At 38.9% G+C, this 72,089-nt stretch overlaps 1 long non-coding RNA gene across 1 annotated transcript; it reads right to left on the bottom strand.

Annotated features, from left to right (window-relative positions):
* Window positions 1–16,371: 16,371 nt before the first annotated feature.
* LOC118163189 lies at window positions 16,372–42,134 on the bottom strand. The gene is made up of 3 exons (XR_004748900.1): window positions 41,983–42,134; window positions 24,337–24,342; window positions 16,372–16,383 (listed from the first exon to the last, which is right to left on the bottom strand). It is a non-coding gene; the product is annotated as an uncharacterized LOC118163189 (long non-coding RNA).
* Window positions 42,135–72,089: the final 29,955 nt, after the last annotated feature.

Genomic DNA, 72,089 nt, shown 5'->3' with positions numbered 1-72,089 from the left:
TTTCCCCAAATGTATTAGAATGTAATGCAGATTGTTTGTAAATTTGTTCCTAGTAGGCTGGAGAACAGTAAGTGATGGCAAGAAGCAAGGCAACATGTTCCTGTATGTCTGCACATATATTTCTTTTAAATACTGTTTTTTCATGCATGATGTCTGCCTTGTTTTATAGTAAGACATGAAACACAGCTTAAGTTCAGCTTCCAAGCTAGAAACCTAGGTGGATCTACTGTTTGTATTATTGTTTCAGAGAAGTCATAATCTTGTTCAGAATTTTGAGCTAAAATAATTAAATCTGTAAGTTCGGTTTAAGAACTTTAACTCTTCCTGCTAAGAATTTTACTACTGTTGCTTTTCCAAACACTTTATAAGACCATTGATTGCAGACTTCATCAGATCTTGTAAGAAAAATTAGATGACTGTTAGTGTATATCTCTTTGCTTTTCTCCTTAAGCTGTAAAAAACATTTTCCTAGCTTGGTGAAATTCATTGCAAGGCAGAGTGGTGCATTTGAAAGATTCACAAGGTCATGTCCTGCCTCCAGTGTGCGCACAAATTTCACCATAGGGGATTTAATGTAAAGACTGTATAGGATCCCTAAAAAGAATATCAGGGTAAGCCACAGCTAGGTAGGTGTTCTTTGTAAGTCTTGAGTGTTGCTTTTGGCTACAATATTTGTACTTTCACTTGAATTCATTTGGATGAATAATATAGACTCAGAAACAAACATAAATTGGTATTAAATAGTATATTATTTTAGTTCTAGGACTCCTGTATGTTATAGCATGGCTTATATGAAAGTCTCAAATAAATTTATTGTTCAGAATTTTCAATTCCTCCCTTCCTATTTCCTTTATCTTCAGTTCCCTGTTTAGCATCAGCTATGAAGGCTGATGGTTAAATAATATTAATCTGAATCTGTGTCATTTAGAAGAATAGAGACAGGATAAGATACCTTGATTATGTCTAGTTGATTTTGCAATGAGTTAGCATGCATATGGGTGAGTGTATGTCGAAATATGCCTATCTATCTGTATTTAGGAGACATGGATTAAATGAATAGTTTTTCTCTGACCCTGCCATTTACTTGTTCCCCATCCCACCATAAAATAAGTCACAATGTTTGAAAAAACATTCCCCATAATCTGAAATATTTTTGTGGATCGTTCTGGAGCAATAAAGGACCTAGTTGAATTCCTGTGCCACCCTTCACAAGATATTTATTACTGTGATGTTGTAGGCAGCAGTGGTCTGTTCTATGCAGATACATTTGCTTTATTTTGTCATGATGCCAGCAAAACCAACTTTTAAGCTTTAGGCACAAAGACAATGACTTTAAGGGGAGAATGAAGAGGCAATAATTTGCAGGTCTGTGTATCTATCTCACTTCCCCAAATGGTTGACTTGTTATAAATAACTACATAATATTTCCATCACTGACACTATTATGCAGGGTTTACAGCATATATTTAAGTTTAATGGATTTAGTTTACCCTTGAGAGAAGGGCAAAGTCTCGGTAGGGCAACATTACTTCCTTTAGACGAGATATAAGCAACAACTGTGTAACTGCAGGGCAGGTCTAAAAATAGGTTTCTGTCAGTACAGTACAAAGCAATGAAGTATAAAAGCAAGATACTCTGTTTCATACTGCAGTTAGCTGCTCACTGTAGAGTTTCTCAACTTTAACTCAATTATGAAAAAGGCAATATAATATATAGCTACATATTTTTTTTCTATTATATATGTTAACTGTACTTCATGGAGTTGTACCTGCCCAAACTAATTCATATGAAAGAAATGACAGGGTACCACAGTACAAAAAAAAAAATCTGTTACAGTAATAATAATGAATGCTAGGAGCAGTTTCAGCAAGTACAACTAAATCTCCTCCTTTATCTCACACTCTTTAAAAATAAAGGGGAGATGTGTGGAGAGAGAGGGGGAGCCAGTTTATTTTAAACAGAGAATATGACAAAGATACAAAGACAAAACTGTGTCTCTTTCTGAAGAAGACCTTCAGCTTTCATTGGAGGCTATCCCAGCACTCTTTCAGCTGCGTTCCTCCATCATTTTGGGGCTGGGTGTGAACAGTGTCCTAAGGATATGTGGTTCACAAATCCCAGAAGTAAAAGCAGCAGTAAAAGCAAATACTACCCTTAAAAGGCATTTCAGTGACAATCCTCAATGTTTACCTTCTATGAACAGCTATTGCAGTTATATACATGCATCAAGACCATAAACTTTTTTTTTTTTTTTTTTTTTTTTTTTCTGTTCTTCTTCAGGTGCTACAAAAGCCTAATACATTGCTTTCATTTGGGGACAACAGATACTTTCACTTATTATTTGCAATTCTGGATTATAGGGTAGCATTGTAGTTTAACCTGGCAGGCACACAGCACACAGCCATTTGCTCATTCCCCCCTCCCAGTTGGGTGGGGGAGAGAATTAGGAGAAAAAAAAGTAAAAGCTTGTGGGTTGAGATAAAGACAGATTAATTGGACAGAAAAGGAAGATAAATAATAATGATGATGATGATAATAATTGTAATAGAATCGAATGTACAAAGCTGGTGATGCACAAAGCAATTGCTCACCACCTGTTGATCGATGCCCAGCCCATCACTGACCAACACCCTTCACCCTGCCAGTTCATATGGCATGGCATGGGGCACAGGGTATGTTTCCAGCTATCCATGGGTTGCTTCCACCATTGTAAATGCATGGTTCTTGCAGCTGCAGGTGTGAAGAAGAGCGATATGATCAATCTGCCAGGCCTCCCCATATTTATGTTTCAGCCATTGTCCTCAGTAGCAGAGAGGATTTAACAACATGCAGCAAGTGTTTTACAGTAATTAATTACCTGTGCAATAGTGTTGATGGTCAGGTCCACTCCTCAGTCATGAGCCTATTTATATGTGATCATTTGACCTTACTATTTTATGGCAAAAACAGATTTCAGAAGGATTTGGACTATTTTCTTCCCTTTCTCAAACTTCTTCTGCTGTGTTGCCCCACATGATGGTGCCATCAATGTATTGCAGGTGTTCGGGAGCTTCCCCCCATTCCAGTGCAGTCTGGATCAGCCCATGGAAAATCATAGGGCTGTGTTTCCACCTTGGGGCAGTTGATTCCAGGTGTACTGGATGCCTCTCCAAGTGAAAGTAAACTGTGACCTACACACTGCTACCAAATGGATCAAGAAAAACACATTTGTGATATCACAGCTATATGCTTGTGGCATACCACTTAGCTGTCTTTCACTCCAGTTTGTATAGCACATGCAGAACAGCAGCACTCAGCAGTGGTATGACTTTGTTGGGGGATGATTGGACGAGATGATCTTGGAGGACTTTTCCAACCTTAATGATTCTGTGATTCTATGATTCATTCAGGCTGTAATAGTCTGCTGTTACTCTCCACTCTCCATTCGACATTTGCACTGGCCATATGGGACTGTTAAAGGGTGAATGAGTCTTGCTGATCAATCCTTGGCTCTCCAGTCAACAAATCAGCTTATGGGTGGTAATCAAGGAGTCTTGGTTTATATGATATTGCCACCAGTGCGCTGTTGTGGTAGTGAAATTTATTCGTGATTGCAATGGCAGGCGCCCCACAAGCAGGAGAGCGTGCCTACTAGTTCCAAAGTACAGTTTATATACATGATGACAGGACCCTCCCCTGTTTCCCCATTGAGTGGGTAATCCAGGTTCACAATCTATTTGATGCTTCACAGACCTTCAGTTGCAGGCCTGTTAAATTTCAAATTTCTTTTGATTTTGTTTACTGCTTGAAGTGGTAATGTTTCTTCACTTACCTGACTTGACTTGACACCATGATTTTCACCTAATTGTTCTAAGGAGTCTGGTTGTCTGGTTGTCTGCATTTTACAAGGTCGCCTGCTAAGCTTTCTTATCACTTCAAGCATATTTCAATACCACATTCCTTCCCTCTAAACAAATGTAACTCTGCAAAAACAACATTTCTATTCCCACAATGACCACACAGACACCAGGGTTCTTTTAGGATCAGTAACTGCTACTACTTTACTGATGACATCACTTCAACTCTCTCTTACTGAGGGCATAACTTCATCTCTCATATTGAGGACATAACTTCATTCTTATCAAGGATAGGCTCTCTTCTTATACCATTCGCCCCACAGCACTACTTTTCCACTAACTATTCATTGGTGAACAACTTTGGCCAGCAACAGCAAATACCCAGGGACTTCCATGCCTTAACCTCTGGAGAACAAGTAACCCGAGACAACAAGGTGTCTCCTGAATCATCCTTCTTTGTTCCCTCTAAACTCTTTACATTCCTGATGGTCTCATCACTAAGAGTCCAATGTTATCAGCAACCATGGGGCTTGTCGACCCCCATGGCCACACTCCCATAGACCTCTTAGGAAGGTTTTTCTACAGCCAAGATGCAGGCCTGTAGGGAAGAAGAGAGACTGTGTTGCTGGAGTTCACCAGCCAATTCATCCACCATGGGTTCCTCTCTATCTTTCCAGGTCATTACTGCCAATAAGTTGGCGTAAGATGATAATGTGCTCCATACAAACTTCCACCACATATAAAAATCACCTCCAGCATGGCTAATTCCCTGAGGTACTGGACACCCCTTTCCATGGTGGTCCATTTGCCTGGCTGACATGCATCGTCTCTGAAGGGATACCTTTCCTTTATGCCCCACAGGAGTCACCTCTAGAGGGTGAAGACCTGTGCCTATTTTCCAATTTCTTTGTTAATGCTCCTTCCCTAGTGAGCTGATCCCAGCTGCTTGGCTTCCCCACCCTCTAATTCCAAACTATTGGCTCTGTTATCCCATCATTAAAGCAGTCAGGTGACAATGTGCTCACCTGGAAGATGGCTGAAATCTTTTCACATATCTCATAGCTCACCCAGAGATAGGGATGACGTGGTTACTAATGCTTTTATGATATCTTCTTCTTCATCCTCCTGCTCCTATGATGGCCCCAAACTGGGCACCAAAAAGACTGTTGTGTTTTAACCTGGCAGGCAGCTAAGCATCAGACAGCTGTTTGCTCAACCCTCCTCCCAGTGGGATGGGAGAGAGAATCAGGAGAAAAAAAAAAAAAGTAAGAGCTCGTGGGTTGAGATAGGGACAGTTAAATAGGATGAAAAAGGAGGAGAAGTAATAACAACAGCAGCAACAACAGCAATGATAATAATAGATTGTACAAAGCAAATGATGCACAGTGCAGTTGCTCACTAACCACTGACTCATGGCCATTCCCTCCCCGAGCAGTGGTCCCTCCATCCTTTGCAGCCACCCCATATTAATTGTTCAGCATGATCTCATGTGTTTTGGAATATCCCTTTGGCCAGTTTGGATCAGCTGTCTTGGTTCTGTCCCCTCCCAGCTCCTCATGCACCCCCAGTTTTCTTGCTGACAAGGCAGAGTAAGAAGCTGGAAAATCCTTGACTTAATGTAAGAACTGCTCTGCAACAACTAAATTATCAGTGTGCTATCAACATTATTCTCATCCAAAATCCAAAGCACTGCACTATTGCACCTATTGTAGGAGGAAAATTAATACTATCCTAGTTGGAGGACCATAACTGCAGAAACAATAAACTCCCAGTTAACCTCAGAATTGTGTGGGATTTGCTGTTCCACCTGGATGCACGGGGCTTGATGGGATTAATCTCAGAGTAACTGGCTGATGTCATCGCAGAACCTCTCACAATTATTTTTCAATGGTCTTGGGAATCCAGAGAGGTCCCAGTTGATTGGAAGCCAGCAAATGTTTTCACAAATTTCAAGAAGGGCAAGAAAGAAGATCCTGGCAATTACAAGCCTGTCAGTCTCACTTCAGAGCCTGGCAAAATTATGGAGAAGATTTTTCTGGGAGTTATTGAAAAACACCTAAAGGACAATGGAGTCATTGATCACAGCCAACATGGGTTCATGAGGAAAAGATGATGTCTAACAAACTATTTCCTTGTACCACAAGATCACCCAGCTAGTTGACCAAAGGAAGCCAGACAATGTAATCTTTCTGTATTTCAGTAAAGCTTTTGATACTGTCTCACACAGTATCCTTCTGGACAAAATGACCAGAATACAGTTAGATAAAAGAATAAGATGGGTGAATAACTGGCTGATGAATCAGGCCCAGAGGGTTCGTGTAAATAGGGTTACATCAGACTCATGACCTGTCACTAGTGGGGTTCCCCAGAGCTCCATTTTAGGAGCAATCCTCTTCAATGTTTTCATAAATGATATGGACTTGAAGTTTTTTTCACAGAATCACAGAATAGTCTAGGTTGGAAGAGACCTCCAAGATCATCGAGTCCAACCTCTGACCTAACACTAACAAGTCCTCCACTAAACCATATCCCTAAGCTCTACATCTAAACGTCTTTTAAAGACCTCCAGGGATGGTGACTCAACCACTTCCCTCGGCAGCCGATTCCAGTGACTAACAACCCGTTCAGTAAAGAAGTTCTTCCTAATATCCAACCTAAACCTCCCCTGGCGCAACTGTAGCCCATTCCCCCTCGTCCTGTCACCACGCACGTGGGAGAATAGACCAACCCCCACCTTGCTACAGCCTCCTTTCAGGTACCTGTAGAGCGCAGTAAGGTCACCCCTGAGCCTCCTCTTCTCCAGGCTAAACAGTCCCAGCTCCCTCAGCTCCTCCTCGTAAGACTTGTTCTCCAGACCCTTCACCAGCTTTGTTGCCCTTCTCTAGACTCGCTTGAGCACCTCCATGTCCTTCTTGTAGTGAGGGGCCCAAAACTGAACGCAGTACTCGTGCTGCGGCCTGAACCAGAGCCGAGTAAAGGGGGACAATCACTTCCCTGGACCTGCTGGCCACGCTGTTTCTTATGCAAGCCAGGATGCTTCTGGCCTTCTTGGCCACCTGAGCACACTGCTGGCTCGTATTCAGCCTACTGTCAACCAATACTCCCAGGTCCTTCTCTGCCAGGCAGCTTTCTAACCACTCATCTCCCAGCCTGTAGCGCTGCTTGGGGTTGTTGGGCCCCAGGTGCAGGACCCGGCACTTGGCCTTGTTGAACTTCATACCGTTGGCCTCGGCCCATCGGTCCAGCCTCTCCAGATCCTCCTGCCGAGCCTTCCTACCCTCGAGCAGATCGACACACGCACCTAACTTGGTGTCGTCTGCAAACTTACCGAGGGTGCACTCAATCCCCTCATCCAGATCATCGATAAAGATGTTAAAGAGGACTGGCCCCAGTACTGAGCCCGGGGGGACTCCACTAGTGACCAGCCTCCAACTGGATTTGACTCCATTCACCACAACTCTCTGGGCCTGGCCATCCAGCCAGCTCTTAACCCAACGAAGTGTACACCAGTCCAAGCCATGAGCAGTCAGTTTCCTGTTGAGAATGCTGTGGGGAACGGTGTCAAAAGCCTTACTGAAGTCAAGGTAGACCACATCCACAGCCTTTCCCTCACTCACTAAGCGTGTCACCTTGTCATAGGAGATCGGGTTCGTCAAGCAGGACTTGCCCTGCAAGTACCGCATGAAGTTTATGCAATATGAAGTTTAACAAGAGCAAGTGCTGGATTCTGTACCCAGGAAGGGGTAACCCTTGTTATACATACAGATGTATAGATGTTGGAGAGCAGCCCCATATAAAGGGATCTGGGGGTTTTGGTCGACCCCCAGAAGCTGAATATGAGCCAGCAGTGGCTGGACCTTTTCCAGTGGTGTTTTAACAGTCAGAGGTGGCATCTTTAGATTCTAACATCTGTGAGCTTTTCTTTCTCCACCTAGGGGCAGGTCCTCAGGGGAGATAAATAGCCTACAGATGTAATGTGTAGTTTGTTCGTAACGTAACTGGTTTTATGACAGCAAATCAACCAAGTCAGCTCATGGGAAGTTGTATGGCACATTGACAGGCATTTCAATCAGGGCCTGAGGAGCTAATTCTAGACAAAGGTGACTACAGCTCTGAAGATGGATATGCTGTCCTGGGAGTCGGAGGGCTTCCCTCCCCATAGCTGTATTAAGAATGAGGTAATCACTTCCAGTGGACTTACTGTCCTTTAACGTCATCTTGGACTAAATTGATAGGAACTGTTATATGATGTATTTTAAAAACCACAAGCTGTGAAAGCAATGAAAGGGGAAGATGGAGATGTGTATGGGAATACTTTGAACGTAAATAGTAAGAACTTTATATAGTAATAAGTAATTACATTTTAGAGCAAGTTTCAGTGTTACCTGTCAAAGAGCTGTGCTGCAGGGACTGTGAAGGACATATTTTCTTAATGGCTTCTGTGGAAATGGAGAAATTTAGTGTCATGTGAACAGGCTAAATAATTAGCTAACTCATTAATTATGGAAAAATATCAGTTTGATATTTAGATTTCTTAACTCTATTTTTGTTTTTAACTTGGGTGATGAGAGCATATTAATGACCATTACTCTGTTGAAATGTAGAGTTTGTCTCTCCTCCTGAATGTTGTATATAATGTTATCTCTTTCCATTTTTGTTATCAGTAAATTAGTAGCAAAATCCAATTTTGTTTACTAAAACGGTTTGTCCATTCTTTTGCATCTATCTTCTTGTTGATCCTTAGATGTATATGGTGGAGGGATAAGGCTGATAAAAGTGCTTTTAAGACCCCTAGAAGAAACCCTGTTAGCCAACTTGGTAGTCTTTTCCCAAAGCAATAGTTAATTTTAAGTTGGTTGGTTGGTTGGTTGGTTGTTTTGTTTGTTTATTTGTTTTTCCAGTGCTTGAAACAGGGACTCTGCCTCTTCTGGGACCTTTGAAAACAACTGCTGAAGTAAAGCAGCACTGATAAATAACAGTGCAAAATAAACTGAAAGATAACATTGTATTGATTAAGCCATAAGGAAAATCAGCAGGATTAGATTACTAGATCATCAAGATTAGTATTTATCTCTGGTTAAGAGAAAGACAATACTGTGATATTTTGCCTCAGATTACTTAAATGACCTGCTTACCCTCCTGTTGTCTCTAGACAATGTGAAATGACTGCTTTGAAAGTTTCAAAGAACATCTGCATTGTGTTGCAATTGTTAGGCAGGATTTGCTATTGAATTGTGTTTATCAGGAAGTGTTTTTTTTGTTTTGTTTTGTTTTTTTGTTTTTTTTTTTTTTTCTGTTGAAGAAATCATATTTTTCTAAAATTGCTATGAACCTTTATCATAGTAGTCTGATAGAACAGAACCTCATTGGACGTTCTATTTTATTCTATTTTAAAGAAAAATAGCATAATTCCTGAGGTCAGATGATTATATAAGAATTCCTGCTTTATTTTTAAGGATATTTCTACAGTTCTTGACAGTGCGCAAACATCCCAAACATTTTGTGGTTATGGATACTACATTCCTAATGTTCCTGGTATTTTTGCTATAGTCACAGCAGAGAAAAATAGGAAGTACGGTACAACAGAGATTATCCTAGTATGAATGACAGTTTAATAGAGAGCCTGTTTAGTAGGTTATTTTTTTCCCCGCTTTCTTTCCAGACTACCTAGTTCTGATACTTAAAATGTTTCTGTAGCATCTAAAGTAACTGCTATTGGAAAAATAATATTAAATGAGCTTGGTTTTTTGTTTGTTTGTTTGTTTGTTTGTTTTTCCCAAGGTTTGAGTACAGATATGCCGCCTGAGGAAATCTGTGAGAACCAGAAGTGCCCAGAGCCTTTTAAAATCAAGTTTTCAGTGTATTTCACTGATTGACACTGACATTTAGCAGCTGGAAATCTTGACCCGCAACACTCTTTGAGTGACCAACAGGTCATAGAAAACTAATTGAGAACTTTATCTACATAGAACCTCCCATTTATCACTATTAAACAATATTTCATCTTTTTACATCTTTAAGGATAGGTTTTATCTGCCTCTTGATGTTAACTGAGTTGTAGTGGATTGCAAGTTGTTCTTCTGATATTAAGACAAATGAGAGAACCAGAATTTGGTTTTAACATTATTCTTTTTGCAGAAACATTATATAATGAATGTTGAAATTAAAGTAATAAAATTCTCTCAAAAACTTTTAAAGTAGAATATATGATGGTTATAGAGTTTTTATAGTTTTTAACAATCTCCCAAATCAGAAGGGTATTTTTTTTTTCTCTGGGCAGTAGTAAAAGTCTCTGGGCAGTAGTAAAGCCTTTGTTTGGGAAAGACTGTGCCCCTTGTTTGGATTCAGTTCTTATCCACTGGAGAGAAGAAACAGTGTAGTGCAACTTAGGCCACATAGACTCAAAATTGCAAGAAATGAAATCTTAACCCTCAGGGGGACTTTTATTCCCTAACATGAAAAATACCACAGTTTGCCTAAGACATAGCTGCTGCTGGTACCCTTACACATCAAGCTTTTGGTGTCATTATACAATTTTGTGTAGACAGCGTTATAATGTACTTGTGCAATTATGGTAATGGCCACAAAATCTTCAGTGGAAAACCTTGTACCATGGAAGTCTACTTTTGCTACTAACTTAAACTGCTGGATTTCCTCCTTTACACTGAACAGCTGACACCAACAGTCTGGAGACAGTCCATAGGTGAGATATACTGATGAAGACTGAGTTATAAAAGCATTACTGAAGGTATCAAAGCACTATCCATGAGTGTGAAGACGGACTACAGTAAAGCAGACATACTCTGTATATTGGACAGTGCAGGGAAAAATAAATTATCAGCAACATGTTCAAGTAAGTTAGCACATTCACTTGAAGGCAAATCACTGCTACTACTTTATTAACTTTGGAAACTAAAATACGTCTTCCCTGAGGGTGCTGGCTGAGGAGATCGGAATGGTGCTGCTGAAAATGACACACTGCTGTTTCAAGAATAATCTAATAAAGTTAATGCTGGAGGTGGTATTTCAAAAGTGCTCGTAAAGGTAACTGTCATAATGCTGAAAGCAGAAACTCCAGTGACTGTACCAAAAAGAAAAAAAAAGAGAGAAGAAAAAAAAAAAAAAAAAAAAGAAAATGTAAGATAAATTAACAACATAATTGGGTTTGAAAATGAGTTCAGTCCTTCATTAAAAGGTCATTTGAGACTCATAGCAAAAGAAATGTGCCTTCTATTCTACCAAAGCTGTAATCAGACCAGCAGTCACCACAAGGTGACTAAAAAGGGAATGGCTTGATATATCAAGTCAAAACATTTTGAGCCATCTCTTCAGGTAGTAAGTTGGTGTAACTCCCTTGACTTTTGTAAAACTGTATTCATTTACCACAGGTGAGGATCTGACTTAATATTTATTTCTTCAATTAGAAATGGAGGTAGTGTGTAGAGGGGAAGGTAGAAACATTTCTCTACAGCAGGTGAGGTCACATCTGGAGTGTTGGTTCCAGTTGTAAATTCCCCAATACGACAGACATAGACATACTACAAAAGGCCATGGAGATTATCAAGGGAATTGGAGTGTTTAATATGAGGAGATGCTGAAAGATCTAGAACTATTTATTTTGGAGAATCGAAAGATCAAGGGGGATCTTATCTATGTGCTTTAATACCTGATGGGAGGAAGGAAGATGGAGCTGGAGCCTTATCAGAGGTACCACTGAAAAGGGCAAGAGACAATAGATATGAACTGAAATATAGAATGTTCCATTTAAGCATGAGATTATACTTTTTTTTTTTACTTTTTTTTTCTTTCTTTTTTTTCTTTTTTTTTCCCGTTCTGTGAGGCTGATCAAAACATTGGAATTGGTTGCCCGGGCAGACTGTGGAGACTCCTTCCTTGGAGACTGTGGTGGTTTTACCCAGCTGAACAGCTGAACTCCACCACAAACACTCTCTCACTCCCCCTTCTCAAATGAAAAGGGGGAGAAAATATGATGGAAAGGGTTGAGATAAGGACAGGGAGATCACTCAACAATTATCGTCACGGCCAAAACAGACTCAGAATAGGGAGATTAATGTAATTTATTAACTATTACAGAATCACAGAATAGTCTAGGTTGGAAGAGACCTCCAAGATCATCGAGTCCAACCTCTGACCTAACACTAACAAGTCCTCCACTAAACCATATCCCTAAGCTCTACATCTAAACATCTTTTAAAGACCTCCAGGGATGGTGACTCAACCACTTCCCTCGGCAGCCGATTCCAGTGACTAACAACCCGTTCAGTAAAGAAGTTCTTCCTAATATCCAACCTAAACCTCCCCTGGCATAACTGTAGCCGATTCCCCCTCGTCCTGTCACCACGCACGTGGGAGAATAGACCAACCCCCACCTTGCTACAGCCTCCTTTCAGGTACCTGTAGAGTGCAGTAAGGTCGCCCCTGAGCCTCCTCTTCTCCAGGCTAAACAGTCCCAGCTCCCTCAGCTCCTCCTCGTAAGACTTGTTCTCCAGACCCTTCACCAGCTTCGTAGCCCTTCTCTAGACTCGCTTGAGCACCTCCATGTCCTTCTTGTAGTGAGGGGCCCAAAACTGAACGCAGTACTCGTGCTGCGGCCTGAACCAGAGCCGAGTAAAGGGGGACAATCACTTCCCTGGACCTGCTGGCCACGCTGTTTCTTATGCAAGCCAGGATGCTTCTGGCCTTCTTGGCCACCTGAGCACACTGCTGGCTCGTATTCAGCCTACTGTCAACCAATACTCCCAGGTCCTTCTCTGCCAGGCAGCTTTCTAACCACTCATCTCCCAGCCTGTAGCGCTGCTTGGGGTTGTTGGGCCCCAGGTGCAGGACCCGGCACTTGGCCTTGTTGAACTTCATACCGTTGGCCTCGGCCCATCGGTCCAGCCTCTCCAGATCCTCCTGCCGAGCCTTCCTACCCTCGAGCAGATCGACACACGCACCTAACTTGGTGTCATCTGCAAACTTGCTGAGGGTGCACTCGATCCCCTCGTCCAGATCATCAATGAAGATGTTAAAGAGGACTGGCCCCAGTACCAAGCCCTATTACTAACAAGCTAGGGCAGGGAGAAACTCAAAACAAACTTAAAACACCTTTCCCCCCATCCACCCTCTCCTATGTCCCTCCAAGTGGTGGAGAGAAATGGGGAATAAGGGCTGTCAGTCCCTAATTCTTTGTGTCGGCTGTTCCTTCACAGTCACTCTGCCCCTGCTCCACGTGGGGTCCCTCCCACGGGATGCCATCCTTCCTGATTTGATCCTGCATGGGCTGCCAACAGGCAGCAGCTCTTCAAGAACTGTTCCAATATGGATCTATACCACAAAAAAACTGTGCCTCTAGCTGGGGCATCTGAATCATCTAACACATCAGTGGCTGATGCTTTCCCCCAGAAAGAGCTGATAAAGGGAGAGGCTGCAGTGCAGAACTATAGTAGGAAGTGCCTATAATGTTTTTTCTGTGGCAGGGACAGGTAGCAGACCTGCGTGCCAAAGGTGTGCCTGGGTGGAGAACCCCGAGCACCAGGTGGCTGAGCTGCAGGAGGTGGTGAGAAGGCTGCATGATGTCAGGGAGTCTGCAAAGGAGTTAGATAGCTAGTTCCAAGCACAGTCTGCAGTGCACTACTAGAGCAGTGAGAAATTAAAAGCAAATCAAAACCACCTTTCCCCCACCTTTCCACCCGTTTCCATGTCCTCCTTCCAGGTGGAGCAGGGGAATTGGGAATGGGGACTGAAGTCAGTCACTTCATGACACTTCATCTCCACAGCCCTTTCACAGTCACTCTCTACCCCTGCTCCAACATGGGGTCCCTCCTGATTCTGCATGGACTTCCCACAGGCAGCAGATCGTCAAGAACTGCTCCTGTATGAGTCCATGCCATGGGGTCCATCTGTCAGGAGCAAACTGCTCCAAACTGGGTCCCCCACAGGTGGCAGCTTCATCCCCCCAACCTCCACCCCATCCCCAAGATCTCCTGCTTCTGAGTGGGTCTGTGTGTAGTCCACAGACTACAGCTCCAGCCCAGAGTCTGCTCCTGCAGGGGCTCTCCATAGGCTGCAGCCTCCGTAAGGCCAAATCCACCTGCCCCACGAGGGACCTCTCCACAGGCCATGGGAGAATTTCTGCTCCTGTGCCTGAAGCACCTCCTCCCCCTCCTTCTTCACTGACCTTGGTGTCTGCAGGGATGTTTCTCACTCCTCACTCTCTCACCTACTGTTGCACAACATTTTTTTTGCCTTTCTTAAATCTGCTTTCACAGAGGTGCAATCAACATCGCTCACTGGCATGGTTCTGGCCAGCAGCGGTTCCCTTTGGAGCCAGATGGAACTGTCTCTGATCTGACACGGGGCAGCTTCTGGGCTCTTCTCCAGAGGCCACGCCTGCAGCCCCCTGCTATTTTACCCTTGCCATATAAACCCAGTACAGAGGCACTCAAAATATTGGACAAGATTCAGAGAAAATTGCTGTAATTGACTCTATCTTGAGCAGGAGAGTTGGCCTGGATAAATCTCCAGAGACTACTTCCAGCCTCCACTATCCTGGGATTCTTTGATTCTAGCAAAGGGGGTAGGGGAAGAGGCTATATATATATATATATATTTTTTTTTTCATTATGAATATTTATACTCTAGCCTTGATCAAGAATTTGAAGTCTGCTTTGCTATGTTGTGAAGGAAATGTCTGTGTTTTTGTTGTTGTTGTTGTTGTTGTTTTGTTTGTTTGTTTGTTTTTATATGCTTTTGCAAGGTTAGCTTTTTTAGAATCACAGGTAACTTCAGAATTGTTTAATAAGTATGTGGGAATAAATAAAAAGTCATTTCAGTTGCAGATTGGAAGTTATAGAAGCAAGTACTGTGCTTTTCCCTTTAGCTCTTTCAGTCTACACAGTGGTCTTACAGTAGTACCAAAATTACAGTGGAAACACGGAAGAAAAAAAATGCTGTTTTTTCAAGTAGCTTCTGGACTGATTAACCATCCTGTTGGAAATGTAGGTTACGCTAAATAACTTGGAGAAGAAAGCACAGGAAGAGGAGGGAATGCACTGAATAGAGCAGCAAGACATATTGTTTTCTGTTCTAGTTACAGAAAAACAAACAAACAAGCACAAGTCAGTGGAAGACAAAGATGCTTCTGTTTTACCCTTTACTTCATGAATATTAAGGTTGCTGTTCGTTTTTTCCAGACATGGAATTGTCAGGAATTCTGTTATTCTGTCAACCTGTGACTGGAAAGAGACTCCCTGCTTTAACCTTTAAGTGTAATGTTCTGTCTCATCCAAGAGAATGTTACCTGTTCTGTAACACCTGTTGTAAAAGGAGGTATCCCTAAGCAGAAAGAAAGGAAAAAAAAAAAGGGGGGGGGTAGGAGGGTGGCGGGGAGGGGGGAAATAAAGGAAATTCTGCAGTAAAGTAAGGCAAGTAGTTGAATTAAAGATTTCCTTCTTTCAGTCTGGATGCACTGTGTTTGTTTGTTTTAAATTATATAATTTAGCAGTTTCCACAACATTTCTTTAAGCTGTTGTGTGGAAATCTGCAATCACAGGAACAGTCCTGTGCAACAAGAAAGCAAATGTTTTTCTCAGCATCCTATGAATAAGTTATGACACACTGACTGGATCTCTTTGGTAACTGGTGTGCTAACTCAACAGGGAAATCCATCTATAACAAAGGCTATGTAAACTGTTCTTGTAGGTTTCCATGTTGTAGGTTACCAAACACCTACCCATCTGCCCTCACTCCTCCCTCTCAACAGGCCAGGCAAGAAAACAAGATATAAAAGTTTTTGGGTTGAGGTAGTCAGGGAAATCATTTACCAGTTGCTGTCACAGGCAAAACAGACTTGACTTGACTTCCCAGGAGGTTGGGGAAGGGAGGCTATGGTCAGTCCATAAAAACTCTTTTTTACCACTCTTTCCTCTTCACACTTTTTCCCTTCTCCAGTGTGGATTGTCTATGAGCCACAGTTCCCATAGAAAATAATCCACCTGCTTCAGAATCAGGTCCTCCATGGGCTACAGTGTGGATATCTATTCCATCATGATCTCCTCCTCCGTTGTCTACAGGGAGGCTCATGGCTAGGTATCACTAATATTTTGGAAAGAGTTAATATTCCTGCTGAATTTGGAACTATAAAAATGCTCACTGAATGGACATAAGGCAGTAAATGGTGTAGGTGGGTTAAAACATCAATCACCGTGTGGAGAATTAGGGAGGCTCCTTTCCAAGAGAAAAGCATTTCACTGCCACTTTAAAAAAAAATCTATTGATGTGGAAATATATGACCGAATATCACTACGTCAATCCAACACTATAATTTCCATATTTACATGCAATAAAACAATTGTCTTCTTAGGAAAATACTGTATCCTTCAAGAGAGCTCTTTCGAGGCCTACTTTGGCCTGAAATACCTTTATTCTTTATTATTATAGTTGTTATTATTTTTGTTGTTGCAGTTGTTATTATTATTATTGCTCATTTATTAAAATCCTGGATTGTGTACTGAATTTCCAACTAGAAAACAAATGGCACAAAAACCTTGCTGAATGTTAAGTTTCTTTTATTACTAAGGTTGAACTGCATTATCTGGTTTGCTACAAATAGTACAACAATTAATCTTAATCCTGTGGGGGTGTGTTGATTGTCAAATCATAAATATCTCATAAAACCAATTTATTCGGAGCACTTATGGCAGCCAAAAAACAATGATTAATTGATTACTGTCAGTTTGGTAGATAAGAAGTCCATAATTTATTTACAATTTGATCCTCAGAGGCTCATTAGAGGCTGGAACGTGACAGTCAGTGCATCGCTCACATTGTTTTATTGCAAAAAATGTATGTTGCTCTACCTTAGATAACCAAACACTGATGGCTATCTTTCCACATTCGTTTATCAGAAGAAACTGTTGCAGATAGACAACTTTTCAGAGAAAAAAAAAAAAAAAAAAAAGTCTAAGAAAAATACAGAGGATGGAATGATTCTATATCCATAATGAAAAATGTAGCTTTTCTAAGGGAGTATGTTTATATCATTTATTCCTTCTCAGGGTATATTCCTTTAATGTCTGATTCTTAGACTATTGTACCCCATTCTTCATCTGCAAAATAATAAATGCAACATCAGTGTAATTTCCAAATATGAACCGGGGTATCTCAGGTGTGACAGAAATGGAAGCCATATTGATTAAATAAAACATACATTTTTAAGTTGTACAAAGGCTAAGGAATAGCTTGAATTTCATGCTACTTATCCAACAACATGTTTCTTTGTAATCTGTTATAGGAAGACTTAAAAGATTCCTCTTCATATAGATAGAGACATTTCTAATAATACCAGACAGTTTTTCATTTTCTCCCTTCATTTTGTTCAGTTTCTGTAAAACTTCTTGAAAATCTGACTGTGGCAGTGCTAGAAAAGAATGAACCTGAATACTGAGTGCCTTATTAGAATGTTTATGTATGGTTATATTGATTTAGTTTAAACGACACTATAAGAAAAACAAGTAATAAGGTAAGGCCATTCTCAGTAAACACTTGAGAGCTGTTAGGAGACCGTAGAAGGAAAAACAAACAAACAAACAAACAAACAAAAAAAACCAGCCTACAAATCAGAGCAAGAACACAATTTAACAAGTAACATTCTTTTCTATATAGGTATAGAAAGTACTCTGGTAGTAGTCTCAATTTACTTTTCTGCTGTATTAGCTACAAAAGTTAATTATACCTAGGCTTCCTTCAGGGACAGCTAAGCTTACGTTATGATGCATAAAGAGCAGACTGTTTAAGAAATACTTTTCTTGGAGAATTAGTCCATTATGAATAATAGTTTCTTTCAAGGATGATACCCATTGAGCTGGCACAGCCTATGGGTTTTTTATTTCTGAGTATATTCCTAGCAGGACTTTTGACCTGCATGATCACCATCGGATCAGATTGTGTCAAAGCTTTGATTACTACTTTCCAACTCTGAGAAGATACATTTCTTAGAATGTTATGGAAAGAAGAATTGCTGTGCATAATTGCATGTCACGTTTTCCACTGTACAAATGCCTTAGGGACTTCTAAAATTTGGTTTACAGTGAATACAAAGCTGACTGTTGTAAGGTTTTTTTTTAATTGCACACTTCTTTTAAAGCTGAACTCAATATATATATATATACTATCCAAGAGTTGATTTTTCACTGCTATGATGAATATTGACAGTGCTGTAAAATCATAGTATGAAAAGGAATGATGGATATTTCTGCCTGATTAAGACAGGATAGTATCTGCTTTAAGGAACTGAACCAGAAAATAGCCAGATCTCATGAAGGAGGGAGATTAAAGGCATAGTGTGTTGTGTACATTGTCGCAATTCCTTGAATCATTTCAACAATATTGGATATGTAAAACCAATCTGTGGAAGAACAGGCTTTGCTCATTCTTCTGTGTACAAGAAACAGGGCAGTCTAGTTTGTATGTTCAAATTAGAATATTTATGGGCAGACTTTGAAAACATTTTTTTTCTCCAATGCAATTAAGAAGAAACAATTGGATGCATCTAATTTCTTGCTGGGTAAACCAATTGAAATGATACACAACTAAAATAAAAACTGGACATTTTTCTGTCCTTTTATGGTTGTTCTCTACTTCTTCTTTTCTTTTCTGGTTCCTTCTCCTCCTCTCTTGTTTCTTGAAAGTTTATCAAAAATATATATTTAATTAAATTATCTGGTATTCTTACTACTTTGTCTCACTAGAGAATTAAAAGACAAACCAAACCATACCATACCATACATCTGAAACAAAAAACATCTGAACATAAAATACACTGTCTTCTTACATTAGATCATTTGACCAAGGAAAAGAATGTAATAGTGACTAATCAGAATTAGATAATATACAAATGAAGCCTTTAGCCTTCATTTTATAGCCTTTATTTTGTTTGCATTGAACATAATTTGTTAATAATAAACTTAGGAAAACCAAGTCTATTCAGGAACAAGCAGAAAAAGGGGCAGTATTTATTTGATAAGCTAGTTGCTGAGGAAAGTGCATTCAGATGTAATGGACTGCAGCATATCTAATTCATATTCTGTATTATTCCATGATCCTGCACTTGTCTTCAGAAAACACTGCAATGTTGTAACACCAACAGAGAAATTCAGAAATAGAAAATTCTCTAGAAAAAGCACTGAGTAGATATCATTCTTAAATGTTGTTCAAGTCTACTGTCTTTTCTACTTTGTCTTCTCATCATTTCTGTTTAAAATTTGAGTTCCATTTTAGATCCATTTTCAGATTGATCTTTTCAAATCAACACTAAATCAGTGTTTCTCATGGAGCAGAAATGCTTGTTCTTTCTTAGAATATTGAACACTGAAACAAAAATTCCAAGTGTGCAATATTATGGTGCAGCATCTATGAGGCTTAGATGCACTAAAAAAATCTGTTGCTAAAGCAAATGGTTAACTAGCAGAGGTGCTATGTAACTCTAGATGTTCAATTACTATGAGATTCTGTCCAGATTCATTATATTTTTCTTTCATAATATTGTGCATCTTTCATAAGTATCTTTCAGTCACTAATTAAGTACTTCATAAGTATTGTACAATATCAGATATCAAATATTAAATAGTCAAATAACCTGGAAGAAGTGAATGACATGAACAATTTAGCAAAACACCAAATTAATTTCAAGTTTTCATACATGAAGAAAGGGAATATGGTATCCACAAAACAAAAGCATATTGGTCCCTATTTTGTTAGAATCGTAGAATGGTTTGGGTTGGAAGGGACCTTAAATATCATATAGTTCCAACCTCCTGCCATGGGCATGGGCATATCCCAGTAGATCCAAAGACCTATCCAACCTGTCCTTGAACACTTTCAGGGATGGGGATGGGGCACCCACAATTTCTCTGGACCACCATTTACAGCCCATTTAGCTATTATTAAAAATATTTATTTTTGAAATGATATTTAAAGACATTTTTTTTAGAACACATGAGCTCTTGATTCCCATATGCAAGAAATCAAGCAAGGAAGGCAGGAGACCAGCATGACTGAAGCAGGACCTGCTGATTAAGCTGAAATGCAAGAGGGAAATGTGTAGACCATGGAGGCAGAGACATACATCCTGGTAAGATTGTATGGATAAGGCCTAGGAGTGCAGGGATAAGATCAGGCAAGCCAAAGCACAGCATGAGCTAAACTTGGCAAGGGATGTGAAGAATAACAATAAGGACTTCTACAGCTACAACAGTCAGAAAAGGAAGGCAAAAGAAATTGTACCCCTTTTGATGAATGAGATAGGGGATCTGGCTACAACTGACATGGGGAAGGCTGAGGTATTCAACAACTATTTTGCCTCAGTTTTCATGGGCTACTGCTCTTCCCATACCTCGCATGTCCCTGAATCTCAAGGCAGGAACTTTGGGAATGAAGTCCCATCCATCATAGAAGAAGATCAGGTTTGAGACCATCTGAGAAACACAAATGCACAAAAGCCCATTTTTGGCCTTGAGGGAACTGATTGATGAAGTTACTAAGCCATCATATTTGAAAAGTCATGGCGGTCTGGAAAAGAACCCAGAGACTGGAAAAGGGGAAACATAAGCCCCATTTTTTAAAAGGGCAAAGAGGGAACTACAGGACAGTCAGCTTCACTTCTATGCCCATGGAAGAGGTCCTACTGCAAATCATGTTAAGGTATATGGAAGACAGGGAGGTGATTGGTGACAGCCAGCATGGCTTGACATAAGGGTAAATCATGCCTGACTAACTTGGTGACTTTGTATGACAGAGTGAAAGCACTGGTGGACAAGGGAATTGCAACTGATGTAAAATTCTGTAAGGTCATTGGCATGGTCTCACATAACATCTTCGTCTCTCGGTTCAAGAGATATGAATTTGAGGGGTGGATGACTTGGTGGGTAACTATTTGGCTAGATTGTGATATCCACAGAGTTGCAATCAATGGTTTAATGTCCAGATGGAGACCAGTGGTGAGTGGTGTCCCTCAGGGGTCTGTAATGGGAGCAGTACTGTTTAATATCTTTACTGGTGACATGACTGAGGGCACCCTCAGCAGATTTGCCATTTGCATCAGGGCAATCCTGAACATCAGTACAGAATGGGTAAGGAATTAATTAAGAGCAGCCGTGCAGAGATGTACTGGAAAACAAACAAACAAAAAATATAGATATGAGCTGTTAATGACAATCCAGAAAGCCAATTGTATTCTCATCTACATCAAAAGAGCACAGCCAGCAGGTCAGCGGAGGTGATGATTGGCTTTGTGGGCTGCAAGTCCACATTGCTGGCTCATACTCAGTTTTTCATCTATTAATAACTCCAAGTCCTTCTCTGCAGGGCTGCTCTCAGTCCACTCACTGCCTAGCCTGTATTCTTGTGTGGGATCATCCCAACCCAGGTGCAGGACCTTGAAGTTGGTCTCATTGAACTTCATGAGGTTTGCACAGGCCCGCCTCTCAAACCTATCAAGGTTCCCCTGGATGACATCCCTACCCTCCAGCATGTCGACTGCACTGCTCAGCTTGGTGTCATCCACCAACTTGCTGAGGGTTCACTCAGTCCTACTGTCCATGTTGCTAACAGTGGTGTTAAATAGTGCTGGTGCCAAAACAAATCTCAGAATGCTACTCATCACTGATCTCCACTTGGACATTGAGCTGTTGACAGCTCTTTGAGTGTGACCACCCAGCCTATTTCTTATCCACCAAGTGGTCCATCCATCAAATCCATCTCTCTCCAGCTGAGAGACAAGAATGTTGTGCGGAATTTTGCCAAATGTTTTTCAAAGGTCCAGTAGATGACATCACTTGTGCTTTCCTCATCCAGAAATCCTGTAACCCTTTGTAGTGGGTTGACATGGCAAGGTTTTGGTAGCAGGGGGGCCATGGGGATGGCTTCTGTGAGAAGACTCCAGAAGCTGCCCCATGTTAGATTAAGGCCCTGCCACTGACCAGAGCTGATCCAATAAACAATGGTGTTTGCGTCTCTGTGAGAGCATATTTAAGAAAGGGAAAGAAAAACTGCTGGGGAACAGCAGCTGGGAGAGAGAGGAGTGAGAAGCAGCCTTGTAGACACCAAGGTCAGTGAAGAAGGAATGGAAGGAGGTGCTCCAGGCGCCTTTGAAAATTTCCCCTGCGGCCTGTTGAGAGGACCATGGTGAATCAGGTTGTTCCCCTTCAGCCCATGGAGTACCACAGTGGAGCAGAGTTCCACGCTGCAACCCATGGAGGAGACCACAGTGGAGCAGGTGGACCTGCACTGAAGGAGGCTGTGGCCTGTGAAGGACCCCCACCAGAGCAAATTCTGGGCTGGACCTGTAGCCCATTGAGAGGAGCCTACACAGGAGTAGGTGACCTGTCAGGAGCTGCTGCCTGTGGGGGACCCAGGTTGGAGCAGTTTGCTCCTGGGTGATGGATGGACCCCATGGTACGGACCCATATCTGGAATAGTTCTTGAAGAGCTGCTGCCTGTGGGAAGCCCACACAGGATCAGTTAGGGAAGGATGGCATCCTGTGGGAGGGACCCCACATTGGAACAGGGGGAGAGAGTGAGTGAGAAGGAGCGGCAGAGACAAAGTGCTATAGACCGATCACAAACCCCATAGCCCCATTCCCCTGCACCGCTTGGGGGGAGGAGGTGGAAGAAGGTGAATGGGGGGAAGGTTTTTTCTGGCTTCTTTCCTTTGTTTCTCACTTCTCTAGCTTGTTAGTAATAGGCAATAAATCTTACTGTCTTCCTACTCTGAGTCTATTTTGCCCGTCACAATAACTGTTGAGTGATCTCCCCATCCTTATTTCAAACCTTGAGCGCTTTTCATAGTATTTTCACCCCCTTTCCCTTTGAGGAGGGGGAGTGAGAGAGTGGCTGAGGTGGAGCTCAGCTGTCCATCCGAGTAAAACCACCACACTCTGTCATAAGAGGCCACTAAATCTGTCAGGTATAATTTGCCTTTAGTGAAGCCATGTTGGCTGAATTGGTTGGTGAATCACCTCCTTATTTCTATGTACCTTAGCAGAGTTTCCAGGAGGATCTGCTCCATGATCTTGCCAAGCACAGAGGTGTGACTGACTGGCCTGCAGTTCTTCTTGCTGTCTGATAAGAAGTTTGGATTTGTTACCCAGTGTGCAATGCCTGGTTCTTATCTTAGGTAACAATATGAGACATTTTGGTGCTGTTGCATTAAGGGGTGTAGCCAATTAACCATTATGGGTCTGGTCGGATTCAGAGCACTGAACTACCACAGTCATGGATTCACCAATAACATATAATACACAGGTGCGCAGCCTGGAATTTAACGCGTTAAAAGGCAAAAATACTCTGTAGAGATTTCTAAGTTTCTGCGGAGACACACAGTATAACCAAGTGTTCAAATGTCACCCAAAGGAGTCCTAATGGGGGGGGGGAGAAGAGAGGCTCAGCCCGTTGACTGATCCCAGGAGTCATGAGGTCCTTGGGGTGGTGTATTCCTTCGTGATGGTATCTCCCCTGATGGTGGTATCTTGCCTAATGATGGTATCTTAGTATCTTTCCTAATGACAGTATATTCCCCAATGATAGTATCTTCCCGAACACCCCCTCTCTCTTAGGCCAATTTATATTATTTTCTATCTTTTAGGTGGAGCTTTAGTGACTCTAGTCAAGCATATCTTAGTTATGATTGATGAAAAGTTTTCCCGTCTCCGTTTAAAGGAATGGACTCTGTGAAATTCAGAACACATGGTCAGTGAGGGATGGTCGCACCTTAGAGGCATGTAGCTTTTGGGATGGAGGTGTGTTGGTATTATAATGATATTACAATGAGCAAAAGTACACTAGAGAACAACATTTGTCAAAACATGACAAGTCATTGGCTCAGGGTAGCAAAAAGCGTGGTTTATCGATCTCGGTGTACACAAGAAAAATCGAATCCCCACCTGGTCACAGAGCCTAGCCATGGTGTCTCCACTCGACTGTACACTCCATACTGTTCCTTATAGCCAGCACACCAGGTTCCCCCACTGCGATAGCATCTAAGGTTGGAAGCCTAGGGAATGCTCAGGTAATGCAGCTACGCTGTACCCTGAAAGCCTCTTCAATGCTGTACATTTTCTTTAAAATGTGAATGTTAGTTTTATTTTCCTAGTTACTTTAGGCAATTGCACCACAGGTGCCAGGTGGTTCTGGCAGCTGGGGGAGGAAAGGCATTAGAAACCCCCTGCTGATCTTCTCTCAGGAAGGTCCTGGGAAACATGTTTGGAATAATTAGCACACACAGTGAGAGCTGGAGATGTAGACTAGCTTATAAATAAAATAACTCAGAGGGGCCACATGTGCACCAACCACCATCACAGACAAAAAAAGGAACTTGACAAGAGACATTTCTGGAACCCAAGGTGGTGATCCCAACATTTCCTCTACTTCTGCCTTTCTAACTTACCCTCTTTCCTCATGTGGTGGTTTTACCCTGCTATGGTAAAACTGGACTCTGCTCCACCGGGGGCTCCACCATGGGCTGCAGCGTGGAGATCTGCTCAGCCACAGAACCCATGGGCTGCAGGGGACAGACTGCTCCACGAGGGGGCCTCTCCACAGGCCATGGGAGAATTTCTGCTCCTGTGCCTGAAGCACCTCCCCCCCCTCCTTCTTCACTGACCTTGGTGTCTGCAGGGATGTTTCTCACTCCTCACTCTCTCACCTACTGTTGCACAGCATTTTTTTTTTATTTTTTTTTTCCTTTCTTAAATCTGCTTTCACAGAGGTGCAACCAACATTGCTCACTGGCATGGTTCTGGCCAGCAGCGGTTCCCTTTGGAGCCAGATGGAGCTGGCTCTGATCTGACACGGGGCAGCTTCTGGGCTCTTCTCCAGAGGCCACCCCTGCAGTCCCCTGCTATTTTACCCTTGCTGCGTAAACCCAAGAGACTTCATTGTATGTTACAGGCCATTAAGGTCTTTGTAAAATCACAAGGTTTAAATAGCTACTGTTATAAACAATAAGGTTTAATCAGTTACTGCCAGAATAGCTTTTGCCATCAATACAACTCTTCAATTGAGTTTTTGGTGTTATGTCACCTTAATTTAGCCCAAGGATGCTTCGAACATCAGTGGCCTCTAAGTGGGTCTTCCAAGATTGCTGTCTCTGGGCCCTCACATCAGGGCATAGTGACTGCAGCCCAATCTTGACCTCCAGTCTTGACCTCTCCCATAAACATTTCTGCACTGATGAAGAACAGGTCCAGATGACAGAGAGGGCAAGAAAAAACAAGAAAATATTAGTATCCTAACCTCATTGTGTCTGCATTTGAGTCAATTTCAGAGCAAAGTAAAACAAGTTAACACTAACCCTTTATGGTTTAAAAAAATGAAGCTTTAAACTAGTTTAGTATACTTGGCACACATTTAGCAACAGAAGCCCTTGCACAGTTAACTACAGTGGTATCTATCATAAGCACTGTGTGTTCCCAGCTTCCAAGTAAGACTAGATCATTAACAAGCTTGCCAGTCATCTGTATCTAAAAGATATGAGACTATTTGCTTAGTCATTGAAGTGAGTTTCCACTGTGCTATTTTATTTTTGTCAGGAATCAGATTTTCCAAACTGCAAAAGATTGATGTGTGAAGGCAAAATATTTGAAAATATTTGTACAGATTCTATTTCTGTGTACCTTAGTTCCTATAAGTGTATGTAGAACAGGCAAAAAGCTAAAGGTAGAAAAGGAAGGAAAAAGTAAAAGAAACAAGTATTATGAGAAGCAGAGGAAGTAGTGTAGTTCCCTAGGCAACTGAGCTTTTTTCTTTTTGTTAAACCCTAGAGCTCATGTAGGCAAAGAGCAATTCTCACATCTCCGCAAGTGTATTCTTATTACTTTGAAGAACAAACTCTCTCATTGGATAACATATTTCTCTGGGATAACATTTATCTGTTTAAAGTAGAAGAGAGATTGATGTTTCCAGTGATGAAGGATTATGCACTTTATGACCAGTATGCTCTCTTTAATCCATTTTATTTCACTTCCAATTTTACTCATTTTAGTGATACCTCCCAGGATGCAAGAGGGATTTTAACAAAGCAGTATCAGAATGTCAGAATGTCAGAATGTCAGATCTACTTGTTCAGTTATTTTTGTCTAGTTTATTTATATATATACATATATTTTAATAAGCCTGTTCCGTTCTACCTGGTACAAGACCCCAGACATGTAGAATAGTGCTAATGTTAATAAGTTATATTACTCAAATATATTATTCATTCTGTCACTTTAAACTAGCAAATATTATGACTGCTATCATGAATAGGTGATGCTATTCATATTCAAAACTTCAGCCTTGTTTCTTGAGCTACTTTTATTTTTTGCAAAGTGTGTGTGTGTTGAACTTAAAGTGGAAGATAAAGTCCTACTGATTTTGGCCTGCAAAAGCATGTTCTGCCTACATAAACAAAATTTTATTCTTCTTTTTACTGTATGTTTAATGTGAAGGTGGGAACAAAAGAACCAAAATCTTACAACCTCTTCAAAGCTACCTTAGTTGTTCCTACTGAATGCTTGCTTCTAGGAACTAACGTATGTAGAGGACACATGGAATAAATCAGTTGGTGCAAGGACAGTTTGGAACATATATCTCATTAAACAAGGAATGAAGGTAACTACGATGCAAACAAATTTAAGACAATACAAATAACCTGTTTTAGAGAGTCATCTATTTTTGTTTGATATTCTTGCATATGCCTTTCCAGCTTTCTGGAGTACAGATGGATTTCTCTGTAATTTGTAAGAATATTAGAAGGATTTTGGTCTCTCATGTTCTTTGCAAGGCCCTTTGGTTTACATGGTGGCCTCTTGCTGCATCATGGGCTAAATCATTTTAACAGAAAATACTGACCTTCAGAAAAGTGAGTGAATTGTTATGGAGTCAAACTGTGGGTAAGCTATAAAGTGTAGAAGGAAACCCAGATGTCCTGACCTTCTAGTCCTGAACCCTGATCATTGTACAGCATGGCTTTCATCAAACAAATAATAAAAGCTGAGTAGGGGCATCCTCACTGTGCTACATTACACTTAATGTTTACATCAGCTGCTGATTTTCCTAGAGGATATTAAGTCTATCTACACTAATAAACATTAGCTATAGAGATTTAGATATATAAATATAACAATTATAAATATAACAATTTTCTCTTTTCACCACACACACACACACACACACACACACACACACACACACAAAAGTGACTCCTTTCCTTCAAAAAATTCAAGTCCTGCTTTCAAATTAACTTGACAATTAAAGCTACATTTCTTTTAGGGGCTTTTCTAACTGGAATTTACCTTGAGTTAATTGACTACCAGGTAAGTCATGATAGAAACTCTGGCTGGAAGTGCTAGAACATCCCAAAGTAACAATAGAACTAGAACACAAATAAAGATTTTTTATAAAAAAAAAAAAAAAAAAAAAAAAAAAGAAGTATCATGGCACAGACTTTCAAAGAATTTCCAGAATGACCTTTATATATGCATTATTTGGCATTTAAGCAACATGTGGTAGGAAATAATAATGCTAGGTCTTGTCTCAGCTTCAGCTGTTAATTGCTGAAATCAGGCAGTGTATGTAGTGCCATGTGCCCCCAGAGGATGGGGTTGTATACATCGCCTCTGTTGCACTTTCAGGACAGTTGGATGGTTGTATAATAGATTTGGTACAGATAGTGCCTCTGCACATTTACAGGTCACTTGTTTTCACTTGCAACCTATACCACTGTAGAACAGGGTTTCTCAGAACTCTAAGTAAATGGATACATCTATTTAAAAAATTGCAGCTGTAACCCTGTTAATTTTTTCCACTAGTACCTAGAAGAGAAACAATTGACCATCACCACTCTTTGGATCTTCATAATAGTAATTCATTGTACTACTATAAAAGGTACCTTTATAAATGTCACTTAAATGGGACAACAACCCTGAGGGACTGGCTGCTGGAAACTACTGTGAGCTTCAGTAATTTCAGCATTGAGAAATAGCCAATATATTGCCATGGGGAGACAATCTTTTAGTGCTGCAGTTGCCTTCTAAATGCTATGACCTGGCTCAAAGCCTGATTGCAAAGGATTCAGGATTTTGGCAGGCATACTGTTTTGCTGCATCTTGCCTGGCATTAATTTCTCTGCAGCTTTACCTCTCAGTAAGAGAAGTCAGTGACATTCCTTCTTTTCTCAGGAGTGCAATTTGGAAAAATGGGACCTGAAACCATACAGTTTCAGATCTGTAATTTGCAAAAGCACATTGTTTTTTAATATAAGCCTTTTTTTTTGTTGTTGTTGTTGTTGTTTTTGTTTTCCAGCCTGACTATAAGAAATAGTAAAAATTCCATGAGAACAGCAACCTTTCACAATTTTTGGCCCAGTCTCCCACACTTCAGAGGTTTGGCTGGCTCAGATAAATGTGAATTTCTGAGGCCAAAGCCTCATACACTCACATACTTAGAAATTATTAAAAGAAATACAATATTGCACTGACAGGCAATATTCTATTTACATGCCATCTAGATTAGTAGTACTGCAGCATACTAGTAAAGTGTGTGGGGAAGCAAGTGAGTAGGTTCTTTGAGCTGTAGGCTCTGTAGGAAGAAGTTCTAGCTAAGTAACTGTGTCATTAATGTTTAATAAATGTATCTTCTCCACCTCATTACTGTTAATTTCTTTAAATGAAACTAACCACAGTTCTGTATTCACAAGTCATCTTTGTCTGGCAAAATGCCTTCTTTATTGTTACTCATTCTATTTATGAGGTAGGTGGTTTAAATAATCCATATGAAGCAAAACAGAGCATTCAGTAAAACTCCTTTTCCACCCCACTGTTAAGAACAGACAATTCTGTTAAATTTGTTTTGATTTGAACATGAATTCTTTGTGAGTTCTAAAGGCTTTAGTGTTCTTTTACATTTCCTTGGGAAAATGATATCTGAATTTAGGAGTAAAATTTATAACCATCTTATTTCACAAAGAGGGAATTTAAAAAAGGGGACACACGACAGCAGCTCAGTAGTGACAGCTTTTATTCTAGCACTATATAGGTCAGTGGAATCTTTTTGACAATAGATGACTAAAGAATGTAAGATTTCTCAGTATTTTTGTATTTTTAAGCAGAAAGTATAAGTGTGTGTGTAGGGGTTGAGAAAGCTACACAGATGTGTGTGCAACAAACAGAATCACAATGTCTTTTGGGGTGAAAGGCACCATGGTCTTTTGGGGTGAAAGGCACCATGGAAGGTCTCTAATCCAATTTCCTGCTCAAAGCATGGCCAACACTGACCCGAGATAAGATTTCTCAGGGCTTTATACATTTAAGCCTTGAAGACCTCTAAGGGGTGGGAACTGCATAACTTCTCCAGGTAGCTTGGTAGTTCTAGTCTAAGCAGTTCTACTACTTGACTGTTTTTACAGGGGAAAAGTTTTTCCTTATATCAATCTGATATAATCTTGTTTCAATTTGTATCCATTGTCTCTCATCATCCTGTCGAAGACCTGCTCCACATCCACCCAGTCCCCAGCCTGTCTTTCCTCAAGGCACAATCTGCCTAAAGTTTCCAGAAATGTCATTTGTCCTTGTTGAATTTTCCTGCAATTACTGCTTGCCCATTTCTCCACCTTGTCTATCTCACTGTGAATTTCTGCCTTACCTCTGAGCATACTGACAGTTAACCCCAGTTTGGAATAATCTACATATTTTGGCATATTTGGCACACATTGCCTTTTTTTTTTTTTTTTTCCCTTCATCTGCTGAGAAATGTGTTTCAAGAGGACTCACTCCAAGATTTTCCAGGAACCAAAGTGAAAGAAAGTAGCCTATAGGTTCCTGAGACATCCTTCTTACCTGTTTTTGAGGATGTGTCATATTTATGTTTCTTCAGTCACTGTGGACCTTCACTGATTAAATGGCCTTTCAATAGTGACACAGTGTCACAGTGACATTTGATAACTTTCTTAGCATGCCCAGATGCAGGTTGTATGGACTTACATAGGCTGAAATTTCTCAAGCCATCACTGGATTAATCCTTTCTCACTACTGGTAGCTTTCTCTTTCTTGAACCTTGTCTCTAGGCAAAAAGGCGTGGGAGACTTTTTTAATGAAGACCAAGACAAAGAAAGTGTTGACTACCTCAGTTTTAATCATGCTACTTGGTATACAAGTCAACATTGCAACAGCCAGGAATAAAGAGTGGAATTGTTGCTAAAAGTCTTACTCCAAGTCCCTATAAAAATACTGGGATTAAATTGGTTTAGCAGCTTAAAGTCAAGTTTCAAGGATGTCAAGAGCTGAGCAAGAACCCCAAGAACCATCATTTTATATCAAGCTTCATAACAAGATTCATATGTCAATGAGATTTCATCAATCTGGATCTTGTTTCCTTTGCCAGCATTTCCTTTTCAGATGACAGCATGGCACCTATTCCAAGGTTTAAGAATAGCTAGTTTGTCTGCTAGGTTTTTAGCACCTGAATTCAAAAGAATGTTTCTAATATTGGATAGGAAGATCTTTATCCTTAATTCAGTAGAGAACATACTGAAAATAATGCCATTGTTGTTGTATGATAAGGAAAATGTGGGTTGTGGAAAATCTGTAGTGCTACTGTGTCTTGGCTCATCCACATTCTGCCACCATCTGCATGTGCAGTACTGTGGCCTTGTGAACAAAGAGGAAGAAGTCATCTGAGAATTGGATGGCTTGCTGTTAAAAGAACTACCAGCAAGTACACAGTACAAAATAAATAAATAAATAAAATAAAAAAATCCCATGAAGAGGGCCATAAAAGCCAAAAGCAGAATGCCATTCAGCTGTTAGAAAATGACATCCAGGCTTAAATAATGAATGTTTTCTTTTGAAATATTTAGAGTGTATATAAGAATTGTTTAAGCTAAAAGCTCTTTCTGTGGAACAATGGGAAAGTTAAGATCTAAGCAGGAATAATAAAAATACATTTCATTTATCAGTGTGTGCATTTGTTTGGTTTCACTTTTCTTATTACATATTTTTTCTTTATCCTATTAGTATGGAAGAAAGCAGATACCCAGCCAAAACAGAACTGTTTTCTTTTGCTTGGCCTGTGACTTCCTGTACATTTGCTCTCATTGCACCATATTCTATGGCTCCAATAGGAAAAAAAAAAAAAAAAAAAAAAAAAAAAGTTTTTGAAATCAAACAAGAATACTGTGGAGGCTTAAACTTCTGGTTTCTTCTACAGTGGAACTCTGGTAAGATCATAAAAAAAATGCTGATAACATAAGGAAGATCCCTTTTACATGTGGATTTTAGAAATGCACATTATGTCCTGTCTTAAGGTACCACTGTCATGTATTAAGGTTGTCCTCATTATACTGTTTATTTACAACTCTCCTCATTGTAGCTAGGAAATATTAATACTTGAAGAGCTACCTTCAGTTACAGGAGATTACTTATGGGATGTGAAAAAAATGGGATGTGAAAGCAGATGTTTGATCCAGAAGGCCTAATACTTGGTATTGTTTCTTCTTAAGTGGTTTCTTGAAATTACATGAAAGAAAGGGAAGAAAGAAGCAAGGAATTGTAGGATTTCTGCTGGTGGGCATGCTTGATATAGCAGCAGTACTATAGTTAAACTTCAAACACAGATCTGGCAGGCTTAGAACTAGATGATCTGCAAGCTCAGACCTGAAAACAGTTCCACACACCTAGGACTGAGAGGAATTGTCACAAATGTGAGGTTTACAATGTGGATGATTAGCAGATACGGTTTTTATTGTGTGTTTGAAGTTGATTATGCCTTTCTGTTCCAATACAGCCTGACTGCTGAACTGTTCTTACTGTTTCTTATACATAAATCTGTTATGGTTTAATCCAGCAGACAGCTAAACACCACACAGCTGTTTGCTCACTCTCCATTCCAACAGCAGGATGGGGGAGAAAAATGAAAAGAAAAGTGCAAGAACCCATAAGGACAGTTTAATAAGAAAGAAAAAAAAAAAAAAAAAAAAGAATGGAAAAAAGAAATAAATAAGAATAAACAAAACAAGTAATGCACAACGCAATTGCTCACCATGAGCCAACAAATCCCCAGCCAGTCCCTGAGCAACAGCACCCCTTCCCTGACCAACTCTCCCAGGCTTTTACTGTTGAGCATGACATCAAATCATAAGGAATATCCTTTCGGACTCAGCGTCAGCTGTCCTGGCTGTGTCCCATCCCATTTGTTTGTGTACCCTCAAGCTACTCACTGGCAGGGCAGCATGAAAAGCAGAAAAGTCCTTGACTCTGTAAGCACTGCTCAGCAACAACTAAAACATTGATCTGTTATCACCATTATTTTCATCCAAAATTCAAAGCACAGCACCATACAAACAAGTAGGAAGAAAATTAACTATCCCAGTTGAAACCAGGGCAAAATTCTAAGCCCAAAGCACAAACAGCAACAACAACAACAACAACAACAACAACAACAACAACAAAAACTCATCAGTCTACTAGGAAACATCTGAAGGGTCTACTATTCTTACATGTCAGATGATCTCAAAATAGCAGCACATACAGTGTTTCAGGTTCCCAGCTTCATAATCAGGCTCACATTTCAGTGGATGTTTAGATTAACTTCCCTGTTTCTCCTCTTTGTAAACATTCTACTGGAGAAGTTTTTCTCTCTACCCAGAGATGGAGGTAGAATAAATTAAGGACACAGTATTTCTTTTCTCTTGCATCCTGAGAGATTGCTTTTTCCTGGCTCCCTGAGTTACTGAGAGTGGGGAAAATGCCTCTATGCACATAGTTTTGTTGTTGTTTCAGGAAGAATTTCAATAGGCCAGAAAAACTGTTGGTTGTAGAATTTTTGGAATTAAGCTAGTGATAAATAAAATGATGAATCAATTGCACCCATGACTATTGTACTCTCTCAAATAAAGAATTATCTGTTCCCAGTAACTTAACATGAAGCCTGTGGAAACTCAATTCACTATGTGCAGATGAGAGCCATCTAATCTGCAAGAAGAAAAGAGCTACATATACCAATTAAAAACCCAAGCCATCTGGACCTTCAGCAAGACTTTCTGTATCTCCATTTGGTGTAATAAATTAAAAAGCAGTTTCTATGTGCTTACTCAGGCAAAACATATTTTCTTCAAACATATCTGCTCTTAGCCACTCATTAGGTAAAGGAGTAGTTACTTAACTTCTTTTGCTTACTGTTTTGCATCCCCCACATTCTCTGTTGGCATCACCTTATGCTCACATAGATAATGATGTGAAACTAAGTTTCTTTTACCTTTCTGTAATGAGGAGTCACAATCCTTGAATTTCACTGCTACATAGAGGGTGTTTCCTAGATTGCCAATCTGATGGTTAAATTACATTAATTTTTCTCCCCAGTTATCACCAGCTCCAGTTTTCTTCAGCAGTTGAAGTCTGCATGTCTGCCAGAGCTATTCTTATTTTACCATGTAACCTCCATCCCCAAGGCAGATAACTGCATGCTTTTTCTGCAGGACTTGCCTGAATTAACCAGCAAGAGTGGATATGGATGGAGTGGGACTTCAATAACCAAGTGCATCTTGGAGTTGACTGTTTTCTTTCCCTCAGTATTATGTTGGGTCTGTCTGGGATGGAGTCACCTTTCCCTGCAGCAGCCCACACAGTGCTGTGCTCTGCACTCGTAGCTGGAACAGCACTGGTATCACTCCAGTGTTGTGTCTGTTGCTGCATAGTGCTGGCACAGCATCAGGACCCCAAGAGCCAGCAGGCTGGGGGTGGGCAAGTGATGGGGAGGGGACACCGTCAGAGCAGCTGACCTAAACCAAACAAAGGGATATTCCATAACACCTGATGTCACACTCAGCAATAAAAAGGGGAGCTCTCATGGGGGAGGGTGGTCCTCCTGAACAACCACTATGCATTTTGAGGCCCTGATTCCCAGGACATGGCCGAACATCGCTCGTTGATGGGAAGTAGAGAATAACTTTTTTTCCCTTTCTCTCTGTGCTTCCGTGCAGCCTTGTTGTTTCTTCTGTTTCTTTTTCTCCCCATTCCCTTTCCCTTTAATTAAATCATTCTCATCTCAGTTATAACACTTACTTTCTAGTAAGTGTTATAACCACTTCATAAGACCTATGTGCTAGCTTTTCCTAACTTTGTGTGATTGTGGAAGAGACCAAGGGCAATGGAGCACCAATAACAGGGAGGTAGGCTAAGCTTTAGTTCTTCTTTATCCAGGGACAATAGCTACTCAAAGGACAATTGAGCTTATATAGTCTGCAGCCAAAAGCAAAAAGGAGTTGTCATAGCACACATAGGTCACAGAGTTTAAGATCTGGTATTCTCAAATCCCTACCTTGAGGGAAAGGCTGATAAGGCTATGCACACCGAATTCCTCCTCCCATTTCCATCATCAATATAGTACTGATTCCCCTACTGAGATCATCCCAGAGCTCCCAATTCCTAATGTTTCCCATTATGCCTTATATGTTACTTGGCTATATGAAGGTATTAACCTGCAGGTCAGGAGATCAGGAAAACTAATCACGCTGTGAGAGCAGACATACTAGCACATGCCCCACAGATATTCACTGATTTCACTGATGAACTCTGCTTGAACTTTAGGAGCAGGGCAGCTTAGTGTGTTTGGAGGATGACATTCTTGCATTTTGAGAGAAAATTATCTGACTTTAGACATTAAAAAATTTGTGCCTACAGAAATGTATCTCAATGTTTCCAGAGCATTGCCTGAATAGGAGTGTTAAGGATTAAGTTTTGAATATTGGTATTGAAAGGGAAAGCTAGATATCATCTTTTTGTTCATCTATTTTGAAGAGATTTTGCAAAATCAGACTGAAGCCCTGATTTGAAGACTGAGGTTGCTGCTCTTTTTTACCTATCTCAAGTGAGTTTTTAAAAATTTTTAACTATATCTTCCCAGTCCCCATTGCTCTAAGTACTCTTGGACATTTCATCTGTCTATGGAAAAAATATTTCAGGATTTATAGAGAAATAGAGAAAAAATATTTTAGAAAAAAATATTTATAGAGAAATAGAGAAAAAATATTGTGAATGCTTCCATATGTTTCTAAAAAAAATGTTGTGACACCAAATATTTGAGCTTTCCCTGCTACAAAAAGTTTGGATCCAAAGCTGTGGATCCTGTGGATTCCTGTGCCAGTGCTCTCAAAAATGGTTAATATCTACTAGAACAGTTTTCAACTAAAAGTGAGATTTGGGACTTGTTGCCCTTCCTTAGCAACATTACATATATGGGCGAGGGTTAGAATTTTCTTTCTTCTAGATAAATGTATCTTGTTGAGGAACAACAACAAAATAATAATAATAATGCTTCAAGGAAACTGTAACAAAAGGTTTTTGTAGTCATCAGCCCAATAGTTTACCAAGGATGCTAATGTAGTTTTCATAATATTCAACCTTAGAATTGGATAGTTTGTATATTTATATTACACATACCACTCTGTTCTTGCTGTGTTTACTGTTAAAACACCATAAAATATTGAAAGGGAAGGGAAGAGGTACAATGTTACCAAACCAAAAAAACGTGAACATTTCTGTTGCCTGTTACACTCTAGAAGAGGTTATGCTTGCCGTGATAGATCCCATTTTTCCCAGTCTTCAATCGGCTTTGAAAATAAAGGTTGATTCTCAGCATACCAATGAAAAAGGTGGATCTGTCCTCTATGGGGTATTATGGTTGGCAATGGAAGGCCTTGTAATACTGTCAGCACTGCCAGAAAAAGAGAGTCTTTGATTCCATCAATTTCTGTGATAAGATCTTGTCATGTGATCTAAGGATCACATATACTACAGAGAACTTTGGGCAATACATCCATACAACATCAAATTCTGGGCTGTATCATTATTCTTCTGACGTTATACAGGAAAACATATGCATTTTTAATTTCCTTTGCAGTCATGCATTTGTCCAGTTGAAGTTCTCAGTTAGAACCTTATATACATATCTCTAAAAAAAAAAAAAAAAAAAAAAAAAAAAAAAAACAAAAAAAATTGTTTTTTTCTTATCTTTAAGAAAAAAAATAAATACTGTTTTGATCTTTGAAAGCTGGTGGCTTATTTACATTGAACAATCTGAATTACTCTGAAGGGGTTTTAAAATGTTGTCAGAGCTTTTGATAAAACAGGCAGCATTCAGTGGGACAAGGTAATTGCAGAAGGAATAAACCTATTCAGGCTGCTGCTTTTGTAATTCCAGCTTTCTGCTTTGGCTCAATGATTTCATCAAAAATAAGTCACCGAAAGAGACCCATGCTGTGCATTGTTTGTTCAGGATCCAGGTGTGGCACGTTTGCAATTTTAAAGTGCAGATATTCTGCAATTTCTGCAGCGTAGGTGAAATCTGTTACAAAACAGATGTCACTGTCCAACTCAGTTTTCTTTCTGCTAGTTAGTAAGGTGCTTTTCTCCTCAGCTAGAGTTCTATGAAAGACACACATCACACAGAGCAGATGATTAGATTATTCCTGTTTTACTGTGGTGATATAGATTCATGAATGTTGTATTAATTTTCTGTTCCTTTATTAATAAAGGTAAGTTTTCGTTTTGGTTTGATTTGATTTGTGTTTATTTATTTTTATGGAAGTTGGAATGATTAGCTCTGATACTTTGGTGATAAATAAATAATGCTTTTGCCTCATAATTAGTATTGACAAAACTGATATCTGTTCCCACCTAACATAAAATTAGTATCAGCCCTTGAAGTCAAATACTTAATTTCTGGCAAAAAGTCAATTGGACGTCTCACTCCAATAACATATACCATATATTTATGGAGTTATTGCCAAGAATCATTTATTCTTGTTTATAGTAAACGTATTCAGAATTAAAATAACAACAAAAACATAATTATGTTCAGTTATGAATAGCTTTCTTCTAGAATAGAAATAATTACAAATGAAAGTTTCTCAGCCTCAGGTGAAATGGATGTGCAAGGTAAACATCAGGAGGTAGGATCTGAGATGGTCCTGTAGTAAAGCCAATGTGATGTATTTGCTAGTCAGCACTGGACTTCTTCAAGACCCATGTCAACTCCTATGCTCCTTCACAGCATGAAATGTCCTCAGCATGGACTGAATGGGAGGAAAACAGAATAAAGTTGTGTTCCAATAGCAACCACACACCACCTATGATGTGTTTCACAGCACATTCTGCTGCACTAACTTTCAGTTTTCCTGCTTCTAAAACAGAGAAAAGAAATACTTCAACCTCAAATTACACCTTTTAGAGAAAAAGAGAAAGCATCAACCCTTAGTATGAAGTATTGCTATAAGTTGCTCAGTTTAATTTTATAAAACTCGCCATGTGTACAGCATACTGTAAATTGTAGAAAAGTTAAGACTGCCTGCTTTCACATTGCAAATGTTTAGCTGTTCTGGTGTTAGAGTTTCATTCTGGTGAATGAAAGTTGTTTCTGAGAGAAGCACAATTTTGTGATACTGTTTTTAGTATTCATAGTCATTAAAATACCATTGAAATGGTTGAAAATATATTTTTTTAATGAAGTAATGCCCATCTTAATGTAACAAACTCAGTCTAGTAAATCTATTTATTCTTAATAAATGCTAAAATACAAAGATAAGATTACATATATGTATATATAAATATATATATATATGAAAGAAAAACAGTCACCTAAATAGAATCAAGGTCTCCAGTCATGCAATAAAACTATCCCAGATTATTCTACTTTCCTCAACTGCTTGCTGTTTTTATTGTTTTGGGAAGCTGTTTTTTTTTAATAACATTATCATTGGCATCAGTAACTATGGAAAGTAATAAACTGTTTTCATAGGTAACTGAATACTGACTATTACGGTGAAATGATTTCTCTTGATAAAGCTAAGCAAATCTTCAAAGTCAGGTTGTCAGCAAAATGAAGCAAACTGCTTTACTAACAGTGCTTAGTTGCAGTGTTTTGAAAAAATATTAGCAAAGCAATATTAAGAAGAGGATTCTGGGTCCTCAGCATTTCAGTGCTTTACTGTGGGGTGTGCCAGTTTAAGGGTTTAGCATTTCTAGGAATGTGCCAGAAGAGTCTACTTAATTCCACAGTAAATCACATTATGCATGGGTATTACCAGGTACATTTATCTCTGTCCTTATGATGATCTGGCTCTGTACCAGGCTGATGTGCTGTTGAACTAAGCAATTTTCATTCCCTTACACTTTGCCAAAACATTTCTTGACTGTTTTGTTTCTTTTTGTTTTACACACAAACACAGAAATAGGAATCTGTGTATGAGTCAACATGTACTCTCTCTTAAGAACAGTATTACAAAAGACTAGTGAACATTTAAAGTTAATGAGGTAAACATATGTATTAAATTATCTCAGAAGTATTATTTAAACATCTTTTTAAGACAAGGAAGTAATTTGCCCCTTTAATAGAGTGAGAGCTTGAGGCACAGTAAAAAGCCCACAGTCCTGAGCTCACTGCTTTTTTTTTTTTTTTTTTTTTTTTTTCCTCACAGAATACCTGCAGAATTCCTTAGCCTTCTAGTGTTCTCTGGTTCAGACCTCTGTATTGTTCCATAAACAATAGCAGTAGTTTATGGAGTTTGCTTTTCTTCAGTATGGGAACAGAAATTCAACCATGCCAAATAGATGTTACAAATGTAACCATCTGAGCTCACTCATTTATGAAAATAAAATATAATCATGTTTCCTTACAGTTCCCTGTAACTTGGAGTCCCACATAAAATACTGCTAGGTCTCTACTATCATTGACCCAAAAGTCCCTTAACTTTAAAGGAGTTAAAGTTAACTCCCCCCCCAACCCTATTTTCTGAAATTTCTTTCTTTCTTTCACTATGTGGATGAGCTGACCTTTTTTACATCTTAAAAAATGGTAGATGCTGTAATGGGAAGCCTGTTCTCCCACGTCTTGCAGTTCTTACAGAGGTCACAGCACAGACTGCAGGCACTTCATTTTCCACTTGCAGGAAACTTCTGTAGTCTGTTGATCTTAACTTATTTATTTATTTATTTATTTATTTTCCAAGAACTATATGCCCTGCAAACTCAAAGAACATTTAGGACAATGCTAAATTTTGAAAACAATTTTCATAAGGGAAATTGTTTAATATGCTCTACTTGTTATATCAAATCCTTCTCTAGCTTTACTCATGTGTACCTACATGGACAACTAAAGCATCTTGTCATTAATTTTATGTTGTTATGTTGTTATGTATACATTAATATGAATTTAATGAGGCAGCAATATTGAAATCTAAAGGTTACATGGCTTTTTATATATTCAATTCTGTTTAAAGCTGGTTATAAATCATACTCGGAGAGGAAACAAAATAGCATGTGAAAATACCTGGCCATAGAAATGATCTTTTTTGGCTATGAAGTTTGTTTGTTTGTCAGGTGGTTATTCTTTTGTCTCTCTTTCAGTTCATCACAAAACACGTGGATCTGAACACAATATTTGGGCCTATGATTTTAGTTACAGATGTACAGAGTTAATCTGAAAATCTATAGGCTTCCTGTTAAATGTATTTTTCAGAACTGAGCCAACTGGTGCATACCTGAAACTATTTCCCATCAGTTAACATTCTGTTCTCTAGTAAATGAAGATAAGTTAAATGAGGAATTGCACACACATATACACTCTGTGTGTAGTGTAGCAAAAAGCAGGAAGTAATATGTTAATATTACAGCAGGATAAGAATTTTTCTTGATTTATATTTCAGAATGTGGAATGATATATGTGCATATGTGTATATGTGTATGTGGTAATGGATTTAAAAATATTGCCTTTTAAGTATAAATTATCTATCAGAAAGCACAGAAATGGCACCTTGCATTGGAGGTGTCTGAGGGAAGGGGATATTTTTAGGTTGGCAGACACAAAGTATAAACTGTTACTATTGTGGCAAATGTGCCCCAGGAGTTTTAAGGGTTTTGCTCTTTGTTCTGATATTGTATAATAAGCATCTATACAATCAGTTGACTGTGGGTTAAGCTGCTCACCACAGTTAATGATTATCTGTTGCTATAAAACCCTCAGTATACCACAAGGCTCTTGGCAATGAGCAAATAGCTTTTGGCAATGTGCACCTGAAATAAGTGCCTGTTATTAAAAGACATTTTTAATCTGACCAATATTCAAAAAATCTTAAAGCCTTTCAAAGAGATGCATAGGAAATACGCACCACAGTGCCATTCTGTGTCTTCTTCCTTCCATCTAATTGTAGCTGATAAACTTTTTTTAAAAATGTCTGTTTTGGTAAAGTCTACATGCACATCCTCAAGCTCAGAACTGGAGGAATTTAAAAATAATTTTTTGTTGTTGTTGTTGTTGTTGTTCTCATGAAGTCTTACAGATTTTTATTTGTATATGAATCTATTGTTGGCAGTTCCGATTTGTTAATGAGACCAAGACTTTAAGAAGAACAGCTGTTGGATATTTGCACACAGTCATTTCAGGCCAACACTTGCAGGCCCCACAAGTGAACATCTAACATTCAGAAGTCACTCAGACAGGTTTAAAAACAGCAAATCTCAATCTTGTGCATATGGTTGTATGGAAATATTAGTTACCTGTTATTTGAGGTCATAGCTGATTAATGACAGCTATATTATTGACATAGTTTTTTATGGCAGTGGAATTAACATAAAATGTTTTATGTACTCTACTGTACATGATTACAATCTCAAATTTTCTGAATAAAATGTAAACCATTTGGCAAACTTGGGCCTTATCCAGTTGAAAGTTAGTTGGTGTCAGTTACTGTATTTCTAAGAATACATGTATATATATATTTATATATATTTCTATTTTGTAGGTTGATGATATTTAAAAAGTGTACATTTTAATACCCGGACCTTTTAAGGCAACTTAGAAGTTGCTTAAAATACTCTCTTCACTGTCTTCTACATTGAGAACTGTAATGCCACCGTTTTTGTGATGGCTGGAGTCTCAGAAAACATGCTAACAGGACTGGTATGGCAGTTAGCGCAGGCAGTTCAAGCAGGGCAGGGAGGAGAACCTAGAACTCGCCATGGTGTGCACCCGTCGCAGCGGTCGGTCCGAGGCGGCAACCCAAACAGAGGATATGCTGCCTCTCTGGGCTCACGTGGGCACCCAGGTGGACCCTCTGAAGGGAGAAGTGGCAGTCCAGACAAGTGACTGCGGGGAGCTCCAGAATCTGGAGGCCCACCTGGGTCCTGAGGGAAGAGAACACTGTCATGGGTGCAGGTGTGCCCTGCTTCAGGATCTCCTCAAGCAGGTTGCTGGGGTGCAGAGAGAAATCGGCAGCCTGATGGAGTTTCTGAGGGTGACAGATAGGAGATGTCACCCTGCCCCTGTTGTTGCTCGGCAGCCCTCTCCTATGTCCCTACAAGGGGTAGAGGCTCCCCCTGTTGAACGCATGCAGAACAGAGGGCTAGACTGTCCACAAGAGAAAAGGGGCTGGACCCTTGTCTCAGCTTGGAGCAGAAAGAGACATCTGCCCCCGACACCCATGGCGCTACCTACCCCCACGGTGTCCCTGGGAAATAGATTTGAGGCTCTCGGGGAGGTTGTGGAAGAGGCTGAGGGTCTGGACAGTAGTCCGAACCAGGGAAGCAACCCCGAGAAGAGAGTCAAGTTTGGGGGAAGTACAAAACATAAGGATCAGGGCCAGATGGAGCACTGCATTGTAACCTGTGCCAAAAAAAAAAAAAAGAGCAGAGAGTCCTGGTGATCGGGGACTCCTTGCTGAGGGGCACTGAGGCTGCCATCTGCCGCCCAGATAACCTAGCCAGAGAGGTGTGCTGTCTTCCCGGGGCACGTGTCAGAGACGTTAGGAAGGCTCTGCCACAGCTCATTAAACCGGAGGACTACTATCCTCTTGTTGTCATTCAGGTTGGATCCTGGGAAGCTGCTATTAGAAAAATGAGGAATATTAAAAAGGACTTTGCATCCCTGGGGAGGTTGTTGAAGGGATCGGGGGTGCAGGTAGTGTTCTCCTCTGTCCTCCCGCTGGTTGACTGGGATGCAGATAGAAGGAGTAGAATGGGACAGGTAAATGACTGGCTGAGGGGGTGGTGTCCAGATCAGGGATTTGGATATTTTGATCTTGGGCCATTCTTTGAGAGGCCGGGTCTGTGGGCTGCGGACAGACACCAACTGAGCAAGTGGGGCGCAAGTGTGTTGGGGAGCAAGCTCTCTGGGCTGATTACCAGGGCTTTAAACTAGGTTTGATGGGGGAAGGGAGGGGAGCTAAAAGTGACAGAGAAGGGCTGGGGGTAGTCGTCACTACTGTCACTGCTGAAGATACGAAAAACCTCTGAGCTCTCCCATAGGATTGTCTGAGAGCTCCTCAGGGAAGGTAGTGTTCCCGATGCCCTATCCGGTATCTTCTTCTTGCATCCCCCCAGGGGTAACTGCACCTGCTGCTTCCCTAAAGTGCCTGTACACCGATGCATGGAGCATGGGAAATAAACAGGATGAGCTCGAGATCTGTGTTCGGTTGCGGGGCCATGATCTCATTGCGATCACTGAGACATGGTGGGACAGCTCGCATGACTGGAACGCTGTCATGGAGGGCTATGTCCTCTTTAGGAAAGACAGGCTGGGGAAGCGAGGTGATGGGGTTGCCCTTTATGTGAGGGAGCAATTAGAGTGTACCCAGCTCCACCTGGGGGAGGGTGAAGGACAAGTGGAGAGCTTGTGGGTGAGAATTAAGGGGTGGGCTGGTATGGGGGACACTGTTGGGGGGGTCTACTACAGGTCACCAGATCAGGAGGAGGAGGTCGATGAGGCCTTCTACAAGCAGCTGCTAGTAGCCTCACGATCACAAGCGCTGGTCCTCATGGGGGACCCAGACATCTGCTGGGTAAGCAACTCGGCCAGGCACGCGCAGTCCAAATGGTTCCTACAATGCGTTGAAGACAATTTTCTGACGCAGGTGGTGGAGGAGCTGATGAGGCGGGGGGTGCTCCTGGACCTTGCTCTTACCAACAGGGATGGGCTTGTTAGGGATGTGAAGGTTGGGGGCAGCTTGGGATGCAGTGACCATGAGATGGTGGAGTTCCAGATGAAACTAGGCAGAGGAAGTAAGGCTAAAAGCAGGATTGCTACCCTGGACTTTCGAAGAGCCAACTTTGACCTCTTCTGGGACCTGCTTGGGAGTATCTCATAGGCTAGGTTGCTTAAGGGCAAGGGTGCTTGTGAGAGCTGGTCTACATTTAAGCAGCACTTCTTCCATGCTCAAGATCGGTGCATCCCAAAGAATAGGAAATAAGGGAAGGGGGGCAGGAACCCTGCGTGGAAGAGCAAGGAGCTCATCAGTAAGATCAAAAGGAAGAGGAATGTGGAAATGTGAAATGTGGAAATATGACATGTGGAAAAAGGGCCTGTCCTCTTGAGAGGAGTATAGACGTGTTGGGCCTGCAGGGACACAACGAGGAAGGCTAAAGCCCACCTAGAGATGAGGCTTGTTAAAGAGATAAAGGATAATAAGGTTTTTTTCAAGTATGTAAACATCAAGAGGAAGACTAGGGATAATGTGGGTCCCTTGCTGAACGAGGGAGGTGTCCTGGTCACGGAAGACGCCGAGAAGGCAGAGATACTGAATGCTTTCTTTGTTTCAGTCTTTGCTTCAAGGACACTCACCCCTAGCAAGAGGACAAAGGGTCTGGGAAATGGAGGGCTCCCCCTGGTAGACGTGAGAGTGGTTCGGGAGCATCTGAGTGGGCTCAATGCACACAAATCCATGGGTCCAGATGGGATGCATCCGCGTGTGCTAAGGGAGCTGGCAGATGTGATCGCTGAACCGCTCTCTATCATCTTTGAAAGGTCCTGGAGAATGGGTGAGGTACCTGAAGACTGGAGGATAGACATTGTCACTCTGGTCTTCAAGAAAGGCAGGAAGGAGGATCTGGGAAACTACAGGCCAGTCAGTCTCACCTCTGTCCCTGGAAAGGTGTTGGAACAGCTTGTTCTGGATGCCATCTCCAAGCAACTGGAATAAAAGAATGTTATGAGGAGTAGTCAGCATGGATTCACCAAGGGGAAGTCGTGCTCGACCAACCTCGTTGCCTTCTATGATGGCATCACCAGCTGGGTAGATGGGGGGAGAGCGGTGAATGTCGCCTACCTTGACTTTAGCAAGGCTTTCGATACTGTCTCCCATGACATCCTACTAGCAAAGCTGAGAAAGTGTGGGATAGAGGAGTGGACGGCGAGGTGGGTTGATAACTGGCTGACTGGCCGAGCTCAGAGGGTGGTGATCAGCGGCGCAGAGTCTGGCTGGAGGCCTGTGACTAGTGGTGTTCCCCAGGGGTCGGTGCTGGGTCCAGTCTTGTTCAACATCTTCATCGACGACCTTGATGAGGGAATAGTGTCTGCCCTCAGCAAGTACACCGACGACCCAAAGCTGGGAGGAGTGGCTGACATGTCAGAAGGCTGTGCTGCCATTCAGCGAGACCTGGACCGGCTGGAGAGATGGGCAGGAAGAAACCAAATGAGATTTAATAAGAGCAAGTGTAGAGTTCTGCACCTGGGAAGGATCAACCGGAAGTATCAGTACAGGCTGGGGAACGACCTGCTGGAGAGGAGCTCTGCGGAGAAGGACCTGGGGGTCCTGGTGGACGACAGGTTGACCATGAGCCAGCAGTGTGCCCTGGTGGCCAAGAGGGCTAATGGGATCCTTGCATGCATTAAATGGAGTATGGCCAGCAGGTCAAGGGAGGTGATCCTCCCCCTCTACTCTGCCCTGGTCAGGCCTCATCTGGAGTACTGTGTCCAGTTCTGTGCTCCCTGGTACAAAAGAGACAGGGATCTCCTGGGTAGAGTGCAGCGGAGGGCCACAAAGATGATACGGGGCCTGGAGCATCCTCCCTATGAAGAAAGGCTGAGAGACCTGGGTCTGTTCAGCCTGGAGAAAAGAAGACTGAAAGGGGATCTTATCAATGTCTATAAATATCTGAGGGGTGGGAGACAGAAGGATGTAGCTAACCTCTTTTCAGTGGTTTGTGGGGACAGGACAAGGAGCAATGGCCGCAAGATAGAACACAGGAAGTTCCGCACTGACATGCGAAAGAACTTCTTCACAGTGAGGGTGACAGAGCACTGGAACAGGCTGCCCAGGGAGATTGTGGAGTCTCCTTCTCTGGAGATATTCAAGGCCCATCTGGATGCTTACCTGGGCAGCCTTCTCTGAGGAACCTGCTTTGCAGGGGGGTTGGACCCGATGATCTTTCGAGGTCCCTTCCAACCCCTACAATTCTGTGATTCTGTGATTCTTTCTTTCTTTCTTTCTTTTCTCTTTTTTTTCTTTTCCAACTTGTTTATTCTCACTTTTTTTTTTTTTTTTTTTTTTTTTGGGGGGGGGGGTATCTTACTAATATTCTAAGAGAAGTTTAATACAACCACTGGGGTTGTACTGAAATCAACAACTGACTATTGGAAAATAGGCTACTTTTTCAAGTTCTCACATTTCAAGTGGTCACATTCAGCATCAGAGATGTGTTACTTTCTATGGAAAGTTGCAGAAACTTTGATAAGTAAGTCTTATTCAAATTCACCTGTTTTTACCAAAGACTGTATCAGATCACAACAGAAAAGAATAGAAGGACAGTGCTACTCATACAGCTCAGTTTAGCAATATTGCATCACATACTGAATGAGCATTTTTGCTGTTTCCATAAATGTGAAATTAGATTTAACTGCCAAAAAGAGATGTTAGAAATAGCCCAGATTTTACTCTAATGGTATGACTGAAATTCCATTAATTCCATTTAGTTTTCACTCCTAACATTTATTCCAAAATAATTATTTCATCCTCATCTGCTCTTAGCCCCCTTTTCTTAACACTACTCTAGTTAGCTAGTCTAGTCTAGTCTAGTCTGTGAGATTATTTAACAGCTGGGGAAAGGCTAACAAATGAATGAGAATACAAAAATGAAATTGTAGCCTTTACCATTGATTGTAAGAATTCATGATGCCATGCAGTGCAAGTGCATAATTTGACCAATAAACTCAGATATTGGTACCTGATAGATGTCAGCAAATATTCTGATAGTGTTAGCAAGTAAGTGGCAGTCACTTAACATGTTGGAAACATTGTGAAATGAAACGTTTCTTGGGATGTATAATTTCAGATTACCAGGTAGTTGTTTAATAATAATAATAATAATAATAATAAATTATTTTCTGCTTTGAATATTGAACTCCAGTTTGCCTCATACAGCTTTGCTACTTATCTTTGGATAAAAAGAATGTCTATCAATTATGGAAAATCATCTTTAGAGAATCACTAATCATCAAAGATTACTACAAGTATATAAACAGAATATGCCTCTGCTATCACAAGATGAAATGGACTATGTCATGACAGTCTTTTGTTAACCCTCCACCATACACACTTATTTCAGTTGTTGAAGAAACCATGAATTCTCTTCATTTAAACTAGATTTAAACTAGATGTTGAAGAAGTATCTCATCAGGCATCTCTGATAGAAATATAGTATTAGTGATACTTAACTATAAACACCCAAATTAAAATATGTTAGACGTTGCAAATAAAGACTCATTTATTTATTTATTTATCTATTCCCATGGGGATTATTCTAGAGATAGATGTACTATGTTAAAATGCTCTCAGTGTTGTAATTATTATAGAAAAATAGTTTTGTTGCTTTAGTTACAAAATTCAAATCTACTGATGCTAAGGGCATCCAAGGTACTTTTACACTAGTGTTTCAGCTTTGCTTGGGAGCTTGCTTTTGAAAAAAATCTCCTGATCATTCTCATTTAACATGCTTTCTTTCACATCACTGAGCAGTCTCAGGTCACGTGCACTAGCTTCCTTTTGGGTGAAACTCGGTCAGATGTGCTCTGGGAGCATACCTATCGCCTTCCTGTCCTGGTTTCAGTCAGAGATTATTTTGCTCCCCACCTGAACAAACCAGTGTCTACCAACTAAAAGAGAATACTTTGGAGAAACTTTCTGAAGAGGTCCACCAACTTAAAGAGAGTTTATTTTCCTCACCTCCTGTACAAACCAGTGCTTCAGCTATTAGGGGTAAGCGCTCATCCGTGCAAGGAAGACGATATGGTGGGTACACACCCCATGCCACCCTGTGGTTTTACCTATGTGACCATGGAGAGGACATGAGAAAATGGGATGGAAAATCCACCACAACCCTAGAGGCGCAGGTACATGAGCTGCAAAAGAAAACAATTGGGAAAAAGGGGTTCTCTGAAAAGTTTGCTGCTCCAACTTCCAGCAGGCAGTCCTTTAAACACAGGAATGAAGATTCTGACCAGGACTAGAGGGGCCCTGCCTCCAGCCAGGGGGAGGAAAGGGGCAATCGAGTTTATTGGACTGTGTGGATTCAATGGCCTGGCACGTCATATGCAAGAAGTGTAAGGCTTTAGTAGACACCAGTGCACAATGTACTCTAATGCCATCAAACTATAAAGGGCCAGAGCCCATCAGTATTTATGGAGTGACGGGGGGATACCAGAAGTTAACTGTATTGGAGGCTGAAGTGAGTCTAACTGGAAATGAGTGGCAAAAGCACCGTATTGTGACTGGCCCAGATGCTCTGTGCATCCTTGGCATAGACTATCTTAGAAGAGGATATTTCAAGGACCCAAAAGGGTTCCGGTGGGCTTTTGGCATAGCTGCCTTAGAGACAGAGGGCATTAAACAGTTCTCTACCTTGCCCGGTCTCTCAGAGGACCCTTCGGTTGTGGGGTTGCTGAGGGTCGAAAAACAGCAAGTGCCAATCGCTACCACAACTGTGCACCGGGGGCAATATCGCACCGAGACTCCCTGATTCCCATCCATCAGCTAATTCATCAACTGGAGAACCAAGGAGTGATCAGCAAGACTCATTCACCTTTTAATAGTCCCATATGGCAAGTGCAAAAGTCTAATGGTGAGTGAAGACTAACAGTGGACTATTGTGGCCTGAACAAAGTCATGCCACCGCTGAGTGCTGCAGTGCCAGACATGCTAGAGCTCCAGTACGAACTGGAATCAAAGGCAGACAAGTGGTACGCCACAATTGATATTGCTAAGGCATTTTCTCCATCCCTCTAGCAGCAGAGTGCAGGCCACAGTTTGCCTTCATTTCGAGGGGAGTCCAATACACCTGGAATCGGCTTCCCCAGGGGTGGAAACACAGCCCTACCATTTGCCATGGACTGATCCAGTCTGCGCTGGAGCAGGGGGAAGCTCCTGAACACCTGCAGTACATGGATGACATCATTGTGTGGGGTGACACAGCAGAGGAAGTTTTTGAGAAAGGGAAGAAAATAGTCCAAATCCTTTTGAAAGCTGGTTTTGCCATAAAACAAAATGAAGGTAAAGGATCTGCATGAGAGATCCAGTTTTTAGGAATAAAATGGCACGATGGACATCGTCAAATCCCAATGGATGCGATCAACAAAATAATAGCTATGTCTCCACCAACTAGCAAAAAGGAAACACAAACTTTCCTAGGTGTTGTGGGGTTTTGGAGAATGCACATCCCAAATTACAGTCTGATTGTAAACCCGCTCTACCAAGTAACCCGTAAGAAGAATGATTTCGAATGGGGATCTGAACAACGACACTTCCAAACAAAAATGTGTCTGCAGTGAAGGGGACCAGAGTACAATTAGTCCAAAATAAGCCTCCGCTTTCCACACCCAAAATATTTGTCTGTATTGGCATTGTTCTGAGAGGGGTGGTTACACCTTGAGAAAAATCCAAGGCTCTCTATGACCTGCTGTTTTGGGCCACTAAATAATATAATATTATATGTTTTTAATTATATAATAATAATATTCTCCTGTTATCTCTGGAAAATAATTTTGACATATATTTTTCCATACATAGTAATTGCACATTTTCTTGGTCTTCCTTGGTACATGCAGGAAGACAGAAAGTAGTCTATTCATCCTCATGGAATCCCCACATATTCAAGTGTCTATAATGTTTTTCTACAGTATTCATTAGATTTTACTGGAGCACTGGGTGACTGAATTGTCACCTTACTGTGCCTCATTTAAGCACTAAAACACTTGAATTTTCAGGTGGTGAAATTAAAGTGACCTGAACCACTGAGAAGCTTTCAGCCTAAAGCTTCAAGGAATTCAGATTGGTATTTGTTGTTCATTGGAACTCAGTAAGTTGTAACAACAAATTTTGGGAGAACTTAATAAGAAGTATTTTATTAAAATGGACAGTTTGACATTTAGGATTTTAAATAGAGCTCTTTCAAGGTTTGGTTTAACCTTCGTGAAAGTACTCCTAGCCCCTGAAGATATGTTCTGCTGGAAAAGTCTTTCCTTCTCCAAACTTTGTGTTTGTTAGATCTGAATGGAGGTTAGAGGAGAAAGAGTATGCGGTATATATTAACTCAGTCTCTTAGAATAACAAGGAAATTCTTACAACCCAGATACAGAAGCTATATGACTTCCCTCTGCCATGGTTTACTGATAAAAGAAATACATGATATTTACTTGGCTCTCAAGAAATAATAGCAATCTTGAAATCCAAGAAAGTAGAATTTCCTAAACTGCTAGAAGGTGCCTATCTCTTTAAAGCTACTAGCTCTTTAACAGTTAATTTAAAGGGACAGGTGATAGGAATAATGATGCTGGCTGATAATAGAATAAAAATAAGCTGATATTAAGTTTATGCCATGTTAGAATAAATATCACTTTTTAAGACAGAAGCAGTGAATCATTGGTTGCATGTAATTATTTGAAGGAAAAAAAGTGTTTTCAATAGAGAGTTAATAGTAGTTGAAATAGGAACAAAAATCACACATTTACAGGTATAAATAACTTTTTAGAATGACAGTTTTTATTTGCAATTCTTTTCAGTTAGTCTAGACTGACTAGATGAAAAGTCTAAAAAAATATACTGATTTGTAGGGATATGGGCATATATCTGATCTTCACTATAGCCTTGCACAGATAATACTCCACATTTATGTTGATAGATTAGTGTCTGCATCCTTAAAGCAGAATTTTCTTAACCTTACTCCTTGTTTTTCTATGCTTCACAATCCCTTATCTGTACCCTCCTCCTGTGGTTTCTGACCACAGTAGTTCTCTGACAAAATTTTTTGTGCCATCTCCTTTGCAGTTAAATAGAAGTGATCACTGAGAACCTTTTTCCTTAGAGATGTTGTGGCACAGCTTCAGAGTTTAATTATATTGCTTTTTATTTCCAATTGCCTTGTGAGTGCCTACTTTTTTTATAAGCACTTGGAAAGTTAGTCTAAATCAATACTTTGCTGTGAGCTTCAACATCTGCTCACCAATAGATACATGATAGCACTGAAGTCTGAATTATCTCCTTCATGAATAATCCACTTTCATCTCAAAGGGCTTGGATCTCTGAACTGTGGTTGGGCAGATGTGCACTAGTTTGTCTGGAGAAAGTAACTCTTCCACCCATCTTTCACTGCAACACAGGTAGATATTTGGGTCATTAAATGTGTAGTTACCATAAGAAGTATTTCTATTTTTGTTTTATTTATTTATTTTTTTTTATAGCACATCAAAATACTTCTATTTTTTTAACACTTTTGGAACAAATATATGAGAGATTTCTACTTGTGAAAAAAATACAAACTTGAAGCAGAAACAGAAGAGTGATTCTGTGAATTTTCACTGTTCATTGACAGACAAAATTTTGAGTGTCCTTATTTCATGTCAGAGTAGTATTTTAACTCCCTGTGGAGTAATAAGATTACTGAGTAAAAGGATCTGAAAGCATATTTCCAGAGTATGTTGAGATGTATGGCATTAGCACTAAAAATCAAATAATATTTATGGATAGAATTGAACAAACAGGAGAATAGATAAAACAAAAAAGTGAAATATTACTGTTTCCAGCGTGATGCATAACCAACGATTTGTGAATTGTGCTTTCCATCTAGGAATGGAAATGGGCCTGAACTATAACAAAATGAGCTTTTTTTCTTTTCTTTTCTTTTTGGTACATTGAAGGAGTACTAGAGCTGGCAGTATATTTATTTTTTTAACAGTAGAAAAGTAGGTATAGATATAGATTTTAGTATCCAGCTTTCTTACACATGTTCAAGCTTCTCTTTTTGCTAATAGTTTCCATAAATTAAGCATTTGATAACTCTGCCTTACAACATTTAGTTTGACTTAATAAAGGACAAAGAGATTCATAAAGAATCCTCTTTAAAAAGAGTACAACATTTTCTTTAAAGCTTAAGAAGGAACTTGAATAGAACTTGAAAAATCAAATACATCCCTAAATACAACTGACAGATGATTCATTTGTCAGATAGATATCTTTGTTCTTCTGATGGGAGTAGAGGCTTTTCATTTTCAGTTAGCCTGAGTTTGCAGAGATCCTTAGCATCTGTAACTTTTAGTGAAGTCAGTAGGACTGCTTAATCTGTTAAGGACAAAAATACAGTTGTGAAAATACAGTTGTGTTCAATTTAAAATTAGTTTAATTGTGACAGATATTACAGTTTAATTTGCAAAGGAGTCTTATGAAGAGCGTTAGCCTTACCAAACTATTACTTTACTTAGAAAAAGTTGGAAGTATGTAAAACAATTTCATTGAGCTGACTCAAATTTCTGTAATTTAAAAATAAAAAAGGAAAGTATCAAAATCAAGATTGGTACCACAGATATAGATAAGAAATTAGATGTTGAGAGATAAAACACACACACAAAATCTCTACCTGACTCAGTATTTTAAAATGAAGAAAATAAATTCCAGGATAAGAGAAAAGACCATCTTGCAGACTACTACAGGAATAACTGGATAGCAAGATTACTGCATTGAGCTGGGGGGTGAGGGAGTAGGGAGGGAATGGGGTCCATAAATCTAGAAGTCTAACTAAGAAGTATCATTAGGGTACCCACCAAAGTTATAAGGAAAGCTTTTATTATACTAGTTCACAATTTCTGGTCTGATACTTGTTTCCAAGAATGTTTTATGGATGAAGAGATGTTGACAGTGATGTAACAGATTCCTGGGTGGAATGGGACCTTCAACCTGCTCTGACGTAAGCCTAACCTGGATGTCCTAACAAGTCTTTTCTGTTTCTAACTGCTATTATTCTATAGTATGGAGATGTCAAATGATAAACAACTATTAAAAGTGAAACTCATAAGATACAATTCAATTAATATATATATTGAAGCCATACAGTTTATTTTTATTTTATTCTGATCATAACATGTCCTTTTGTTTGTTTATTTATCTATTTACTAATTTATTTATTAAGCAGGGTAATATGGACATAAGGTCTCTCCATACAAAGAAAAGTCTTGCTCAAAATTAGGGAAAGAGTGGAAAGGAGCAGCTAACCTGACTGCTCAGATGAAAATCTGTTCATGAAGCCAGAACAAACTTTCCAGGATGTCTTAGCAAAAGTCAGAGAGAAAGCTCAGCAAGAGGGAAAGACATTCCATTGGTAAATATGATTAAAACATTGTCTTACTATCCAGATGACAACAAAAATGAAATCTGAGAAGTGTATAGTCTTTCAAGAACATGCTGTATGTGCTCTGCTTCTCATAATGCTAGCCATCTGCCCATTTGTGCAAGTTGAGTCTTTGAAGTTGGTAAGAAATGGTAAGAACTACAGTGAGAGTGAAAGAGAAAAAAGAAAAAAAAAAGAAAAAAAAAAAAAAGAAAAAGATTGTAATATGTATTACTTAATTTGTTAAACTTCATAACTGATTTAATTGGACAAAATGCTTGGTTAGGACTTGTGTTTAGTTCAGAAGAGGACTGGTAAATGTTCCTTGAAGATTATTTTAAAAAACATTGCCTTAAGAATATTTTATGTAGAGAAATACAATAACGATATCTCTTCTCAGTGTACTTAAAGTACTGGATTTTTTTTTTCTTTTTCACTCCCCCTTAGACATGAACATAGCAAGTTTAATATACAGTCAATAAATTTTTTTTTTGACTTCTTTAGATTTTTTTTTCCCCAATGTGTGAAGCTATTTTGTTAAATAAAAGTAATTATATCTGTAGCAATTGTATATATGTCCATTTGTGTCACTAATATGACCAAGATAAAGGTCTATGGAACTCTTTATTAGTTTTTCTCACATGTATGACTTTTCCTTTAACCTCAATTTAGAAGATCAATGAAATAAATTCACCATATATTCTAAAGAGGATCATGGGAAAACTTCGAAATATTGGAACTGTGCTATAACTAATCGGCCCCGCAAAGACATCAACAGAGAGCTTTTGTGTGACCAAACACTGGTCATTTTTTTAGAAGGTGTAATTTTAAACACATGGACAGAAGGGAAAATATCTGCTTTCTTGTCTTTCTCCTTTTGTGTTCCCAAGCTCTCACAAAATCCTTTTGCAAATGCCAGTAGCATAGTAGGAAGCTCATACAGTTCATAATTTCCCATGGTAGGGCAACACCTTCACATTCTAGCATAAGTAGGAAACAGTGTGTGGTCATGAGGTGCCACTGTATCACTTCATCTCTCTCAGATTCTATCTGCACCTTCTCACTCTTTACAGTGTGTCACCCTGCTCATAACTTTCTTTTCGAATACTCTTCTCCAGTCCAGATTCTTCTTCTCTCTTTCTCACCCTACTTAGGATTCTTCTGTAGCTTTTACTTCTCAGATCTTTATGCTTTATTATTATTATTTTTTTTATTTTTTTATTTACCAGTAAAATATTATTCTGTCTGAAAATAGACTAAACGCCTTCTGAATGTACTCTGAATCTACTTCTATTCTAGCAGTAGACAAATAATTCACCAAATGAAACCAAAACAATAAAAACTGAATAGGAAGGTTCAATAAGAAACCACAGATACAGTTAAACTGTTACAGAGGGTTGAGTCATATTCCTGCCAATTGTACCTATGTTTGCTGTGTGATGACTGATCTGTGCTCAGTAACAGGCATGTGTGTTTCAGAATACCCTGCTCACATGATGTGTGCTCAGTGAAGTCTTTTTCACCAACAGTTTTGTAATTCAGCTATTCCCTGAACACTGTTTACAATGTTACTTTTCTAATGAAGTATTTATCTATCCATATCTGTAGCATGAATCCTGCCCACTGACATAGTCCTTCAGCTCATTCAGCTCCTATTAAACCTCCAGAGGTAAATGTTTGAGCACTTTGGCCACACTGAGAAATACGATTAATTCCCGTGACATGAGGAGGGAGATTTTTTTTTTTTTTTAAAAAAAAAGATATATGGTTTTAAAATATATATATATTATTTGAACTATATTTCAGAAACATGTGGCTAAACTGACATAATACATAAGCCCCTCTACTCGAATCTTCCCAAGATATGCTAAACAACACCACGGACCAAAGACAATGTCATTTGAACATACTCAGAAGTTGACTTTTAAAGTGAAAGCAGCTTCAGTCTTTGCTATTGCAAAGCAGAGCTCAGCAATCATGAAAAAAAAAAAAAAAAATGCCCCAAGGTGTCAACCTATTGTGTTGCTGTCCTACATCACTGAAATCAGTTAATGCTACCACACAGACTCCCAAGAGCAAGATTCAAAAGCAAAGGCTCTTGACTGTTTCTATTCATGAGAAACAGATTGATAATTTTGTGAGATGAAAACATTTAGTTGCTTATATTTCAAAGGAAAATGGCTAGCCACAGAAGTTTTGCTTTCAAATGATGTCAGTTTTATTTTCAAAGTACATTTCTGTGTGTAAGAATGCTTTGAAAGCAGACGTTCCTCATTCACTTAGATCACAGAATTAGTATATTCAGGCTTATGATGTGAACAGAAAAGAAACATCTTCACTAATAGATTCATCTGATTTTTCGTCATGTTTCCAAGCAGAGCTTTTCCATTTGTTCAGAAGACTTTCTCTTGACTCATTGGCATGGAACAGCCATGCAATGAGGCCTCCTTTTAACAATGAATTTAATTAATTGAGCAAACAAGTATGAGGACAGGAAATGAAAAAGGCTGTCTCTGCAATCCTCAGTCACATAAGTCATCTTTGCCTCAGTGGGTAGTTTTAGTAATTTAAATAGGACCATTAATATGAGGGGTATTTGCAGTATATGAACTTCAAAGAATTTGACATAATATGATTAAACAGCTATAAGATGACAGATTTTCACTGTAGCTTTAGCTTTCTTTGTGATGCTGTGGCTGAGATTCTTGGGTGAATAAACAAGACTCTAAAGACAATTTTTATTGCTGCATACAGAATTGAAAATACGTTGGCTGGAGTAACCTTCTAGAATACCTGTGACAACATTTAAGAAAAAATTATCAAAAAGTTGGAGCAGATGAAGAAAAGATATTCATATGATTTGCGGTCTGAAGAAAATACTATCTTCAGAAGAAAGACTTGAAAAATATCATCTGGAGAAGGTAAAGTGGCAGGACTACATTCCTGCATGCCTCCGCTCAAGGTTACCATTAAGCTAACTGCAGCTTGACCGTGATAAATCATTTCTGGACACTTCTAGATCCAATTTGAGAAAGAGGAGAAAACGCCTACTTTAAATGGCACTCCCCTTATAGGAAGCATGAATATGTTGAGAAGAATTTGTTGGAGAAAGTTTTTTAAGCAGACCACTCTGAGAGCCAAAACAACTTGCTTCCCTCCATTTCCTGTTTCCATAGGGAGATGGCACTATCAGAGGCCTTTTAGACCTGTCAAGAAAAGGATCTTGAAGTCTTATACATTCAAAAGGAAAGGCTTATACTTCTCTTTTAATAAATTAAGGGAAAGAGCTATCAGAGAGCTCAAAAACTGCAGGAGAAATGTCCTTGAACTTGAATGGATAAATATAGACCTTTAATACAGTGAGACTGCCACCTGAAATATGCTTTTTGACTGCTACATCACCAAACAGCCTTTATTTCAAACTTCTGTCACTGCCTTCCAGTGTCCTCTGAACCAGCAATGAAGGACCCATTGCACCTCCATCTGCTGGTAACAGTAAATAAGCAAGCAGTGTTGCACACAGAAGTGCCTTTGCTGTCCATCCATGCTTAATATTCCCCATTCAACACCCCTCCCCCCCCACCCCCACAATATTTATACTGTCATGATTTTCAATCCCCAGGTTAAATCTCATGAAAATAATACAGGCAGAGATGCAAAAGAAATTGAAAACTGGCCTACTTTCTTCAAAGTCATGTTTGTTCAAGGAAAGGGCAGAATTTGGTAATAGTTTTCAAGCCTTCTTATTCATGTTCCTGCCCTAGACCTTGTTTATGTTTTCAAAAATACAAGTATTTCTTGTAGAAGCCCATCCCTCTCTCTCTTCTCTCTTCTCTCCTTCCACCTTCTCCCAGTCTGTCTGGCCACACACAAACTTCTCTCCCCTGTGCAGGAAGAAGGGAAGTTCCTCTGCAAAGAAGTCCATGCACATCTCCTCTTGTACTCAAATCTGGTGAGGCTGCACCTTGAATATGATGTTCAGTTTTGGGCCCCTGATGAAAAGAAAAAGGACATCGAGGTGCTGGATTGTCCAAAGAAGGGCAATGAAACTGGTGAAGGGTTAGAGAACAAGGGTTACAAGGAGTGGTTGGGGGAGCTGGGGTTGTTTAGCCTGAAGAAAAGAAGGCTCACAGAAAACCTTATTGCTCTACAAATCACAGAATCACAGATTATTGCTCTACAAATACCTCAAAGGAGGTTGTAGTGATGTGGGAGTTGGTCTCTTCTCCCAAGCACCAAGTGATAAGAAAAGAGGAAATGGCTTCAAGTTGTACCCGGGGAGCTTTAGGTTGGAAAATTTTCTTTACTGAGAGTAGTGAAGCATTGGAACAGGCTGCCCAGGGAAGTGGTAGAGTAACCATCCTGGGAGGTATTTAAAAGACATGTAGATGTGGTGCTTAGGGACATGGCTTAGTGGTAGACTTGGCAGTGCTAGGTTAATGCTTGGAGCTGATGATCTCAGAGATCTTTTCCAACCTAAATTATTCTATGATTCTATGATAAGAGATTTATGTGAGCCTGCTCACATGTCATAGGATTTTTTTTAGGCTTGATTTAATGACATTCATGCAACAGTTTTTGATTAGTGGCAGTAAAGATATGAAAAGAAATAGAACAGTTCTAAAGCAGCTGTCTTATTGGCACAATATTAAAGCAACTGATTATGGGCACTTAATTGAAGAAACTGAAAATTAAGACCATTTAACACAGAAGGAGGTGAGTGATCCACAGTTTGATGAGAATGTACCACTTTTCTGGTTTGAAAGGAATACTGACCAATAATATGGGAATAGTTTTGTTGTAAGTTGAAGTTGCTTTCATAACCAAATCTAGGATTTCTCTGTTGTTAGACTCTCACTTCAGAAGACTTGATGAGATTCTGCAATGGGTGCCCTGCCCTGCAGAGTTAGCTTGAGCTGCAAATACAATTGCTGGGCTCACCAACAATTACTACACTACTAAGGATGGTGAAAGAGGCTGAAACTGCATGTTTGAACCAGAAACATTTCTCTGGTTTTGTCTTGCTACACTCCTCATAACCTGACTTCCACTAAGGCAGTGGTCTTTTCAGTGGATAAAGCAGTCTCTTATAAAAAATTGTTTGCTCTAAACAATTTGTACTAAAAGTTCCATTGTTTTGGTAATTTCTATGGTCTTGTTTTTTTTTTCTTCCTTCCTGGCTGACAGCTTTCTAAAGTCTTTGGCACGGAAACATGTCATTGTATCATGTATAGATATATCTGCAGGGTGCTTTACAGAAACATCAGTTGCCCTATAACCATGGTGCTTTGAGTTTCCGCTTATTAGATTCTTAGTATGGCATTTCTTAGTAATGCAAAGATGCACCAAAGGTGTGGCAATAAATTTGGGAACTAAATGACATCATTCCATGGCTGTCAGTTTGCAGACTTGGTGTTTGACTTTCCTCCCTTAGGTGAATACCTGGAAGCAATCAGGACAGCAGTTTGGTTTCCCTTAAGTTATAAGTGAATCATAAGTCATCCTTAAAGAACATAAGAAATTGTCTTTTTTTGTTTGTTTGTTTGTTTGTTTTGTTTGTTTTTTTTTAGGCTGGAAGGAAGAGAAAAAATGGCAAATTGATTGATTAGATTGATTTTTTTCATATCACTTTTGTCAAGTAGTGATGGGCAGTGATGCCTGGCAGGTTGTGTGACTGAGTAACATCAAGTTCAAAAGCCCATCGCTAGCATTTTTCTTCTTTAAAGCTGGTTCCAAATACCTTGTGCCTCTGTGCTTCTTATTACATTTCCTACTCTCTTTCACCCCTTCTGTTGCACAAGGCTGTTTTATTACCCTCCTTTCCCCATGCTTCTCAACATTAAGTAGTAGATACAGATGTCCTTTCAGTTTGGAGATACATTACTGTCCAAATTAAATGCTTTATGTTTTCTATTCATTTTGATTAATTTTCTTTCTCTCTTATTTCTCATATTCTGGCAAAACAGACAACTGGGATATAACTTGTTTTCTGAGGTAGTTACTGATGTCTTATTATGGTACAATGGAGATAGTTCAGTTGTAGGAAACAGAAAATTTTTCCTTCAGGATGTTGTCTGCAGATCACCTCTATTTTTATTTCTTGCTGGTATATGTCTTGGGGACCAAAGCTTATAAAAGGCTTCCACAGAAAAGTAGCAGGGAACTTGTTCTGCCAACTTATTATTTTGACCTTTGGTGACATTGATGAGAGCTCTCACAATTTGTCATGACTAATGTTCCTCTACAGAAATCTGGCAATCTATACTGTAGGTCCTATACATTTTATTATTTATTAATTTATTTATTTCTTTATTTTTACTGAGCCCTCCAACTTTACAAGCAGCCACAAGGAAAGAAAATAAAAAACAGAACAGGACCAGATCATTGCTTAAACTAAATGATTTGCTTTGCAGCTATTCATAAGTGAGAGCATAAAAATGTTTCAGAATACCTGTATTTCAGAAATGTCTCATCAAACTAGTCATACATATAACTAATATGTTCCTTTCTCCTTGTATACAGATTCCAAGCCCTGACTGAGATTTAGAAAAGGTTAATAATATTAGGAAGTGTTAGGAACCTAATCCAGACCCAATATAATAGGAAGAAATTTATTTGCAACAGAACCAAGAGGGATTTTTTGTGTGTTTTGTTGTTTTGTTTGTTTGTTTGTTTTGATCAAGTAATGGTTTGAGAACATTTTCATTTTTATTTGTTTTGTTGTTATGACAATGGTATGAGAAACTTTATGCTCCACAAATCTTATTTAAACGATATATATGCAGCAGACAGACAGAAATAGACAGCAATTCTTAATGAAATACTTTTCCCCATAACCTTCCTAAAAGTTTGTTTCTAATAAGACTTATGACTCAGAAGACCAATCTTCAAACTATAATGCTAACTTGAAAAGACAGTTTATGGAACTTAATGTAAATCCATTGAAGAACTTTTGTTCCTGTAAGTATAATTGCATAATCATGTTAATACATGTAATTATATTAATACATAACATATAATTAACTGAAGACTTAAAAACTTAAAGGATCAGATTCTAGTCACCTATTTTCCATTCCTTTCCTGACTTTCCTAACTTCCCTTCTCCTGCTTGACACCCCCACACACCAGTCCCCCACCCCAAAAAGGATAAAATTCAGTATGAAAGTGCTAGTAAAATGCTGTTTCCCTATGTACAAACCAGCGATGACTCTTGAATGCCAAAAGAGAAGAATAAGATGCTTAAATTGCATTTCTGTCATGGCAGCATATAAACATAATTTCAAGAAAATTCTATTGTCACCCAAAGTGACTTAGCTAACTCTTCCTTTCTCTCTGCATAACAGTACATTCATAAATGTGTGTTTTTTCCTGACATTTTCTTAGAGTACTTTGGGCTCTACCAACACTAAATGCATTCACTGGAGTTGTCTCTATGTCATTTAGCTTAAGACGATTGTTCTGCAGAGAAGGTATTGCCAACCCGGAGAATTTAAATAGTATAAATTGCACCTCAAATCAGTGTTTCTTTGTTGTTGTTGTTGTTCTTTTGTTTTATTTATTTGCCATTTCTCTTACCTTCATTTGCAGAGCTTTTGGGGCAAGTCTGCAAACTTCCTTTGACACTTGAAAGGCTCTTTTGCTTTGAATAAAACTGAAGAAGCTTCTATAATGATCAGACTTCAGGAAATGTAGCTTTAAGAAAAAATGCTAAATAAAGGAAAATGCTATAAAATCTTGGAAGGGGAAATGAGGAAATTTTTGCCTTTGTATTTGCTCTCATTTCATGCTAGGTAGCCCAAACTGAAATACAAATCCTCACAGCTCTGAAATTCATAATACACAGGTAACGCGATACTTCTGAAAACATTTATCTTTTGCCTAATTGCTTGGATCAGCCAGGAACTACTGTTTCAGATTTTCCCCTCAATATTTTTTGGTATCATCTGGAAAACAGAGTGATGTAGAGGAATAAACAGGGAGAATTTTGGCTTTCATAAATCTGTGATATTCAATATCTATGTAATGTACAGTAATTTAAGTAATAATGGTGACGTGCTTTTTAAGAGAGTATTTTTCTTCCATCTTTAATTTCTGTGACCAATTGCAGATTGATCTGTAAAATAAGACCAGTATATTTCCTATGTTACAAATAAAATCAGTGATGAATTTCCAGTGTTTATTTGGCCCAGATCTCAATTTTACCACACCTGGGAACTAAAGGAAAAACCCATATGGAAAAAAAAATGATGCTTTTTCTCTGATGTCTTATGCAAGACTATGCAGTAAGTATGCTGGGCTGTGCAACAAGATACCTGATCTTAATGTTTTTGTTTGATTGTTTGTTTGTTTGTTGTTTTCTTTTCTTCAACTTCATTAGGTAACCGGTGTTACAGAAACTTAGAAACTTAGTTTATAAGAGAATCCTTAAACTGAAAGGCTGCTGAAAATAACAGATAGTTTTCACCAAGCTCTCATTTTCTTTCTTGGAAATATACTGATGGTATCACAGACTTCTCTGCCTGTACCAAAAAAGGCAAGATCTGGTGTTTGGAGGAGGCAAGCAGAAAATATAGTTACTATGCAAGTTTCTATGTATGGATATTTCATTTTAATTCTGTACTAGCAGTAGTTGAGTAAATTTGGAAAAATAAAAAATAAAAATAATGAACATCTGCCTCCAGGAACAGACTGTACTCTTACACATATGGTGGCAGCATGCTGCTAAAGCACAAGGAACATGTTTTCAGATTGGTACAGAGACAGTCATGCAAAGGTTTCGTGCTGAGCTGCAACCCATTGCACTTTAGTCTATATTAACTATGTGTTTTCCTTGAGCTTAGCCCACTTCTGCAAAAGGTTAACTGAGATCGTTGGAGAGTTTATAGTAAGTTTGGCAGTGTTTGCCTGAAATACCAGAACCTTTCAGAATATCCTGCCAGAAAACATAACATTTCAGTTTAGACCATGAATAACCTACCAAGAATATAAAGCAATACGGGAGCAGATTCCTCAAAGAATCATGAAAGGATCAAAGTAGGAGCCTTTTCATGGAAGACTTGATAATGGAGTATGGAGCCTGGAGGGAGATACAAAAAAATCACGATTCATAAAAAGCTCATAAAAAGCTCTCATTTGTGGAGAGACTTTATATGATGTAGTATCAAAAACAGAAATTTCTGTAGCAGTTTTAGTCTTTTCCTAAATGGAAATTGAAATATCTATAGTGATGAAGAAAGCACAGATATCTTTCTGAAATGAGCAGGATGGTGTATTTTTGTCCTGTATTACATGTATTGTCGTTATACATCTATAACTCAGGAAAGAGACAAAATGTTTATCCATGATGGGTATGTGGGAATTATGGGTAGCATGTTCCTCAGAATTTCATCCAAGTTGGTTAAGCAGCTTTGTGGTCTCTTGAGGAGACACTAATACTTTCATGAATCTTAAAATAATTGACATACTCTGACAGACTGGGGAAAAAAAAAAAAAAAAAAAAAAAAAAAAAAAAAAAAAGAAGCTACAGAGCTACAGTTGTGTTTCTGCCTAACAATGTAAAATGATTTGAAAGTTGTCACCAGTTCAGGGAAAAGGCATTTCATAAAAAAATAAGGAATCCAGCTGTAGCTAATACTAGCATAACTAATGTTATGGAAAATAGTTCTCCTCAGACAAACCTTCCTTTATTCTTACAGTTTGGTTGATAAAGTTACTTACATGCAGACTTTAATAAAGCACTCAATCTCAAACTATAAATTCTGAATAGAGTGCTGACTCTGAGGACTTGTGTAAGTACTAATGAAACATGTTTCTGATGTACCTAAGAAAGTGTGTATTCTGAGTTTCTTCTCTCTTTTGTGTATTTTCTGATGTCTACGAAAATGTGAGCTCACATCAAAACTGTTTTTTTTTTTTTTTTTTCTTTGTCAAACCTTTCAAATAAAGTGTCTATCTTGCCACCAAGGAACCTGTTTCTACAAAACAGTAGAAGGTTAATAATCTTTGAGCACTTCAACCCAGACAAAGTTAAAATTGGTTAAATATTCCAAAATTACTACAGATTGTGGGCACAAAGGCAGAGAAACAACACAATGATTACAGAAGCTTTGTTTGCCAAAGCCATGATAAAGAAAAACATAGTAATAAGGAAGCACATTTTGGTGAGTTTAAGAAAAGGCCAAATAAGAGCACCCATGGAGTTGTCATTCCTGAATGAGATGCAAGATGGCAAATGGAATTGTTATAATGATAACTCATAATAAATCGTTATAAACCAATGTTTGATTTTTTCTTCAGATACCATTTTCAAGTCTATGAATATGCTTGATATGGTGGACTCTCTGGTATTAGCAATAAGGATAATTAGATATTACTGAAGATCTAACATGTTCATATTTCATGCACATGCAAGCATTCATGCATATTTTAAACTAAAAGGGGATAGGTTTAGATTAGACATTAGGAAGATATTCTTTACCCAGGTGGTAAGACACTGGAACAGATTGCCCAGAGAAGTTGTGGATGCCCCATCCCTGAAAGTGTTTAAGGCCAGGGTGGATGGTTCTGTGACCTGATCTAGTGAGAGGTGTCCCTGCCCATGGCAGAGGGGTTGGAACTGGATTATTTTTAAGGTCCCTCCAACTCAGACCATTCTATGTTTCTATGTGGTATTGCTGTTTAAATCTGTGCATGCATGTAAATACTTGCAGGATGAGCATTTAGTTACTGAACAAGGTGAAGATAAATTCACATGAGGTTTGTTATGCTTTGATATGTGAAGGTGTTGATGATGCAGTTTCACATGCACATTGACTTCAAGAAGACAGGAGATTTTTGGTTTTGTCACCTTTGGTCTTAGGGCCATTCTATTGATCACTGTGTTACAGAACGTCTTGGGATATTCATCTTTACACTGTTATAGCTCTTCCAGAGGATTGCATTATCTACTTTGCCCAGATAAAATGAAAAGGTGTTAGGCTGTGGTCTATTACTGAAAATGTGTAAAACTTTCTGAAAAGAAACCTTTTAAAGACTAATTCTGTCACTGAAATTGTACTTCAAGACCCTGTGAAACAAACACAAGTTTTGATACACATATAAATATAAAATATATGTGTACATTTATCCTTTACCAATCTTCTTTTCATGTCTGTGACATCATTACACATCATGCTGCCAAAAAGAATATCTGTGACATGCTTTTTCATGTGGTAAAAGCTCGGTGAAGTTTTGTATAGGGATAACATATCTGTCCTCCTTGAGGTTCCTGTATTCTGGTTTGAATTATATGTTTTCTGCATAACTTGAAAGAAACATAGGGCTCTAATTTACATGGGATTATCAGTTCAAACTCATGCTGGCAGCCAGAAATATCTAGGATTCAAAGTCTGTGCTCTCTTACCCTGCTAAACTCTTCATGCTCTATGACACAAAGTAAGAGGAAGAATATGGTTTGGTCCTGCTGCTTAGAGAATTCTCTTTTTGTTATCTAATGAAGTCAGCAAAGCCAACTTTCTCTCTATTTTGTGCTATTTCAGCTTTAAAGTGGATGAATCAGGGAGAAGACAGCATTTAGTCCACTGTCTTCTGGATCTCTCCATACTGTGTGTTTTTTAAGCAGATGGGTCCTAGATATATTTTATTAGTGGGAAGTAGTGCTCAGAAGAACCTGTGTGTATCCAATCTGTAAAGTACAGCTGCTAATAAGAAGTTAATATAATACTGCAGTCATTGTCCCAGCTGGTTCTTTCATGATTGTCACTAATGACAGTCATTCCTACACCAACCACACATGTTGGAATGCATTATGCCTGTTACTGGAAAAATGCTTTGTGTATAATGAACCTTGTTTTCCCCACTGCAGGTTGAGAGAAAGGTATTTAATATTCAAAATAAAACACATTTTAGTGATATGTCAACTTTATTAAACTATGTTGTGTAAAAAGGAAGATAAATACTTAATACTTTGCTATATAGAATTTCCCTTCTTACATTTTCTTCCTCTATTCTTTCCATAACCGCTTTTCTGAGTGTTTTTGAGTGGATAAGTACCATCAATGTCTTCTTGGCTTGTGCTGTCACAATAGATTAGTAATGTCAATAAACCTGACTGTTTGTTGTTGTTGTTGTTAGTTTGTTTGTTTTTTTCCCTGCTACTGAAGCATATGCTGAATACAAGGATGCAAGACCTGTATCCTGGGGAAATAGGTGGGACATTGAAGAACTGAGCTTTGCTAGATTATTCTGCATGTTGGACTGCGTCAAGTATAATTCCAAACTGAGAGAAAAATGCCACATAGTTTATCCAAACATTGAGAGTCATACAAAGAATCTGAAAACTGGGAAATCAGCTGAGGCACAATAGAGAGTCTGTCTTTAATTACAGGGGAAATTGTGCGGCAGTAAATGTTGCCAGTAAGTGACCCTTCTGCAAAAGGTTTTATCTAGACAGTTACCACAGAAGTTGTCTGAGATTTTGTTCTAGACAATGTCTGCAATTTCTGTGTGGTTTATATATGGCGTCATGCAAAACATCTCATACTTCTTAAAAGCACATCCCTAAAAGGAAACCTCAGAGCTAAACTTCCTCAGACATTCCTTTCAACTTCTTTTCCTCTCTTTCCCAAAGAACAGCAAGGCTTTCTCTCAGTGTTTTGACAGTCCATCCTAACCCCACTTTCGAAATGAATCATCCTTTTTTTTTTTTAAAAAAAAAATATATATATATATATATGTATTATTTATTCCATTGTTTTGGGTAACTATTTCTTTCATCATTGATATTTTAACCTTTAAGTAAAGTGCTTCCCTGACTTTTTATCATTTTTTTCTAACTCTCTAAAGGTACTATGAGCAAGACTGAGATCCCCTATCCCATCTCATATATCTCTTGTCACTGATTTTGTGCAGGGGAACATTACTGTCCTGTTGGCTTTTGTCAAAAGAGAACACATTCTTCATACTGTGAACCTTGCAGTTCAGGCACACTTGTCCATATTTTATGTGTGATAGACTGTTATCTTATATGTTATGTTTCTGAAGAAATGAGGATGATATGTTATCTTCACCATGAAACTAGATCAAAACCTTTCCTGGTAGTTTTCTTTATTGTTAAAGCTATCTTTAAGTGAAAAATACCAAAAACAAACAAACAAACAAAAACATAAGGATGTAGAGAAAATCAACAGCACAACTTGCGCTGCTCTCTCCCTCTCTCTCTTTCTCTCTCTCCTGAAATGGCAAGCACACTGCCTCCTAAAGTCATAGGAGCTCCCAGAGGAATGACCTGGAGGGTTAGGAAATGAATTACACTACAGCTTTTATCAGACTGAAAAAAAAAGGGGGGGGGGGGGGCCCGGGAGGAGCCACTAGGAATTTGCTGTTGAAGGCGGCCATCAATTTCCAGAAGAGAACATTTTTAAGTGACCTTGTGATTTTCTGATCATCCCTTTTAAAGGTCACTTACATTTTACTGGTCTCTCCCAACCTGACCGTCAACTTCACATCACCATGTGAAGTGGTGTAGCTCCATGTCATTAGGGCCACCATCAACACCTGTAGCTATGTCAGCAGGCTGTTAATTGAAATCTTGAGCAAAGCTATCTGTTGTTGCTTCAGTTTGAGTTAAATATTCCAGAAACAGAAGAAGATGTGCATCCTTGCTCCAATGAAATAGGCTGGGCAAAATTGGCACATTTGTAAGATGCAAAAGTTGCAGTTTTTATGAATGAAAACAAAGAGAAATGAGGACAGCACTTTTGACATTCAAATCTATATTGTAATAAATTGGCTCTTCCTTGATATCATTTACTCATTTTAAAGATCCATTTGCTTGATTTCAGACAAGATAAACTATTGTAAGGTTCATAACTTTTGGAACGTATTTCACTTTTATTGACTCACTTTAGCAACTATAAAGGAGAGACTGTGCCAGATTTTTTCCATGTGGATATGTGCCAGCCAGTGCAAATGTATGAATTGTGTATACATCTTAGTAAGTTAAAAAGGTCATTGCTATATAATTTTTAGCGTATGTTCTATAACCCCAGGAACTGCAGCTTGGAAATTTACTTTCAGTACTATGGGCAAGTTAGTCTGCTGATTTTCTTCCAATAGCAAATCTTACTGCTGATTATAATATTCCTTCTTTCTCAAACAGGTTCAGGTTTAGCACATTTCAGTTTCAGGTTAAATGACATCTCATTTGTCAATTTTGCAATGTGCTAATATATTAGCCAGTTAAGTGTTTGTTTTTGTTGTTGTTTGTTCGTTTGTTTGTTTTCTGGTTTGGCTTTACCTTCTTATGGGACGTTTCTAAGGAAGAGATTCTGAGTACAGAATTGTGGTAATCTTGGCAGATGGCAGAAGTCTGCTGAACTTCAGCAAGAAGAACAGAACACGCCTGAAGAGGCAGACCTTCAGAGCACCACCAAAGGAACAACTTCATTCTTCCTTCACCAGCCAGGAAGGAGGTTGTGTGTAGGGGAGGAAGGAAAGTGAGATGGAAGAAAAAATGGTTTGCTGAATGATGTTGATCTTAAAAGACTAAGTAGAGGGGGAGAAAAAGATTAAAAGATTAAGTAGAGGGGGAGAAGACTTTTAGAGGAGAATATAAGCTTTTTTGTTGTCTTTGCCAACAGACATGGAGATGAAAGCTGTCAGTCTTTTATATTTTGATAAATTCACATAGAATAATTCAATCAATATGTCAGCTCATAATTATACAATGCATCCAGTTACAGGGAAAAAAAAAAAAAAAAGACAATGAATTTTTTTTGCTGAAGGAAAAAAGATGCTGTTCTGAAGGCAGACTGTTTTATTGTCTGAAATCTTGGAGATGAACCAAAATAATAGACATGGACACATACCTGTTGATAGTTTTCATGGAGTTATGTTTATCTATACACACAAAAAATAATAAAACAAACAAAAAAAGAACCACCTCCTTACTGCTGGTAGTAAATATCAATGAGTGCTTTTTAAGAGTTGTCTTTATGTAACAGTCAAATAAGTGTCCAAAGATTAATAGACTTAATTTTTTTCTGCCTTTTGCTGGAGAGCTCATAGTACATTTGTGAAAGCAGAGAGTAAAAGGAGTAAAGGTAGCATAAATCATATAAATCATATCTCAAATATAGTGATAATTATTTTAAGTTTCAAAATATTTTAGGTATCAAATATAAACATAGTTTCAAGATCACTGCTTCTGGCAAAGGTATGGGTGCATATGAATTAATAGAAATAGGATGGGATTTTGTAAACTATGAAAGTGAGATTGAACTAGATGAAAGCTGGGATGCGGGGGTTACAGTCTGTTGCAGCAGTATGAAATTATGTTTTTATGTTGCAGGAATAGAATGAAAGTTTATGCAGTAGCCAGCCACTTCCTGTGGAATCAAAGATTAAATTAAATATTCCTGTCCCTATATCCAAAACTTAAATTTAAGCTAATTATTTCCTCTATATAGATTAAAGAAAGACTTTCTTTCTGTCAGGTGACTTGAGGGATAGTATTGCAAGGTTACTTGCACAGGTTTTCCAACATTTACCAGATTCTAGGGGGAATGTCACTCCACCTCACAATGTCTTAGTTTATTATATTAGGAAAGGATTGGTTTACTTTTCAAAACACTATATTCTTGTAAGATTTATTTTATTATTATTATTATTATTATTATTATTATTTTCTTCCCAGTTTGTCCCCTTCTTCTTAAGGGGAGTTTCTAAGGAATAATGTCCAAGTGCAAAATCATGGCAATTATATGGATAAGAAATTATTCAATCATAAGTATAAAGTGCAAAGAAGTAGTATTAATAGTGTTTCTAAAAACTGCTGCACTTTTTAAAGTTTCCTGTATGCCCTTCTCTTTCTTCAGTGTTTGAAAACATGTTCTATAAATCTCCTTCTTCAGCCATGTTGCAATCAACTGCAATGAAATTAAACCTTGCTAGAAAATATTATTCAGTGTTAAGTTTGTATGGTAAACCTCACCCTTGCTTGCTTAGTCATTCTAGGCCATGTTCTGAATCAATTTTACCTTTGGTACTTCACTCAAACATCACAGATATGGAAAAAAAGAAAGGTAGATCAACTGAAATATCTTTCCCTTTAGTTCAAAAAAACCCAGTATCCTAACTAAACATCCTAAAGTGTGTATGACCTAAGCCTGCTGTAACCTATTGCACACATTCTTTATGTTCTTGCTTTTCATTATATGTGACAAGACTTACAGACCCTGCCTGCTTCCATTAGGCTTTGGAGAACTGTTTTACTAGCTATAACACAAACAGCACGTTACTGATTTTTATCTTTTTTTATATTACTTTGTGGCAACACATTTTGCAAAGGAAAGTAAATAGATATGCTTGGGGGCCCACCCAGTCTCCACTATCTCCAATTCAATGAAAACTCAGTGCACTCAATTATGATTTATAACTCTTTATATATATATATATATATAACATCTTTTTTTTTTTTTTTTTTTTTTTTGGAAAACAAATGTCTTTTTGAAAAAAAATGCCTTTTAAGGCAGTTGCCTTAAATAATAAAGTTTCTGGTTGTACTTTAGTATTTGGAAAACTTAAAATTATTATCATTAATTGGTTAACTTCTTTTAGCAAATATGACCAAATCTTTCTGAATATTTACTCAGAACTTTCCTGTTTGTTTTCTGTATTTACTACCACTGTAATTTCAATGTTTCCTACTCCTTTGAAGTCCAAACCTAGTAATTTTTAAAAGAATGATGCATACCTTCATGACTGTGAGATATCAACTGGTTACCCCTATTTCTATGACAGTGCTGCCTTCACACCTACAATTCACATGGCATACTGTAGGAAGAAGGAAGACAAAGCACCAATATACATCAACTGTTAGCAAATGATGATTGGGCATTTCAAGTAGCCTTTGAAAGTGATTTTTATTTTTATTTTTTTGCTTCAGTCTACAAGTGAACCTTTAGTCCAAAGCAAGCTGCCTGTCTTTTTCTTGAGCTGGTGAGAAAAGTTTGGTGGAAGTTTCTAAGTTAAAGAAGAAGACCCTGATATGAGGATTCTGAGTGAACAGGAAAGGCAATTCAGTCAGCCATAACAACTCAGCGCCTTGATTACGATCAAGTTACCCTGCTGCATCAGAAATGAAGTTAGTGTGAAGGCAATATAGCAACTAAAAGACTAGATTTTTTTATTATTATTTATTTATTTATTTATTTATTTTTTTCCTGAAGTTGTCAAGAGAAAACCCAAGGTATTTGCTGTGGCAACAAGCAGAGTTTTAAAAGTAAGTTTTTACTTATATCTTTGCAGGAAATGCAAATGGCATGTGAAGGAATTTGGCACAAAAGAGACCTTTTTCTCCCTGTTGCTTTGAATACCACTGTCTAGGGTTCCGCAGTCATGCCTCAATGTTGCTCTTAGTATAGCTAAAGTGTATTTTAGTTTAAAATAAATAAATAAAGGTCATGAAAAGACTCTCAGTGATGGGGCTTTTTGAACAAGTTTGGTTCTATGCATATATACAAACAGTTCCAAAAGCCAGAGTATTTGCCCTGCTGGGATAAAGTAAAGAACATGATGAAATGTTGCATCTGTGATCAAGAAGTGCAAACATTCTGTTGTTTATAGAACACTAACACATGGTACAAATAATGTCCTCCAGCCAGTCTATACAATCTTTTTTTTTTTTTTTTTTTTTTTTTTTTCTAATATAGTAAGGCTCCTTTCTCTCTCTCTCTCTTTTTTTTTTTCTTTCTTTTTTTTTTTTTTTGTCTTTAGAAATATCTCTCACAATTATATCTCATATGTTTGTTTATTGTGGGTATTTCCTCTGGCACATGCTAAGGAACTCCTAATTATAGGTGGGGGGCAAAACTTTCCATTTCCAATGTAAGAACAAATGAAAACTCCAGTTAAATAAATTTATAGACTGAAAGTCAGCAGTTGCCTATCTTTGATTCTTGTTAAATGACTTCATAAATTTTTGAGAAATTCAACACCCATTTTTCTTTTATTTTTGTTTAAAATTGCTGTGTTTTCTGCAGTAGTTTTTTCCTCCTTCACTTTCAAATCAATTATTCTCCCAACTGAGAGTGTTTTTTTCCAGTGATTTCCAATTGTTAATTGTGCTTTTTGTATCTTCCAAAACTTCTTAGACTGCACATGTACACTCTGAAATGTTGAAATCTTTTGGTTATCTTCTTATCAAGCTTCCTTCTGTTCCAGATTAATGTGAGAAGGTATCAGCCTGAAAGTTTCTGATCCAAAGCCGTTATACTGAAATCACTGAATCAAACCACTTAACAGATTTCTAAAGGTCATGTTCTTCCCAGGGCTCGATTTATTTACAGCTTCATTAAAGTTCAAATTTTATATAAATTCTGCATGTACTATGCTTAAATATTCAGGATTGTTGTCCACCTGTATTTTAAACTGTGTTGATTTATGGTTTGTTAGTACTATAAAACTTGACATTGAGAAAAGTTGTTTTTTTGTTTGTTTGTTTTTGTTTTGTAGCTTGTTGATGATGTTGCCTGTTGTGCAAAGGATGAGGACCTTGCAGTTCTCTCTTGTGGTGCCTGGAGTACCTCCTGCCCTCCTTCTGCACTGAGTTTGGTGTCTGCGGGATTGTTTCCTCACTCCTCTATCTGTCATCTGCTGTTGCACAGCTTTTTTTCCTTTCTTAAATCTGCTGTCCTAGAGACCTAACTACCGTTGCTCACTGGCTCAACTCTGGCCAGCAGTAGGTCCCTTTTGGAGACAGCTGGAGCTGGCTCTCATCTAAAATGAGGACACTTCTGGACTCTTCTCACAGACCAAGCCCTTGCCATGTAAAACCAATACAATATAATGAGAACTATTTTTTTTCAGGTATATTATTCTGTGTTAAGTTGGCAGACCAACAGATATAAACCTCGAAGGTGGGAAGTTATGTGCAGCTGCAGATGACAAATTCAGTGCATTCCTGCAAGATAAGTGTGTCAGCACAGCTATTGCTGTCCCCATGGTTATTGAACTGGTGCTGACAGTCCTTCAGCCCAAATGCTACTGAAATGTTAATCTTAAATGGAAGAGCTAATCTCTAAGATAAAAAAAAAATAAAATAAAAAAAAATAAAGTGGTTTTAACTGCATATCAATTATGTCAACAAGGAAAGATTTTTCTCTTGCAAAATTGTACAGATTAACTAGATATTAAAAAAAAAGTTAGAAATAAATGTTGAGGAGATAAGCAATATAGTCATATTAGAATATATTCCAAATAACTTTTAACTGGCTGTATAGATTAGGCTTACTGAGAACTGAACAGGAATAAAGAGATTTAAAAAAATAAAATCAGACCACTTTCAGTTAGCTTGAAGATTGCTTACATGGACTTTAGAATATTCACTTTGGGAATTCATCATGCTGGTTAAGTACCAAGTGCACTGCTATCTATGTAAGTTGCTGCACTTCTTCCTTCATGTTTACTGACCATTTGCAGTTAGCTGAAAAACAGTATTTTGAGATGAAGCATAACCTAACATAGTGATATGAGCAAAAAAGCTATATACAACTCCTAACTCAGACGTTACTTTTTCCACTATCATGTGGTGATGTCATTAGTCTGTACAGTAGTTTGTCAAGACAACATGTCTCCACAATAGAAGTTGAGTAGTCATCTATGTAGTCTTTCAAGATGCTATCCATGTGACCAAGTAAAAACATGCTAGTTGAAAATATGTGGTTAAATAAATTGGTAATAATATTAAATTTGTGGGTTAAAGAAATAGGGAAAAAAAAGCCAGTGACCAGAGAATCACAGAATTGTA

Source organism: Oxyura jamaicensis, chromosome 2, assembly GCF_011077185.1.
Source record: "Oxyura jamaicensis isolate SHBP4307 breed ruddy duck chromosome 2, BPBGC_Ojam_1.0, whole genome shotgun sequence".
NCBI classification, from domain to species: Eukaryota; Metazoa; Chordata; class Aves; order Anseriformes; family Anatidae; genus Oxyura; species Oxyura jamaicensis.
The sequence above is the reverse complement of the archived record's forward strand: the minus strand, read 5'-3'. Positions and strand labels throughout refer to the sequence as shown.